The 72,089-nt window shown below is 36.9% G+C and overlaps 3 protein-coding genes and 1 pseudogene across 4 annotated transcripts; 3 read left to right on the forward strand and 1 right to left on the reverse strand.

The window, feature by feature from the left end:
* The first annotated feature begins 8,160 nt into the window (after window positions 1-8,160).
* Window positions 8,161-10,808, forward strand: LOC130465537 (photosystem I P700 chlorophyll a apoprotein A1-like; annotated as a pseudogene).
* A 9,242-nt stretch (window positions 10,809-20,050) lies between these two features.
* Window positions 20,051-22,587, forward strand: LOC110792752 (F-box/LRR-repeat protein At3g26922). Its single transcript, XM_056836930.1, has 2 exons — window positions 20,051-20,533; window positions 21,913-22,587. Exons 1-2 carry the CDS (start codon window positions 20,216-20,218, stop codon window positions 21,922-21,924), a joined length of 330 nt encoding a protein of 109 aa, XP_056692908.1. The 5' UTR covers window positions 20,051-20,215; the 3' UTR covers window positions 21,925-22,587.
* A 2,166-nt stretch (window positions 22,588-24,753) lies between these two features.
* Window positions 24,754-29,764, forward strand: LOC110792751 (probable serine/threonine-protein kinase PBL7). 2 transcript variants are annotated; one of them, XM_021997576.2, is made up of 5 exons: window positions 24,754-25,061; window positions 25,656-25,852; window positions 26,403-26,592; window positions 27,970-28,361; window positions 29,177-29,764. In XM_021997576.2, the coding sequence occupies exons 1-5, from the start codon at window positions 24,959-24,961 to the stop codon at window positions 29,438-29,440; spliced, it is 1,146 nt and encodes a 381-aa protein (XP_021853268.1). In that variant the 5' UTR covers window positions 24,754-24,958; the 3' UTR covers window positions 29,441-29,764. The 2 variants fall into 2 exon arrangements, with proteins under 2 accessions (XP_021853268.1, XP_021853269.1); XM_021997577.2 differs by having other exon boundaries at window positions 24,756-25,061; window positions 25,659-25,852.
* A 1,457-nt stretch (window positions 29,765-31,221) lies between these two features.
* LOC110792753 (uncharacterized) lies at window positions 31,222-44,554 on the reverse strand. Its single transcript, XM_021997579.2, has 18 exons — window positions 44,025-44,554; window positions 43,424-43,493; window positions 41,727-42,344; window positions 41,470-41,643; window positions 41,268-41,381; window positions 38,893-38,951; window positions 38,689-38,755; window positions 38,531-38,582; window positions 38,356-38,448; window positions 38,080-38,163; window positions 37,531-37,946; window positions 36,136-36,197; window positions 34,924-34,993; window positions 34,537-34,617; window positions 34,332-34,433; window positions 33,286-33,410; window positions 33,084-33,204; window positions 31,222-31,589 (listed from the first exon to the last, which is right to left on the reverse strand). The coding sequence occupies exons 1-18, from the start codon at window positions 44,084-44,086 to the stop codon at window positions 31,473-31,475; spliced, it is 2,487 nt and encodes an 828-aa protein (XP_021853271.2). The 5' UTR covers window positions 44,087-44,554; the 3' UTR covers window positions 31,222-31,472.
* Between the last annotated feature and the right edge of the window lie 27,535 nt (window positions 44,555-72,089).

A 72,089-nucleotide genomic window follows, 5' to 3' on the forward strand; every position in this document is an offset into this window, starting at 1 on the left:
GACATTCGAATAGATCGATGCTTAGAGAACTTTAGAAGCTTCTGGTGAGATCATCTAGTTGAAACAAAAATATTCAACATAAAATGGTAAGAACTTTGAAATGACATTGGACATGTCTAACAAGGTATAAAAGTCAACACTAGAGAATTCAATTCTTAAGGCTATAAGAAAGGGTACAAGAAATAGGAAAACAAGGAACAAATAAAAGGAATTTACAATTCCGTTTCTACCTATAAATTTTATGTTTAAAGAGAAGTGGCCTAAAAATCAAACTTCCTTGGTATCATATATCGCTTGAGGTTTTTACTTCGGTAATAACTCAAACAATGGAAGCTAGGCTACACTAATGACCTACAAGTGGGAAATGAAGCATGGCAATGCTACATTAGTTGTAGGGTCATCTAGTTTGTTTTAAGTCCTTTCAAAGGCTGGAACTTAATGGCTATTTTGTTCCACAATCAGCATACCTAAATTTCTGTTTTCAAACACAGAAAGACTCACATTCAAGAAAAACAAAAACAATGTTTGTTTGTTTATTTGAATGAAATGGTCATTTACGGGTTGAGTCAATATGCTTGATTAAAACAAAAAACTCTTTAACAATAAAAACTTTACTAGGTTCAAATCAAACCTTTGATTTGAGTTCCACTAAACTTTGGCATTGTTGCTTAGACGATATCAACAAGTTAACATTCATAAGCTTTATTTTGATGGACTTTTGAAAGTTGATTGATTTCTAGATCAATTCAAGACAAGCTAGTCTTACTTGTTGAAAGTAACAAAAGATATGAACTATTGTTAGAATACCTAGACGATAGAGTTCAAAGCTAAAGAAAGGTTTTATGACTTTATTATTTCACATAGATTTGAGTGAATATAGGTTTATTTACTCAAATGTGATATAAGTTTGAATCTGTTTGGCTAGTTCAAAGATTCAGAAGTATAAAATCTACTTGGCAAGAAATCATAAAGATCTAAGTTAGATCATGTCGATGATTACTTTAAGACCAAATATGATCATCAATGATTGTGTGTTGTAATTTCACGATCTAGCTCCATAAGATATGGCATATCTAAGTTGGAATGATCGAAGTCAATTAGTACTTGATTCGATCAATGATGAATCATAAAGAACTTTCCTATAATTTCTAAAATAAAATGCTCAACTACCACCAAACTAAACCAAATTCGTCAAAGCTATTGAAAAGTAATTTCAGAATAAATTTTCATAAATATATATCTAGAGAGTTGCAAAACTCAGTGGGAGCTTAGTGTTTGTCATTCGACAAACTAAGGCCCAAGTATAGATATATGTTTCATTGTGATTTATTCAAATGAGACACAAGGGTATTGTTTCTACCACGAATTTTTGAGAACATAATGTTTGTTTGCTCGAAATAATGTCCTTTTGGAGATTCGTTTCCAAAATAACAAGTGGGAGAAAATAGACCTCGAAAGTCTTCGAGGCGAACAACAAACATAAACGGACAATCCGGAGGCTTTTCGAAGTTCTTTAGAAAATCCGAACACGTATTCTTTAAGGACTTTAGAAGTGGCTTTTAAAGAATAGACATCTCTTAGAAGACTTTACAAGTGCTTCAAGGAGAACAGAATATTCAAAGGACTCTCAAAGTGCCTGTTGATATTCTATTGTTTGATGTTCTATACCCAAGTAGGCATAGAGTTCAAGTCACTGAAACTATGAGATTCTTCTATTAGGTAGTGAAGAAACATAGAGTTCAGGTCAATGAAACTATGAGATTCTTCTATTAGATAGTGAAGAAACCTACAACTTGCAGTCAAACTATTATCATGTAGATTAATGAGTTTGTGACTTGTAAGAAAGCTATGACGAAACCTAGATTCCTTAAAATGGTTAGAGGCCATATATAGACTCAATGTTTTAAATGGTTAGAGGCCATAAAACATACTCAATGTTTTGATGACAAAATTGAAATTTTGTTGATTTGCAAGAATAGGTTAACACCTGTTGGTTGAAAATTGGTTTTAAGGATAAAAACCATCAAACATGGAATTGTGTTCACACACAAAGCTAGATTAGTTGCTAAAGTTTACAAGAAAATTCATGGCATGGATTGTGTTGAAACCTCATGCATAATCGTAATGCTCAAGTCTATAATTCAAGCAATGATTGCATATTGGTAAATATGGCAATTGGATGACAAAACGTATTCCTCAATCAAATGTTGGAATAAACTATGTACATGGTATGTCATATGATTTATGGATCCAAATAAATGCTTGAAAAGGAAAGCTCGCTTATGAAATCTAAGTACAAATTTAAGCAAGAAATTGGGAATTGGAACTATATTTTATTGTAACTAATAAGTATTTTAGTTTCATAAAATGTACATGATTCTTATGGATATATAAGAAGTTTAGTGGGAGTACATAAAAACTTAATTGGTCCTATGTGTATCACACACATATCTCTCTATTGTGAAATAAAATTCAAATGCTAATAACTTAGGTTTGAAATTATTCATCAATGACGGACCAAGGCGAAACTTAGTGCATACTGGGTATTAAGATCCATTCACAAAGATCTTATGATATTGTTTTAGATTAAGTAATGGCATTTACAAAATAAAACACGAAAGACTCCATTGGAGATATTCAACCCATGTAAATAAATCTAAGTAAAGAATGTTTGAACTATGTATAAGCATTTACTAAGTTAAACATCAAAGGATCTAGATTAGATTTTTCACCTATATTATATGTCAAAGAATTTAGCTGGATTCAGTATCTACTGAAATTGCATAGCTAAAATTACATGAATAGAATTCAATTGAGAATAATTCTGCAAAAGAATTTATCATGTATGATATAATATGAGGATCGCCAAAATGTATCGTATGGCTTTAGGCATAACGAACATATACCAATCTCTATTGGTCTAATTAAAGATCAACTAGATTGAGATCAAGAAAATCCTATGGCACTTGAAAAGTACATAGGAATAGTTCTTGATTCGAGGAAATAAATATATGCTAAACAATTGATGCTACACGCATAAACACTGGCAAAGGATCAAGCAAGATTCCTTTGGAGTTAACCATTGGCAAGAACGAGCTATATGCATCGTGTTTTGAAATGGCAACATGGATTAAAGACCATGAGTTGTTGCGTGGGAAATTAAACATTAATTTCTATGTTCTAAGATATAGATGGAAAGTCTTCCACATATCTGTGAACTGCTTGGATAAGTAAATCCGAACAACGCATCACTAGCAACCTAAACAGTTGAAGTAAAAGTACTTATTGCCTAAGAAGCAATAAAACATAGTTGTTTATATTAATGAGTTCTTCATTGAACTTGGGAAGATCACATGTCTGTTGACTTAATGGTTCTTCATTGCAAAATGCGTAGAACTACTAATGTAGCAAGAAAGACTAGATCACAAAATAAACATACTCAAAAGATCTTATCATCATATCTCGAAGAACATTCGATGAAAAGGATATTAAGATTGGCAAAGCATGATAACTAAACCTATGCAACAAGTGAGAAGCAACACTCACGTTGTAGCACTGGAAATCAAGCATAGCTTTGAATTCCATGAACTGTTTTAAAGATGGGTTTGAGGCTCATGGTTCTAAAACAATGGGGTTGAACATTTATCATATATGAAATGTATTTTCATATTCCATTTAATCTTAGTTTAGTATTAAATGATGAGTCCCTTCAATTTGACGATATATTCAAGATAGACTGTCAGGACCAGTCCTGTGACTAAGAAATGTCTATCAAGTGAATTTGAATGTCAAAAGTTGAAAATGGTCCCTGGTCGGAGTTTTCTATAAAGATGGACGCATAGAAAACGTTAGACGACTAGAATGCAAGATGACTAGTAGTTCTGTTTCTTGAACTATGTGGACATGGCAATGTCGCAATCATTTGCATAGATACTTACTTTGGGAAGACTAGTATCGGACAGACCTATGAAACTTTACTGTAAGAGATGAAAATCTGTCATATGTAAATTTCATTAAAATTATTAGACACTAAATTCTCAATACCTGAGTGATTTGAGATTACTTGTTTGAGAACTGGTTACTTTGACGTTGACCAACCGTCGCACCGTAAAAGGAGGCTATAAAGGCAACGCTCAGGTAATCACCTATCAAACGAAGTCTAATCTCAAGATCGCAAGATTGGGATTGTCCTCCCATAAATCGGGATGAGATGCTTAAAAGTTGTACAAGGCCACTCGGAGAGCTAGAAACTGTAAAATGCATGGCCGTGCTCGGATGAATCATAGGCTATGATTATCTGTTTATTTGATCAGTTGAACTCTGAAACCGAGAAACACCTCTGGACATAATAAGGATGACAACTCTTACCTTATATTCAAGAGCAAGCATCGAGCGATAAAGGAATTAGGAAATGCACAAGGACAAGTGGGAGACTGAAGGAAATAATGCCCTTGGTCCAAGTATGCATATAATATTAAGTCTAATAAATGCGGTTCAGTATTAATTAACAAGTTAATAATTCAGTGAGATCAAGTGAGCTGAATGCCTAGCTAGAGGTCGCTTCAGTTCAAGTGAAATTAATTATATTAATCCACAACTTACTGTTGACTGAACCCGTAGGGTCACACAAATAGTACGTAAACGGATCAAGTATTTAATGGCATTAAATACTCCATCTATGGATATTCGGAATCGACGGATCTTGGTTTCAGTGGGAGCTAAGATCGTCACAGGCAAGAAATGAATACTCCGGAAACGATGATATTGCCGGAAACGGAAATATGGATCGTATCGGAAATATAAATATTATCCAAGTCGTAAATGTTGCCGGAAACGGAAACATGGTACGTGTCGGAAAATATTATCGGAAATGGAAATATTACCGGAATCGGAAATATTGCCGGAAACGGAAATATTGTCAGAATCGGAAATATTATCGGAATCGGAAAATAATTCCGGAAACGGAAATATTAAATATTTGTTCGAAACGGAAATTAATTCCGGAATCGGAAATATTAAATATTGTTCGTATCGGAAATGAATTCCGGAATCGGGAATTTAATCGAAAGCGTATCGTACGAATTAGCATCGGACGAGGCTCGCTAGACGAAGGCCCAGCACGAAGCCAGACCATCGCCCAGCAAGCCACACGCATCACCATCACACGCCAAGCCTTGACCACGCCCAGCGCAAGGCCAGGCCCAGCCAAGGCCTTGGGCGCGCGCGCGGACACAGGCAGCGAGCATGGGCCGAGCGCTGTGCGCTCAGCGTGGGCCGCAAGGCCTGCGCGAGTGTGCGGTGCTCGTGCGATGCTCGTGTGCGTGCTATACGAATCCTAAAGCTATCAGGATTCGATATATGATTAAATCCTAATCCTAATAGATTAAGTTTATTATTTAGAGTTCAAGTTGGATTCTAATTAATAAATCCAAATCCTAGTAGGATTATAATTCCTTTTCCATACCTCTATAAATAGGAGCCTAGGGTCATAATTTATAGACAATTGAATTATTCTAAAGGTAAGATTTTGAAGAAAAATCAGCCATACACTTGCACCTAATAGCCGAAATTCCTAAGCTACCTTAAGGACGATTCTAGTTGGTCAAGCTTAAGGCGGATCCGGACGTGCTGTGGACTATCTACGGAGGGACGACACTTGGAGTCCTAAAGACTTGTTCTTGTTCGGTTCGGGCGCAGCTAGGGATGGCACGCAACAAAGTGTATGCATCTAAACTATGCTAAATGATTATGTGTAAATAATATGCTTTCATGGCTTTATGGTTTTTCCTCATGATTTATGTTTTGTCATATGAATCATAAACTAACACTAATATCTCTTTTTAAACCATTTGCTTTTCTTTTATTCAAAATCACTAATAATATACCGTATAAGTTTAATCATTTAACCTTTTAAAATATTTATCTATAAAAAAAATTATATAATATAAAAGTTATTCAGGTTTCCAATAAATTTATTACCCTTTTGGATTCCAAAACAAAACATACTTTAAACTAGTACTCCGTAAATTATAATAAAATTTTCATATGATAGTTAATACAAAGGTGATTTATTTTTAAGGTACTCCATAGTACCAAATATTTCTCATTTTAAAGAAAAGGTATTGGGAGAGTTAGTTTGACTGCAATTACGGTGAGTCCACCCTCCAGAAAATCAAGATAGCGTTCTCAAAATTACGTATGTAAATATCACCCACTCAAGGTCTGATTCTATTGCAAAGAAGAAGTTTGGACAGTTTTTCGTTATCAAAATTATATTTTCGAGGGGTTGTGCATGTGAGCGGGTGACTAATCGGAGAAGGGAGGAGGACTAACAAAAAGGTAATATGTCATCATCTTGATTTTGATTTGGGGTACTGAATTTGGGAGTAATGGATGAGAAAGAATTGTTGTTCTAGCATATTGGTAGCCTATAAATACAGGGTATAACAACCATTGTCCATTGATGTTGTTGTCGCCCTGGATGTACTTTCAAGTTTAGCAAGACTCATATCATAAACTAGTCTTTGTACAGAGCACAGAGCACAGAGCACAGAGCACAGAGCACAGAGCACAGAGTACAGAGTCAGCTATCATCACCAACTTCTATCGATTGGTAGGAAGAAATGAATCTGTAAAACAATTAAACTCCCATAAAAAGCAACAGTACCAAATTGGATGACTCGTTGATCATCTGCTAGCTTACAGAAATTCATCTCCCGTTACATTTTAAAGTTAAAAGTTGATAGAACAATACTTCATTTCAGTTGATAGATTCAGGCAATTTCCACAATACATCTGGATCAAGGATATACCATAACCAGATAAACACTTACACAACTAGAGTTCATGACAATCATTCTTACAGATGAAAGAACGCAACTACAAAGACTAATACAAGTAGGGAGTATATAACAATAGAGGATAGTACAAAAAAGGACCATTGTTAAACAATGGCAGAACCCCATGTTCTATAGAATTCAGGTAAGCGGATGTACTTAGCGAATCCTCCATATCAATCCATGCTTCCACTAACATAGTAGTTGGATTGGTGTCAAAATTAAAAAACGAACTCGCATCACCCATACAAACTACAAAGTGTTTGTAATGCAGGTGCATCAATATTCAATAATAATTTTGTTGCCTTCTGTATGGAAACACATTTCTATAAACAACACTTTTAAGTTTTAAGTTGGGAGCAAATATATCCACAAATAGTTCATCATCGTAAGCTTCTATATTCAAATATAATTCTTCCAACACTGGCCAACATTTAAATAATGTCTTTGTTAGAGAGGGACAGGCGAAGCAGCTTCAAGTTTGGAAGATTAATTGATTCGTATTCAGGCATGTGGTAGTGGTAGATTAGCTCTTTACAATCCAATTCCAGATTTTTTAAAGACTCGCATTTAAATACACAACAAGGTAAATCAAGAGAATCACTATTTACCCTGATTTCTTCGACATTTCGGCGACAAATTTCATGAAACGTAGATTTCTTCGCAATCCCATGAGAATCAAAAGAGGTGAGTTTTTGAGAGGTGAGCTGCCCAAGGATGTGGTCGACAACGGTGGAGATTTCCCGGTTTTCAGATTCGAATTTGAGGCGGGTGACACCAGTCCAGAGGTGGCGCCATCGGTGAGATAAAACGGAAGTGGCGGCGGCAGAATTGATTGAGAGGAAAGAGAGAATTTCAGTGAGGATGCAGTTGGGAAGTGAGCTTCTTCATGGCGGAAACTGTTGAATTGTTCATCTTTGGATTTCATCTTTGTGAGGCAGATTTTGTAGCTCTCAACCTCTTCCATTTTGAGTTCCAGTGTGCGAATTAGGGTTCACCTTATTTTCAATTTGTGGGTTTTGATAATAGGAAGTACGGAGTAATTTTTTTGTTTGTTTAAAGTTTGATTTTTATCACCATTTATCTAACTCTAAAAAGGGCTTTGAATAAAAAAAAGGTCCGTTGAGCGCCACACGTCTATGTCATAATAGATCCGAACATTTGCCCTGGATCATAATTGCTCTAGTAAATAACTAAAAAAAATAGTGAGATGGGAGATAGAAGTGAAAGAAAAAAAAAAAAAAAAAAATATCTCCGAGGTTCACCAATTATTTGAATGGTGGCAGGTCTCTTTGTATGTCTTGTCCAGAAAGAGGAGGACTCAATGATTATTCGTTCGCCGGAACCAGAAGTGAAAATTTTGGTAGATAGGGATCCCGTAAAAACTTCGTTTGAGGCATGGGCCAAACTGGTCATTTTTCAAGAACAATAGCTAAGGGCCCTGAAACTACTACATGGATCTGGAACCTACATGTTGATGCTCACGATTTCGATAGCCATACCAACCAGTGGCGGATCCAGGATTTGAGAAATGGGGAAACGAATAAAAATTCTTATAGTCTACCAACGGGAAAAAAGTTATGGGTCCAATCCCGCTATAAAAAGGATTCAAAAAAGGGTTTACTTTCGGTATTTAAAAAGGCGTCAAAATTACATTCGTTCTAATATTTAGTCCAAATCATTAAAATCTAAGCCCACCACTCACTTCATTTATATTATCAACGATTTACTAGTCTTTCAGTATATTCGATAAACAATAGAACAATTAGAAAAATTAAGGGAGTAATGAACTATGTATATAAAAACCATTAATGAAATTGAAATCATATTAAATTTCAATAGAAATGAAAATATTATTCTTCACTGTGTATATGACATCTAGCATTGTGTTCACAAATTTTGTTTTTTAAAAATTATATAACCCATGCAACTAATTTTAGCTAGGTACAAAAGTGAAATTCACAAAAATGATATATCTATGTATTTGAAATTAAATGAGTGAAAAAGAAACTCACAAATGATATAAGTAAAATCATTAAAGAGTTGAAAAAAGGGAAGACTGAAATCAATAAATAGTTAAACGGTGGAAAAACTATTAAGTGCTAAACAATGAGAAAGTAAAACATTTAGGAGCTAAATAAATGGGAAAAAAAAGTGGTGAAAAATAAGAGTTACCAAGACTCGAACCCTGCATTTCTTTGTTCCAACATAATGAGGTTAAATCCTCAACCAACTGAAACAAACTCATTTATGTGATACATAATAGGAAATTTCAAATATATACAAAAAGTGAAAAAAATTTATACATTTTTCCGCGGATCTAGGGAATGGGGGGGGGGGGGGCCCCCCCCCCCCCCCCCCAAATTCGCCACTGATACTAGCCATTTGGAGGAGATCTCCCGAAAAAAATTTAGTGCCCATTTCGGTCAACTCTCCATTATCTTTCTTTGGCTGAGTGGTACTCCCTCCGTATTTATTTAAGGGATAAACTTGGCCGAGCACGGGTATTAAGAAGAAGAATTGAATGAAATAAAATAATAAAGCAAGTGGGGTTGGGTAGATATTTTAATAAGTAAACAAGTGAGGACCATGTCATTTTGGGGGATGGGAGGTGTAGTGGGTTTATAAAATTATTTGTTTAATAAGATGGTGGGTCATAGGATAAATTAGATGTATTATTTAATTAGATGGTGGGATTGATATGTTACTAAAAATGGTAAGTTTATCTCTTAAATAAATACGGCCGGAAAAATAAGTGTATCCCTTAAATAAATACAGTTGGAGTATGTATTTCTGCGGTGCCCGTTTTTCCAATTATGAAGCATGGCTAAGCGATCCTACTCATATTGGGCCTAGTGCCCAAGTAGTTTTGCCGATAGTGGGTCAAGAAATATTGAATGGTGATATAGGGGGAGGTTTCTGAGGAATACAAATAACCTCTGGGTTTTTTCAAATTTATCGAGCATCTGGAATAACTAGTGAATTGCAACTTTATTGTACCGCAATTGGTGCATTGGTCTTTGCAGCATTAATGTTTTTTTCTGGTTGGTTCCATTACTACAAAGCGGCTCTAAAATTAGCTTGGTTCCAAGATGTGGAATCTATGTTGAATCACCATTTAGCAGGACTACTAGGACTTGGGTCTCTTTCTTGGGCGGGTCATCAAATCCATGTATCTTTACCGATTAACCAATTTCTAAATGTTGGAGTAGATCCTAAAGAGATATCGCTTCCTCATGAATTTATCTTGAATCGAGATCTTTTGGCTCAACTTTATCCCAGTTTTGCCGAAGGACCCCGTTTTTCACTTTGAATTGGTCAAAATATGCGGACTTTCTTACTTTTCGTGGAGGATTAGACCCATTAACTGGAGGTTTGTGGCTGACCGATACTGCACACCATCATTTAGCTATTGCAATTCTTTTCCTGATAGCGGGTCATATGTATAGAACGAACTGGGGAATTGGGCATGGTCTAAAAGATATTTTAGAGTAAAGGTCCATTTACGAGCCATGGACATAAAGGCTTAAATGAGATCTTAACAACGTCATGGCATGCTCAATTAGCTCTTAACTAGCTATGTTAGATTCTTTAACCATCGTTGTAGCTCATCATATGTATGCGATGCCCCCTTATCCATATCTAGCTACTGACTATGGTACCCAACTTTCATTGTTTACACATCACATGTGGGTTGGTGGATTTCTCATAGTTGGTGCTCCTGCGCATGCGGCCAGTTTTATGGTAAGAGACTATGATCCAACTACTCGATACAACGACCTATTAGACCGTGTTCTTAGACATCGCGATGTAATCATATCACATCCTAACTGGGCATGTATATTTCTAGGATTTCACAGTTTTGATTTATATATTCATAATGATACCATGAGTGCTTTAGGGCGTCCTCAAGATATGTTTTCAGATACCGCTATACAATTACAACATGTCTTTGCTCAATGGAAGGGATGAGGTGAAGAACATTTCGATAATATCACTTTTTGTGTCCCCCTAGGAATATACCACAATACCCCCATCCCTAATTCAAACCCCAAGTCTTCATTCCAAATTAACCCTAGACATCCCCGAGTTTCAGCGCACACACCCCTCTCTCTCTCAACTCTATCGCCATTCATCCTCTCCCTTTCTCTCTCCTCTCTTCTGATTTATTTTTGTTTCATTTTAATCATTTTCTCTCCCATCGTCTCTTATCAGATAAGGGTTTCACCTACTTCTCTCCCCCCCCTCTCCTCTTTCTTCTCACTCGATTTCTTCGAATCTGGGCTATTGATTTCGATCTCAAATCCCTAGCTATGGCCGACCGCAGGATTGTTCTGCACGATATCATTTTACCAACTCACGAAGGTAAATCCTAGCATTTTTCTCTTTTTTCGTCGTTAATCTTCATTTTCCTCCATTTTTATTTCCAAAACCCTAATTGTTGATTCTTTGTAACGTAATATGAGGTGTCGGCGTTGGTTTCCGTATGAGAGATAAATATGATGGTGGTTAGGCTCTCCCTCTCTTCGAAATCGCCGCCGCCGTCATGAATGAAGGAAAAAAATATGCAGTTTGAAGGAGCTGTAATTGAAGGAAATCGAGGGAAGAGCATATGGGATACTTTCTCCAGACTCCCATGTATTATTATTTTTAATTATTAGTACGAATACTAATTAATTTGTTAATTTTAATGTTATTAGGATCTATGTATATAATTGCTTCATTAATTTGTTGATTTTGATTAAATTGAAGCATTATGTAATAATTTTTTTGTTTTCGTTTGAGGGGTAGTATTTTAATTTCTTAATTTTGATTATGTAGAAGTATTATGTAGCACAATTGATTATTTGTTATTTTCTATTAAATTGAAGTGAGGATATTGGATTTTAGCGATGCGGATGTAGCTGTTGATCAATACCATAGATTCAAGGTAAATTTTGTCAATTTTGGGATTGTTTCATTTGTTTATTTTTAGATTTAGTTTTTTTTTGCTAAAGACAGAGTACCCCATCGTAATGTTTCATCGTCGTCGTTGAGTGAGTCCTGAATTAAAACCTAACATCAGGACTCGAAAGGTAGTAGTAGCTATGTAGTCATGTCAACATGATAGCTAATATATGGAGTATATCATTATTCATCCACCCCCGAATCTTGCTACATACTTCCTCTATTCTTCATAATAATTTCTTGATTTGGTGGTTATGGGTTACGTTGGCGAGGTATTTTTTTAGCATATAATGTCTTTGGTTTACAGAAAACTAAGAAATTAAATGGCGAGATGTATAAAAAGGGGTGGCTGAAAAAGAAGGGAGATAAGTCAATATTAATTTAAATGCATGCTCCCATGTTCTTCTTCTTCATTACTGCTCCCATGTTCCAGAGTTAGGCAACATGATAATACTATGACTGCTCCCATATGTCATACTAGTCTTATATGCACGCGATGCGTGCGAGATTATATAAAAACTTAAAATTGATTACAACCATTAAATATAAATATAAGATTAAAAAAATAATCACAAAGTTCATATTAAAAAAAATTCAAGTTATACACATCTAAATAGTGAAACAATGTAATCAAGCCTTTATCTCTTGCGATGACTCTGCTTTCATCGTATTGTAATCACTGTTTCTGAAACTCTTGCATCATTAATTGAACAATCAAAATTCTGTTTCTCAGTTTCAAGCTCCAAAACAATAGTCAAAGAATCTACTTAAGTTTGGAACATCGCCATGTTAGCTTCACCATATACATGTGTATGCTGACAGACACACAGGAGTTCTGGAGGCGATATTGCCTTTTCTCATTGAGCTAAAGAATGAGCAATTCAAATCTTTCCAAAATCCTGGAAACAATAATCAAGATGATAGGCAAAGGGAAAATCTATCAAAACCACATGAGTGTGCTCTAGTGAAATTAAAAATAAAAATAATAATAAGCTATAAACTTCGGGTTCATGAAAATTGTTCAACGCTAGTAAGTGGGTTCATCCAAGCATCATCTTTATGTCTTGTATTGAAATTTGAAATCAATCAGGTCATAGGCAAGACCTTTCCTAATTTAAATTCCAAGATTGCGCAACATAATCAAACTTCACTCGTGTAAAACATATAAAGCATAATTCAAAATTGGATCATCTTCATGTCTTGCTGGCCCAAAAGCTTAATATGGTAAGGGTAACTACATCACTTATTTCAACACTTAAAGAAGATTTTTTGGTATATCAGAACCATCAAGTGTACGAATCAGAACCATCAAGTGTACGAATTTTTCGGTATCTTGTCTGCGAAAGACCCTCCAAACTGGCAAATTCCAATTGAGTTTTTCAAATTTATTTTCAGAATTCAGTTTTGTCTAACCCTTAAATTTCCAAACAAAACTCAATTCTTGACTTAAATGAAGTAATAACACACAAAATGTGAGAATTAATTTGTTCATTGACTGTAATTCAAGGAAATATTGTCCTTACTCACAATTGCCCTCATGAGTTCCCTTCCTTGTGGAAACAAAAGAATTAATGCATTGAAACAATTATGAATGCCTAATACAACCATATATTACTCCATACTATTTTAGGAGATGTGATATGGTTTCGAATTCAAAAAAATATTTTTCCTTAATTCGTTTGTATATAAGCTAAGAAAGAAAATACGGGGTGGCAATACTAATAATTCGTTTGTATCATCTCATTGACATCCCACTAAAAAGATCTAATCTCTTCTCTATTTTATAAAGGAAATCCTGAGGTCAATTACTAATTGCACTTATGGTCTCCCCCATAGAATCTCTATTTGCTAAAAATTGTACTTAGTTGCATATAAGTATGAAAAATCCCGCACACATCTATTTGCTAAAAATTCAAAGATATTGAAGAGCATTATTTCAGATTTATTTATTTCAGAACATTAAAACAACAATGCCACAATTGGTAACTCCATAACTTCAAAGAATATCCTAAGAATCAGAAACCTGATAAATTACCTGATAATGAGTAATAGTTTTTTGCCCGTAATCCTTAAGCTTCTGAGCCTGCTAAGAAATTCAAACAAAAATCGGAAAAAACACATCAAATCAACAAAATCTCCAGAATCAATTGGAAAAAAATGAACATTTAAACAAAATTGTTATAATCTCACCCAAATTCAATTACGCATTATCAAGTTCAATAATCTGTGAGCAATTCGTATAGGAAGCTCTTTATGAAGAAACTGAGCACAAATCAACAAATTACGATCAAATTTAACCTACAACGAAAACTGAAATAAAAAATTGGAATTGGAATTAAAACCCTAAAACTGAAATAAAACCCAGAAAATTAAAAATAAAAGATAATTACTTTGAATTTCTAGGGTGAATTGGAATTGCAGGATCCTCCGTTGCGTTAGCGGTATTGTAGAACATTGAAATCGTTGCTCTGATCTTTAGTAGCCGTGAGAAGTCTCTAGAGAGAATGAGAAAAAAAATTGGAAGTCATAATTTGATAAACATGAGAAAATAAAGTCATAATTTGATAAACATGAGCAGCGGCAACAAAAGATGGTGGTAATCCTCCATCACGCACAAAGGCTAAAACATTGTAATTTTGCATTTAATTACAAAATCATAAAGCTCGATTGATACAGAACAATAATAATCAATACATAAATAATTAATTCAATGACGCACCTTGTATTATAACCGTAAGACATCCACACACACAAAAATGAAATCCAAAATAAGAGAAACCCTCAAAACTCCCGCATTTCTAGAACTTGAGACAGATAAGAGGAAGAGAGGAGCTGCAACTGCTTGTAAATAATTCAGCTTCAACTTTAGAGTCAATTAAAACCTATACTTATTGTGATTGCTACTTTGATAGGAGCTGCAACTGCTTGTAAATAATTCTTGTATTGTTCATTTATACGGAATAATAGGCAGAACTTATTAGGAATCCAAATCAGATTTCTAAAACCTAATCAAAAGCAAAACCTCCTTATAAATACCTTTCAATTAGTAATGAAAATTGCAAAAACGGAAACAAAATAGCAATTAAAATCCATGTCCTAAATCAACCAACCAACTGCCCTAAACAACAACCCAAGTATTGTTCAATTATGGCAATCCAAAATAAAAAAATGAAGGGAACTAAAACCAAAATCGGATCAAACAACTAACCTTAGACAGAAGGCGATTCTTTGGAAGAAGTTTAGCACCTTCATCTGGAAGAACTACGTGCCTGAAAAAAAAAATCAAAAAACGAAAATAAATTATCAACAACTAATTAAAAATCCTAATAATTATCAAAACAAAAAAAATCCCCAAATATTATATTATTCAAATTCAAATTCCATACCTGAGTACAGGATCTGACCCATTTTCTTCTTCAATCGCACAAATAAAATTTCTCAAAGCCTAGAGATTCACCTGTTAGGGTTTTGAGCACCAAATCAAACCAAATATCAAAATCAATAATCCATCCGTAAATTATGAAATTCAAGGAAGAATTTATGAAATCAAAGTTTTAAATTTCGGACCCCATAACTACTCCTACCTTTCAAGTTCTGATGTTAGGTTTCAATTCAGGACTCACTCAACGACGGCGGTGGCGATGAAACATTATGATGCGTTGAAGCATGACGGCGGCGGCAATTTCGAAGAGAGAGAGCCTAACCACCATCATATTTCGAAGAAACCACCGCCGACACCTCGTATTCCGTTACAAAGAATCAACTATTAGGGTTTTTGAAATCTCTATTGTAGAGGAAAATGAAGATTAATGGCGGAAAAAGAGAAAAATGCTAGAGTTTACCTCTGCGCAGCGTTCTCGGCCACGTCGCCGTCGCAAGAAGTGCCTGGCTCCGCCGCTTCTCCGATGATTGTGCTATCCGCTAGGTTAATGGTCCAGAATTTACAGGAGAGGAGAGAGGGAGGGGAGAGATTTGAGGAGCAGAAAATTTAAAAAACTAAAATGTGAGAGGAGAGAGAAAGGGAGAGATGAAGAAAGGGTTGAATGTGAAGAGGGAGAAAGAGAAGAAAAGTGAGGCGGGAGAGAGGCAGGTGGGAGGAGAGAAATGTCAGAAATCTAACCCTAGAAACGAAGGCTCAGCAAGCCGAGTGAGGGTATTTTAGTCTTTTGCGTTGGGGACACGAAAAGTCATATTACGAAAAAGTCCTCAGCTGTTCCTTTATATAATAGAGATTGATTTGCTATGTGACATCTGTCAACATGATGAATTAATCTTGACTTATCTCTCTTCATAATAATCTTTACTGCTCCCATGTTCCAGAGTTAGGCAATATATGTCATTGTTTAGCCTAATACGAAGTATAATTTAGAAGAATTAGCAATATTGATTTGCTTGAAGTTCAATGAGTTGAACATAATGTTATTAATTTTCTAGAAGAGAACGTAAGGCCTTCGGGATTTTGTAGGTTTACATGTGTGAATTATATCACCTGGAATTGAATTGTGGCTCTTTTACTTTTGAAGTTCAACATTGAAATGACTACTGTGAATTAGGGAAACAGAAGTAGTTTTGCCATTGGTTTCTTGGCTATTCTGCTAAACTCAAAGCTAACTTCTCGCTTGCGGCTGAGCTTCTAGCATTAAGGGAGGTCTGAAAATTTGCAGAGAATATGGAGTTGAAAGACTCATCCTGGAAACTGATGCTCTTTCAATCAAAGCCACGCTGGACAAAATTGAAATTATGGCTAATCATGAACTAGAGCAATATTGCCACCGTCTACTTGCTCGTAGGTTGTAAACCACTCCCTGCGCTGACATATATGGTAAGACGCTCCAGAATCAAGGATCCACACATCACTGTGATGCGTGTGCTCATCAGCAACTAGAGCAATATCCTCTTCTGAATTGGTATCAGCTACCGCAGCAGTACCTGGCGATTTATCCTGTTGCCTCTTCTTCTTGGGACAATCAGATTTCCAGTGTCCCTTTTCCTTACAGTAATTACAGACATCATTAGGTTTAGGACCCTTCGAAACTGGTTTCTTGAATTTCTTCTTCCCCGAATTTCCATGCCCATAACTCCCACTGGCTACTAACCCAGCAACATGATTATCTGTACCTGTACCAGTCGCCTTATGGCGCAGCTCTCTAGTATGGAGGGACGATCTAACCTCCTCTAGAGATATAGTATCTCTACCGACAATAAACGATTGCACGAAATTTTCATACGATAATGGTAAAGAAACTAACAGAATTGAAGCAGCATCCTCATCTTCAATTTTAACATCAATATTACGCAATTCTAATAAAATTGTGTTTAATTGATCTAAGTGATCTCGGAGAGGCATACCTTCCTGCATTCGCAGACTGAACAGACGTTGCTTCAGAAGCAACTTATTGGTTAAGGATTTTGTCATATACAGACTCTCAAGCTTAACCCACAGACCTTGTGCGGTTTCCTCCTGCGCGACCTCGGTGATGATATCGTCAGCAAGACACAACAAAATCGTCGAGTGTGCCTTCTCCTCCAGAACGACCATCTCATCGGTGATTGGATCCGCCGACTTCCTAACAAGCGGCGCCCACATCCCTTGTTGTTTCAACAAGGCTCGCATCTTGATTCGCCATAAACTGAAACTATTACTCCCGGTAAATTTCTCGACCTTCACGTTAATACCAGACATCTTTCTCAACGAAATTTCAAACCCTAGAACAGATCCGCCTCTGATACCAGTTTGTTATAACAGATGCAAAGAAAGATTAAATAACGTAATTAAAGAACGCAGAGATTTAACGTGGTTCACTAACAATGTGTTAGCTACGTCCACAGGCAGAGGGGAGGAAAGTTTTATTGATCTTGAGGAATACAGATTACAGAATACGGCTAGGTTATCACCTGAAGAGTTTATATAGTACTCTCTTGAGATCCCCGTGCTGGGGCGTTGCAGTAAGGGGTTTGACCGATTCAAGGCATTATTCAAGGCATTATCTAACATAAATAATAATGAGCAAAAAACAATGCAAAACTCAAATGATGTGTCGGCTTTTTAATAGTGGAGGATTAGGAGGAAGTATTTTCGGATATCAGATATGTGCTTGCAAATGCATATCATAGCAAAAGACAAAATAGGAAAAATGACAAAAAAGAAATTAAAGGGTACTTTTATAAACAAAAATGGTACTTTTTTTTACAGAATGGTACTTTTTTTACATGAATGGTACTTTTTTTACATGAATGGTACTTCTTTTTTGTCTTTTAGCTATTTGTCTTTTAGCTGATATGTGTGTTGCCACACATATCTAATATACGAAAAAACAACCTCGGAGAATTAATCCTATTGGGTTGAATGATGATGGTGGTGATGACGATGAGGATGCAAATGAGGATGATGTACATCGCCGATTCAAACGACAGTTCGGTAAAAGGAGAAACCGACAAGTGATATAGCAGTTTACCAGTTTAAGCCGCTATTCTAGTTGGCAATTTCGTGTTGACTGATAAAAACAAAATTAGTCCGGGTTGTTTGTTTACGTGGACGGTGAATGAGAATTAACATAACATAGGGCGAATTTTTTGAGAACTTTAGCATTCTCTAGCATTGTTGCCGAAAATCGCTCTTTTAGATGCAATATAACTATTTATTAAAGACGATTTTCTTATCCCTTGGAAAAAAATAAAAAAAATAAAATTTAAGTACAATTTCAATCTATACTAATATATTAAAAGATGTATCTAATAACGTATGCGTACCACGTAGAACTCCCTAATCAATAGAACATACTACGTCATCTGCTTCACAAGGAATATATATATCACATCTAAAATTCATCAAAAATTTCTACATGGAACCTGTCACACTTAAAGTTAATATATTACCATTTTAACAAACCATTATTGCATATAAATAACTTTTTTTTTTTGGGTCAGGAAGTATATGATCACGCTTAGGACTAATCCGGATTTGGGGCGTGTTCTTAGTGGATAAGTTTCAGTCCTTCCCAATTGTTTTTATGGGTACCGAATACGCGATCCTCCCTATCAAGTTTATCCCCAATCACCAGTGAACCAATAGACAATTGGTTACACATAAATAACTTGGAAATTCCAAGCATATGATATTCACCAACTTTTACATAATACACATCACATATATGATTTTCAAACTAGTAATTTCGGAAAATCGCCCATAGCAAACACTATTTTAATCTTTAAAACTAGATTAGATCCCATGCACGCACGGATATTGATCATTTTTTTCATAAAATATTTAACTGAATATCTCTCAAACAAATGCATATTTATAACATTTTTAACATACTCGTTTAATTTTATTCATCTACTATGCAATTTTAAAATGCTAATATGTAATTTGACCAAAATATTGAGTGATATATTTTCCATTATTAATATAGAGATTGACTAAAATATTACAAATTTAGAATAATTATTATTACGTTGTATCTATTATTGCCATAATTTATAAACTAAATTTTGTTTCCATACATAAATAGTTTATAAAAGGTAGAGAATAAAAATAAAATAAAACAGATACACTTTTTTTGGGAAAGTGATTTTTGGCCGGAAAAAATCGCAGCAAAAATTGACACGTGTCATTCATGGTGTCTCTTTTAGTATATAGTAATAGATAGATAGATAAACATTAAAAAATATAGGCAAATTTGTTAAAAAGGACCTTTTATAACGCAAATTTTGCGAGAAAGGACCTTATATAATTTTTTTGTGAAATCACACCTTAATGTAAATTTTTTTGTGAGAAAGGACCTTATATAATTTTTTTTTGTGAAATTACACCTTAATGTAATTTTTTTTTGCGAAAGACAACCAAAAGTAAATTTCCGACATTGACTGAGTTTTTCGGCCATTGACTTGCACGTGAGAAGCACGTGTGACTTTATTTTACTAATCACACCCAATTTTCCTTCAAAACCTAAAGTTGAAAAAAAAATTCGAAATAAAATCAAGTTTGAAAATTCAAGACTCGAGAAAATCAATGTCTTTAGCCAACGTAAGCCACACTTGTTGCTAATGTGCAAGTCAATGGCCGGAAAAGCTCAGTCAATGCCGGAAACTGCCCTTAGGTCCTTTCTCGCAAAAAAAATTACTTTAAGGTGTGTTTTCACAAAAAAAATTATATAAGGCCCTTTCTCACAAAATTTGAGTTATAAAAGGTCATTTTTGACAAATTTGCCAAAAATATAACACAAAAACAGCCGTGTTTATTAGGGAATTAGGGATTAGTGATTCCAAAACGAATTCGTCCAATTTTCCCGATATCAATAGTTCAGAAATGGAATGCGGCTCTGCGGCCTCAGCCTAGTGTTGTTCAGGGAAGAAAAAAAAAAAAAAAAAAAACCCTAACCTCGCGCGAGGAAGAAAAGTAGAAAACCCTAGAGTTCACAGTGAGTGAGAGCATGAAATCCAAAGGAAAAGACCGACTAAGCTCACTTCCTGACTCTATTCTCACAGAAATTCTCTCCCTCCTCCCAATCAATTCTGCTGCTGCGACTTCCGTCTTATCTCACCGATGGCGCCACCTCTGGACCGGTGTCACCCGCCTCAAATTCAAGTTCGAGTCGGAAGACCGGGAATTCTCTACCGTTACCGACCACATCATGGGGAAACTCACCTCTCCAAAACTCACCGTCTTTGATGTGTATGTGTATGTGGATGGAGATGTGGCAGAATCGACGTTTCATGAAATTTGTCGCCGGAATGTCGAAGAAATTAGGGTAACATACTATGCTCTCATTTCCATACCTTGTTGTGTATTTAGATGTGAATCTTTAGTAATTTTGGACTTGTATGAGGGTGATCACATAACCTGCCATTTGACCTTAAATGAATCAAATAAATCAATTAATCTTCCTAACTTGAAGATGCTTCGTCTCTGCCTCTATGATAATGCCCGCTATTTGTTGAAGACACTATTTAGGTGTTGCCCAATGTTGGAAGAATTAGCTTTGAAATTAGATTTTGACGAAGATGAACATTTTGTGGATATATCTGCCCCCAACTTAAAGGTGTTGAGTATAAGTATGTTCTTAGACTTGTTACAAACAGGACGCAGCAAAATTGTTATAGATGCCCCTGCATTACAAAAACTCTATATAACTAATCCGAGTTCGATTTGTTATTTTGTCACCAATCCAACTATGTTAGTGGAAGCACATATGGATAGCGATCCATGTAGAGCGTGTGAGGTGTGAGGAGGAGGTTTTGGATAACTATTATTCTGGACAGATCTCAAAGTTTGTTAGAGGGATGTCTAGTGTTAGCAAACTTGTGTTGAGTGGCTACGATATTTTTGGTTACCTTAATTCTGCAGATCGTGGGGTTCCACCAGTGTTTCATAATCTAACCTATTTACAAACGAGCTTTTGGGGTAGTTTTAGTTGCTGGAAAGATTTGCTACAAAGTTTTCCCAATTTAGAGCACCTTGTGGTGGATATGAATATGATCAATGACATCCCAGAAGAGCAAATGAATTGGTCCCAAGCCACTGCACCCGATTCCGTTCCATCCTTTGTATTAAGTAAGCTCAAGACAACAACAATATGCAACTTTAATGGTGATGGATTTAAGTTGGTAGAGTACATCTTAAGGAACTCAATTATTCTGGAAGAGCTTCGCTGTATACGTAGTTCTATGGTTGAAAAACTTAGAGACGATCGACTAGTAAAGGAACATAAGTTCTGTAAGGCTCTATTCAATCTTCCACGGAACTCCTCTACTAGCAAGGTTGTGTTTGAGGGTGAGTTTTTTGCATCAAGTGATGACTTCAACAAGGGGGAAATACTTGGAGGGTTCGTTTATGAACCAAATTTATGATGCCAAAATCCAGCAGTAAAGCATATGCTAGGTAACATGTAATACTTCATTTATATTAGTCTTTTGCGTTGCATGTTAACTTGTTTCATCTGTATAAATGGTTGGTTGGTTGGTTTTTATTTGGTTATGGTATTATCCTTCATCCAGGTGTTGATCATGTTCTATGGAGTATGTAAGTTATTGCCCTTTTGTCCACCAAGTCTATGAACTGAAATGTAATGCTTTATAAACCTAGTACTTTATAATGTTACGGGAGATGAATTTTAAGCTCTTGGCACAGGGTAGCAGATGATCAATGAGTCATCAAATTACTAAGCTCGCTCGTAATAGTAGTTGAGAAGCAGTTGGTGAATGGCTCCTCGATGAATTGATGATAGCTTTCTGTAGAAAGCCTAGTTTATGTTGACGTTGTGGACGACTCTGAAAGTGCAGAACTGTGTCTGAGTTGTTCCACTTTTCTGTCAGCTAATTAACTCAAGTCAAAGATCTGGTTCTTGCCGAATTTGAAGCATTGGAGATGATAACAACATGTCAACAACGTTGGCTAAAGATGCAAAACCATCACATAATAGAGCCACAACCAAAGTGGAGATATTTCACTACTACTACTCCGTAATATTTACTAAATATGATAACTTTTTTCCCATCTGAAACATTTATCACCTTCAGTATAGAGAAAGGACATGAAAGTGTAGGAAGAGTTACAAAATCCTGTTACCCTGATATGAGATCTTCGGTATCTCGGATGGGATAATGGGAAAAAATGAGACAGAGGGGCGTCTTGTAACATAAAATTAAAGACTTTCACTACTCCATAATAATGTTTTTCTACCCACTAGCTACTCTGTAAAATAATGCATTAGAAGTCCCCCTTGTGAAAATTGTGAAGCGTGTTCTAGTCCTTCTCTTTTTCTTCATTTTAAACTACTCGTATAATGGAGTTTTAAATATAGTACTCTATCCGTCCCATATTTGTAGTTTGTTTTCCTAATTATTGGGAAAAAAGAACAAGTTAAAGCATGATTATTTAGTGACAACAAGTGTTCGGTAAAAAAATGCAAGTAATACACGTTTTCACTTTTCAAGATTAGGAGTAAATATGAAATACTAAATGCATCAAATTATATACTAAGAAAATGTAGTATTCACTTTTCAAGATTAGTAACAAACAGTACGAGTTCTAATTTTTCTTTAGATAAACTTTGTGACAATTATCTTGAATATTGTTTGTGGTGATTATTTGTAATAACATAATTTTTATTTTTTATTTATATACTGTCTCACGCATCGCGTGCATACAAGACTAGTGTTATATTCTATTTTTCCATGTACTATAATCTCCTTTCCATGTATTTTATTTCACTTTTTTATACAAATCAATTATCAATGTACTCCCTCCGTCCCTTAATACTTGCACCGCTTTCCTTTTCGGGCAGTCCCTTAATACTCGCATCGCTTTCCTTTTCGGGTCGTCCCTTAATACTTGCACCGCTTCTATAAATGAAAATTTTGACCAATATTATATTATTTCTCGCACTTATCTACTAACTCACCTACACCCTTACTCCCTACAAAAAATCATTAAAAAATTCACATCCCCACTCACCAATCCACATCCCTTACACATTTCCCACTAAGTAATATTAAAAAAAAAACCCCACTATCAACTAACACCCATTAAATTAATAAGTCAACTCAAGTGTGTTAAACTCCGCACCGGTCAACCGGTGCGAGTATTAAGGGCGAAGGAAATACTATATTTTAATTTTTAATGTATTGTATTCTACTCCCTCCGTCTCTTTTTGTTTTTTACGTTTTCCTTTTTTGGTATTTTAAAATGTTCTTTACATTTCTTTTTATATTATCACATAAATAATTTAGTATTCTATCAAAATTTGTGTCCAATTATTATTTTAACCAATTAAATTCATTGAGTCATTTTATCTCTCGCACTTTTCCATTGGGACAATAAATTTTTCTAATTTCCCAGTATCAAAATTTTGATAAAAGTGAAAACATTATAAATAAACGTAATTTATCTTGTTTAAATAAAAAAATTGAGAAATCTCGATGCAAATTAATTATTCGTCAAAACGCGTGAAAAATACCAAACGTAAAGAACAAAAAGAGACGGAGGGAGTACTTAAAATTCGTTTTTTAAAAGTGAAATGGAACTATAAAAGATGGGACGGGGAGGGAGTAGGAAGTCTCGTATAAATTTGGAAATATGGCAAAAGTCTTTGTACCAACTATGTCGACTAAGAGTCCAAGAAAATTACCGGCTGATAAAAAAGGGGGATGCAGCATGGCACTGCAAGTCTGGAATGGTACAATAGAAGGGTCTTTTTCCTTTTGTTGGCCCACCCAATTTTATGTGTACTTTTGATGGAAACTGAAAATTTAAGTCCATAAGTCAATTATTTGTATTGTTTTACTTTTTTTTTTTTTTTTTTTTTTTTAATCTATTGTTTTTCTTTTGTCTCATTAAAAAGATTTTAAATAGAAAGAACAAAATGATATGAAAAGAGTATATCTAATATCTTTACCAGTACATTGTTGTACTAGTTGTATTGTACGAAGTATATGTGTAGTCGTCTGCTATATGACTATATCTCGCGTCTCATAGATCACTATGCACGGTTTCTTTGAGCAATTTTCAGGCCGCATCATGCATAATCAACCCGAGGAACCTTTTAACTCCTGCGACAGAAGATAACCATGGTTACAAAGTTATCGGCTACATTCTGTATAATCAAGCAGTAGCCGTAGCCCGTAGGAAGAGCCATAAACAACCAAAGTGCCAAAGTAATTACGGAGTACGTCGTATCGTTTAACTAAAGTTGACCAATAATATTTTTTCGTATATCGCCACATCAGCTAAGGCTAACAAAAATACTCGTAGAATCATAGTTAAATAGTCCAATAATATGAATCAGAGAAATATTAGCAATGTTACCCACTAATTAAACGAGTACTCCCTTAATTTTTCAAAGACTTATAACCAGAAATCTCGTAGAACATGCCCTTAATATAAAAAGGCAGTAACTTCTTTTAAAATTTTCAATAATGAAAGAGACAAATTTTCAAACCAATTACATAATTCAGTGTCTTGTTCTTCCCATAACATTTTGACTACCACCTCCCCCAAAAGAGCAATGCCCAAAAGTCGTGTTTTTGGTACAACACTTTTTTTTGTTCTTCTTGTTGACTTTTTCTACTTCATTATCCATATTAATAAATGCTTTTTCTACTCACTCCTAATCACACCAAATAATAATCTAGAGCTTAATTAATCAGGAATTTTTGTAGAGAAAAATAACACCAAAATGGGGTGGTTTCCTTGCACTGGCGCCGGAAAATCCGTCGAAAATTTGAAGAAAAGAAGTGTCAATAAAAGCCTAGAACATCAGATCTCTTCAGCAAGTTCAGGTGATTCTGATTCCTTTTCATTTGGGTAATTTTTTACACATATTTATTAACTACCCACATGCTGTTTTGTTATAATTGATTGATTTGTATCAAGTTTTCTGTATTTTTGTTGGAATTTCAACTAGTTAAGTTGGCAATTTTGGGTCAAATAGTGTACAATTTATGGGGTTTCTTCTTTTTGATGCATAATTGTGTTTTTATTTTTATTTTTTTGTGTGTGTGTGTGGTAATTATAGTTACTGAATTGTGATAATTTGCTGTCCTGATTAGTGTTTCTAAATTTGGTTGTCGGTTAGTTGAGGTTGCACTCTCCATCTATGTTACTCAGACTCTTTATTTCATCTCAAGTACTCGTGTTGGACCCTCGACATTATGACAACGGTATTGATGTTTAGTCAAGGACCCAAATCCAAGTATTATAGCTCCCAATTTGGCCAATTTAGCTCAATCTGAAAGATCAATGTATTTTTATGATATTGTTTAGTGTTGTGCAATGTGCATAGTGTTGTTTTTTATACATGGCTTATCATTGCATATTTGCATATACGTGTACTGAATATATATATGCTTCCCATCTGTTAATTGTTACTTAAGCAGATAAGTCTAAGCGGAATAGTTCAGTGGATGGGAAGAAAGACAGCTCAAAGGATGGGAAAGAAGATCATATTGCTGTAAAGACGTTTACGTTTCGTGAATTAGCAGCTGTAACGAGAAATTTCCGGGCTGATTATCTCGTTGGTGAAGGTGGTTTTGGGCATGTTTATAAAGGAAGGCTAGAAAGTACTTCACAGGTTAGGTGAAACGCTACAACAAGTTGCAAAGAAATGTTGATATAGACCATATAGTATTTTTAAGCAACTACATTGTATTCCATGTTGTTGGTTTGTTGTGTAGTTTGGTTGGTCAAGTAGTGGTGGTTTGATTTCTGCTATGAATGTCGTCTGCAGTCACATGCTCTAGTTTCATTAGCAAGACTATTGTGCCCAAATGCTTGCTAATTTAAATATTGGACGGTTTAGAGTTTTGACTTTATTCTGTTATCTATAGGCGAGTTATCAAGGAAAAACATAATGCATTTTGTTTGAGTGAATGACGGTGCAGCAACCGTAATACGGTACTCATAGTAAATATAACTGTTTAGAGGTTTCGGAGGAGTCAATTACTGGATCGGTTCAGAAAAGTATCAAGAAGGTTGGGGGAGGGGTGTGTTTGATTTATACTCTAAAATTGTTATTTCTTGAATTAAGTGTTAAATTGTTCCCTGTGTGTATAACTCACTTTAAGTTGTGTGAAGTTTATTTATATGATCTGAACACTTATAAGATAATGTCTTTGATGCAGGTTGTTGCTATCAAACAACTTGATCATAATGGACTTCAAGGCAATAGGGAATTTCTCGTGGAAGTGTTAATGCTCAGCCTACTTCACCATCCAAACCTTGTTAACTTAATTGGATATTGTGCTGATGGAGATCAAAGGCTTCTTGTGTACGAGTATATGCCACTAGGATCATTGGAAGACCATCTTTATGGTATGAATTTAGCTGGTGATTCTTAATTCGTCTCCATTCATGGGGGTAAATGTTTTCTAACTCTATTAAGTAAGGGCTGAATGCATCAATACCCCTGGAATTTTTGGTTTCTTGTTTCTCAGCCTCCATTTGGTGCAGAGGAAAAACACCCCAGAGAACTTAACTGTTAGTGTGTGGTTAATGTTCATCTGAAATTTCATGTATATGTTACTCTCTATTATTCAATCAATCACTCATGCAAAATTGTATAAGGGCACTATTAATTACTATGTATCAGGATTCAGGGGCATGAAGGGCATGCATTTTCTTTGTTTCGAGAGGCTTTTAACCGTGGTCAACAGGGGAAGTATGAGCGTGGTCAACCTTGTTTCAATGGGAGATTATGTGTGGGTGTACATTGTTAATGAAGAATTTAATATGGGTAATTTATAGAACTTTGGGAATAAGCAGTAAAGTGCATAGATTTGAGTGGCTTTTGGCTAATTTCCAAGAAGAAAGAGTAAAACTTATACCTGATGCTAGAAAGAGGAAGGTCATTGTTCACCTATACTCTGAGATTGATTAATGATGCATACAAAACAGGAAAAAATGCTTATTGTTAGGTTATTTAGAATTGTATCCTATAATCTCGAAGCAGTTCGAATTCCAACTGATTGTAAGTAGGTCTAATACAAAGGACGGTGCAAGCACCTTGTGTCACTTCCCTGAAGCAAGTTCCACTTTGGGCTGTTTTATGATGAACCTTAAGATCCTCAGATAAACCTTGAAGTTCTGATTTTTTGGGTTTTGATTCCTGCTTTATGTATTAATAACAGCCGAAGCATGAGGCACCAATGTCTGACATCTAGCCTGCTTTTGTGAAGAACATAGTTCCTATATTTGACTATTTGAGCATGCAGCCTCCAGGTCAAGTGAGGTTACCTTATAATCTCCTCTTCGCATGAAAAACCATACCCGGGCAAACTAATTCCATTGCAGGTTATAGTTGGACACAGTTAAAAAAAGGCTGTTAGAAGTCATATTCTTAACTGAAAAGAGATCAGTTGGTTAAACATTAGTATAAGACATCTAATACAGCACACGACAGTCTTTTTCATCTGTGTTCTAGATAGTTTTTATGTTCCGGTATGTGCTTGTGAGCTTAATCATGTTTCATTTGAAGAGTCATTCATTATCCATTATCCATTATCCATTCCATGTTAACAGTAAAGCATATTGCATGTGAAGTGCATATGAACTTCCAATGCATAAGAATTGGCAGCTAAGTATTATGATTTATGTCATTCCTGTGTTTAAAAGTGCACAACTTGGTGTTATCTTTGGTTTGTGGATAAAAGATTGAACGATGCTTTTCTGATCGCTGTTATGTTATCCCAGACATTCCTCCTGACAGGAGACGACTTGATTGGAATACAAGAATGAAAATAGCTGCGGGTGCTGCCAAAGGGTTGGAATACTTGCACGATAAAGCAAATCCGCCAGTTATATATCGTGATTTAAAATGTTCAAACATATTACTTGATGAAGATTACAAACCCAAGCTGTCTGATTTCGGCTTAGCCAAATTGGGGCCAGTTGGGGACAATACACATGTTTCAACCAGAGTAATGGGAACTTACGGATACTGTGCTCCAGAATATGCAATGACTGGTCAGCTAACCTTAAAATCAGATGTTTATAGTTTTGGGGTTGTACTTTTGGAGATCATTACTGGGAGAAAAGCCATTGACAATTCCAAAAGTAATGCAGAGCACAATCTTGTACTATGGGTAAGAGACTTCTTCATCTTAATCATGTTTGTCTGTAAGATTTATGATTACATATTGTGCTGCTAATCATGTTTCTTTATGATTTATGATTTATGATTAACCGGTACTAATTTCTAGATGAGGGTTGGTCATTTAACATTGTACTGTCGGCCCTTGGCAGTTTGGATACCTAGTTCTAGTTTCTTCTCTGAACATTAGGTCTGCGTTTACTCTTGCATAAGCTTTGAGGTCTCTGTATATGATTTATAATCACTCATTTTATGTAAAAGCTGTTTTTACATGCCATGTTAGTTCTTTTAAAAACTAATCTTGTTCATGAAATTGGTGAGCCGTTTAATGGAACTATGTAATTGAAAGACAAAAACTATAAGCCATTAAGAAATGAGGCACTTCATAAGTTCCTAGTCCCTACTGCTTGGGGCTCTGTTTGGTAGGGGGCAAAACATTTTCCTGGAAAACAATTTTTCTTTATTTTCAATTTTACATTGTTTGGTTTCCAAAGAAGTGTAAAACCATTTTCCCTAAAAGTAAATTTGCTCTCCCAGTGATGGAAAACCATTTTCCCTTCAAAATGAAGGGAAAACTAATTTCCTTCCTTTTCCTTATCTCTCTTATACACTCCTTTCACTACCTGCTTACTTTCTCTTTCATTTTCCTTTCGTTTCATCATTTTTCTTACATGGAACCAAACAACGGAAAAATAATTTTGGAATTTTGTTTTCCATGAAAATCATTTTACACTTCACCAAACGGAGCCTAATAGGAAAATAAGGAAAAAGGTTTACGTTTTACTTACAGCTTGTTCGTTGGTGCAGGCACGACCATTATTTAAGGACAGAAGGAAATTCTGTCAGATAGCAGATCCAACGCTTCAAGAAAGGTATCCAGCAAGGGGATTGTATCAAGCGTTAGCAGTTGCTGCAATGTGTGTGCAAGAACAACCTAATATGAGACCCCTTATGGCTGATGTTGTCACTGCTTTAACTTACCTTGCTTCCCAAAAATATGATCCCGACAGTCTACCACGTCAGAGTTTTCACTCAGCTGCTTCCACTCCTAGAGCCAGAAGAGAATACTGAAACCAAACCGCGTCTTTTTTTTGGGGGTAATGTAAGTCCGAGGTGTAAATCAAAACCCGCTCTATCAGAATATATGTTCAGTTGTAACTTGTAAGGCATGACTGTGTGTTGTTTGGAAGTAGATAAGGAGGAAAGAAGAGAATAGATAACAAAATTCATCATCAGTCCTTTGTACTTGTGTGAATTCTTATAGTTACATAGTATTATCGTATATATATACGAAGTATGTAGAGAGATGATAATAGAGTGAACCTGTTCATAGAGTTCCCATTTTGTACTAGTATGAATAATTTAACAGAATTTATACAATTTATTGCCTTGGTGTGTTATGGTTAATTTTGTTAGTTTATATTGTGACAAACTGACAAGGGTAAGCTACAAAGTAGTGCTCACTGAAAAAAAAAGTACAATTTTTGTAAAGAAGAAAAATGAAGTTGGAGCATGATAGAGAATGCCCATCTTGCGAAGAAAAATGGTGGTATTGAGCCTGGTTTGCGCGGAAAATTTTAATTGCATTGGCAGAGATGGAAGAATCATCAGTGATCAAACAAGGGGAAAAAATATCTGTTGGTAAACACTAACATTGTAGCATCATAGCATGTATATTGTTCCAGACTTCCAAGACAACAATTTGCTTCTGTATTTTATTTTCTTTTTGATGCAAAATTGTATCATAAGAATTAGCTTTCAAATCCTTGAGATGGATTGACTAAAATATACTTGTAGCTTTTTAATAGGCGTATTACTTGCATTAGCAATAAATTAAACAGGAAAACATCCAAAATGACACATCCGCAAAAATATCCTGTAGTACTTGTCCTTCAGAGAAAACATTGTGAGTCATTCATTCTTCTTGCTACAGCCTCTAGGTATCATTTATAATGGAAAATGATAAACAATTGGTCCTTGTTTATCTTGTACAGTACTTTTTACACGATGCTCCAAATTCACTCGGCTACTCTGTTTTAAAAGCCGCAAGGCGCACAAGGGTCATGGAGCCTAGGCGTAAGGCTCAGGCGCGCGCCTTTTGTATACGAGGAACACGTAAATTCCTAATAAGCCTTAAAATTCGGTATAGAACAAAATTAACACAATTTATACTCAAAACAACATAATACTTCTATTGTAGTGCCTTATTTTCTTGCCGGTTCGTAAATATCGTGTGATTCCGTCGATAGAGTGCTAGAATTAGAACCTTCAATGGTAATTACAAGCTGGAAATATGAAAATCAACTCATTATTCTACTGCCACCAACCAAAAAGCTTAGGTTGTAGAGATATAACCGTTGATAGGTCACATGGAGTGTGTTTATATCATTAAAAAAGAAAAAAAAAGTAAATAAAAGATCCACGTCAGCCTGCTGCCCCCGAAGACTGAAGGCGCACAAGGCGCTGCGCCTTGCGCCTTACCTAAGGCTCACGAAGGCGCGCACCTGGTTGCCTGGAGAGCTGAAGGCGCCGAAGGCTAAGCCTAGGTAACCCTTGCGCCTAGGCGAGCCTTGGGCGCTGTTTTAAACTAAGCTCGGCTATGGACAGGTCAATACCCAATACAAAATCAACTTTACACCCGAGTGCTCCTAGAGCAAGGTGCACCAGGGCTTTTTCCCCCTCAATGATCAGATGATGGAGAAAACATATTTGGCCGATGCAGTGTGGGAGGGGGGGGAGGGTTAAGGGGAGAGTGGGGATTGTGCTGAGAAGAATACATTAAATCACAGACTTCATAAGTCACCTGGTAAGAAGGGATTGGGGGAGGGGAATGGAGATGATTCAATGGCCGATGCAGTGTAACTCGAATTTTTATAGCAACTTCTTCCTATCTATACTTCTATAATGTTTTTATTACTAGATCGTTAACAAATACAAAATTGAACACTATACACTGGGTACAGAATTAACTAAGAATCAACAAGTATCAGCAACACTTATCTATGCTAAATGGATCGCACAATTATGCCGCCTGAACTGGATTTCGACCAGTACAATACAGACCTACGCACATTTACTTACCTGTATCAATTATAGTCAATACCTATGGTTTCTCTGGAGATTCATTTCCCTTACTTTCTTTCTCCTCAACAACTGGGCTTTTTATCTCATCAAAAGCCAGCTTATTATCACTTGCCTCTTCTGCATTCCCTGACTTTCCCTGTCAAAACCCAGAAGATTAATTAAGACCACAGCTAATTCAGTTTTATACATGCAGCTATGGTCTAGGTATAGGTGATCTTAGTACATCATTGTACATCATCTTCCATGTTTAGCATAATGATCAACCAAAATTCTTCTTCAAGCAACAATGGCCGAGAAACAACCCAACCGGGTAGAACTAAAGCTTCTGCTCAAATATATATGAAAAATTGAAAATCATCAACAAGTTAATAGAAGTACAACTTTTGAGTTGACATAGGACTGCCAGTGTGGCACTAAGGCTCCATTTGTTTCAACGGAAAAACATTTTCAAGGGAAAGCAATTGGAAAATAGGTTTCTTTAGTTTGTTTCCTTATAAGAAAAGTTCGTGAGAAAAAGAAATGGGCGTGGAAAGAGAGGATTGATGGGAGGAGAGAAAGTGAAATGCAAGGGAGTAGAGAGGAAAATATTTCCAACTCGGAAATTTGTTTTCCATCCATGAGAAAATTGTTTTCCACCCTTTAACAAAACAAACAAAGGAAAATGGGAAAAGCATTTTCCGGGAAAGTGTTTTGTGTTAAAACATATGGAACCTTACATGGTACAGATAATACACTCTACCAAGTCTACCCAATAGAAACTACCTCCAAAACCAACTTACCAACAATGCATAAGAGGAAAATGAAAAGGAAATGGGTAGAAGGGGACGAGCAACTCTGATAACTTCCTTGTGGTAGTCATCTATGTTCCAAAACACCAATTAGTGGCTCATAAAACTGCCATCCGTAATAATCTGGAAATAGCACTCACTGCCTATTTCTCAGGAAAAGGTTGCGCAATAATCAAGGAATAATGGATGACAATTCCATTAAATTATTAGTAATAGTCATCTATGTTCCACTACATAGCAATAAATAGCCCCAAATAAACACAGCTGACACTGCTTATAGCAAAGAACGAATTGTATTGGTTCAATGGGTCAAATAAACTCAAATTGAATCTGCCTCTCTGTTTTGCAGGGTAAAGCTACATATATCTAACCGCCCAGTGGCGGACCTTGAACGGTTTTATGAGGGGGGCCGGTAGAGAAAAATTAAGCATTATACTATGTAATTATACAATTATACACAAATTTTAGGGGGGACGTAACTAAAAATACACTACAAAATTTTTCGGCCGGGGGGGCCAGGCCCACCCCAGCCATCACAAAGATCCGCCACTGTAACCGCCTACCCCTTCCAAGGCGAGACCGCGAGAGCCTATATAAAGGAACTGGTGGATTGTTTATCTTGTAATGATCTACGCTCCAATTGACATTATACGGATCTTCTCTTTCTATTCTATGCTAAGTTTGGCAAGAGGGTTACTCCCTATATGTCAATTAGCAAGCAGAAGGTTATGCTTACTTACAGGCATGTGAATCCGACTATAACTATCTCACCAAAAACAAATATCCAACTTGGCAAGAAGACAGACATATCAGAAGTAAATAAAAACTTATCAAAGCGCTACCTTGTTTTTGTCACGCCATCCAAGTCCAAAAGGTCTTGTCAGCAGGCTAATTTTTCTAGGAGGCACATCCATTGCAGGCTCCATATTACTTCGTGCAGGTAAAGAATCATTTTGTACAGACCTACAAATGAAAAGTTAGACCATTTTACATCACAATAATTTATCTAGAACAGATATTCTGAACCCACAACCCACTGCATACCTTGGAGAAGGCTGAACTTTCATTTGCCCTGACTGGTATTGCAGTGTAGCTTCCAACATTGTTTCTGCCATAACTACCCGCTTCTCCATTTCAGCAAGTGAAATTATTACCTTGTCATATTTATCCTACAAATAAGTAAAAATAACATGAGTATTATCCTAACAAATCTACAGCAGCACATAAGTAAAGAAAATAAAGGGATAGGCAGGACACTGATAAAACTAAAGTCTGATAATCTAAACCTACAATTTCTTTTTGGATAAATGTACTGTACTAACTGCTAACTAGCAACTGATTCCTGATAAGTAGAAGACCAATGGACGTGATATTCTAAATCTCAAATTGAATAAGAAAGTCTGAGAAAAGTCCCTTGAATAACAAATTTGAGCAAGCAGCTCAACAATGTAGCTGGATTTCATGATCTACAAATGAATATTCCCTCGACTCTACACGGAATGCATTTGAAAACTACCACAGATGCTCCCAGGATTGGATTTAACAAGAACCGGGGTGTCATGGTGTTTTGACACCGGATCGTGCGGTGCTCTCTTGCCTATGGGGCGGCAAGCCTTGTGCGGAAAGTGTATCTCAAGGCTTGAGGGGCAAGAACGGGTGCTTGATTCAAAATGGGCACTCTTGCCTATTGGCGACAAGAGCGAGGGTCGAGGGTCGACCGGGGCGCTTGCACAGCGGGACCGACGACGAGAATGTATCTGTTTTTGGAATACTTTGTTGAGTCTTGAAAAGCTTAAAAACATGCGATAGCACAATATCTACAAAGGCTAACAACAATGCAAGTAATTATGCAAAGGCAACTTTTGATGAGAGGTATTGGTCCATAACCCTCATAGAGGTTTATTTTGAATTAGTTTTAAATTTCCAATGAACACTGGATTGACAGAAACATAATAGTTCTATCTAAAGCCTACAAAACTATAAGAAAAGTCCCAGAAAGCAATAGATAAGCAAAATACAGGTAAATGAAGGTTGGATTCTAACATGGGGGAAGGGTGATAAAGAAAAGGAAGATTAAATCCAAAAAGAACCTGAAGAGTTTCAGCAGCATGTCTCTGAGCTGCCGCTTCTTGTTCAGCAAATCTACGGGCATCTTCGGTTACCTTCTGCTCTTGCTCCACTCGCATCAACACCTGCAAAGTGCATAAATAACGTTGAAGAACATTTCCAAAAACAAGCTTTAAAGTTACTGGAAGCTTTAATTGAAAAACCTATCAAATCTAAGCTAGATTAAACCTGAATCATGGCACTTTCTTGCTCCTGCTTATCCGACAGAACACGACGTAGCTCCGAAACCTCTTGTTCCAATTGTTCAACCTGCTTTCAAAGGAAGACCACTTTATCTATCTGCGTAAGAGTTCGTACTTTTTTAACAAGTACACTTGTCTAGATAATATTCGAATTCCAGGACATTTTAAATCTAAACCAATTGATTTCATAGTGCTTTATGGGTCCAATCAATAACTTTGAAGTGCTTCATCTTTTGACAGCCACCAAGACTAAAACCTATTACAGATGGTTCATCATATAGTCGACAGAATATATGTCTATGAAGGAATATGATGGGGGGAAATAGTAGCAAAAAGTATGGACTTTGAAGTTGAAAAAAGGAAAAAATCATACCCTTGCACTTAGTTGTCGACGATTGTCTTGCTTCACCATTTCCATTAATGCAGTCTCTAGCTCCTCTGCCCTGAAGCCACAATAAAAAAGATCAAAGTTACAACTTACAAGAAATTACTAAAAGGGAAGTGAAAAGATCTAGAGAGCTGACATCCTTCACAAGAAAAGACGATCCAGCTTCAGCGTAATTCAGAGTGCAAGTCAGAGAATAAATAATCATTATTTTGACATGATCGTGCAATGTGAAGAGGAAAGGTTCTTCATATTTTCAAGCAAGGATTATGAAAGATGTCCTAAAGGACTAAGTTTCGCCTCGACTATGAAGCAGTATATCATACGCAAGAGTTATGCAATCTAGTGACAATAAGAATTACATTTGCAGCCTAAAAGTTACAGCAGCAGCCGTACAATGAGGCTATTGCCCAGGATGGTGGACAGATCTACAAATATGTGCCCTTGCCATTACAGATAGACCTTTTCTCATTGACCAATGTACATCTGTTGATTTTTCATAATAACATGTTTAACACAAAGTTATCAAAGCAAATAAGTTTTACAACACAAAATAACATGAAAATTAAAACGTTGGATGTTTAGGAAAACGAGATACTGAGGATTTGAAGACAAGGTTTAACGTTGAATAGATTCATGAATGAAAGATGCAAGATTAGAGAGTATATGACTGTCATGCTTTCCTCGCATCATGAGATATTGAGATACATAGAAACACAAGAACAAAAACAAAAGACAGTAGTAAAAATGATGAAGGCTGCATACATCTGATCTCCCCAATACAGCTTAGAATCGGAGGCATGTTGATAATATCATAATAACGATGTTAATCATATAGAACTGATATAAACTTGTGTTTTACAAATGATAAATCAGATAAAATAGTGAACATTCTTGTCAAACCCTCTGTTTGTTCTTTAAATAAAAATTGAACCTGGGCTACTATTCCATAATAAACATCAATTTGTAATTTGCAAAGCCGTCCTTTGCAACAAAGTTACCAGGAGTCTGTTTAAGTCAAGTCCCTTCTAAGTTCTAACTCCAAAAGGTTAAAAGAAGAAATCACAAAGGACAACGGCATGATAGCACATAGAAATACACAAGAATCGCAACGTCCAGAAATTAAAATCCTTATATTGGAAGCAAATTGGGCTGTCATTCTTTATTATAGGACATGCGAAAAGAAAGACGGAATTTCACCTTAGCTCTGCAGATCTTTTTTCCTCCAGTAATTTGCATAGCTCAACCTTCAACCACCCAGCCTGCAAAAAAGTATTTGGTTACTAAGTAAAAGTTTTACTTCAATTCTGTGAATATTGATATTTGGGCTAAAAGTAATAAACTGATAAAAACATAATCTTGTTGAAAAAAATAATTAATATTCAGGTTGGGGGGGGGTTCAAATGAAAAATCTTTGGAAATTGCAGCTTCATGGAAACTTCAGTTTGCCCGTGAATAGAAGTAACACACACACACACACACACACACACAGAGGGAGAGAGAGAAAGACTGGAACCCTTTGCTTCTCTTGAAGTCTTGAGCAGGCTAAAGTAATCAAACATTCGGCTGCGAGGTCTCTTATTCTCTTTTGATTTTCTTTTTTGAGACGCAATAATAAATACAAGTATTATTTTAAGGACGCCAAATAACTGCGTCTCATACACGAATGGTAGGGCTATAGACAAAAATAATCATGCGGTCACACTCATAAAATACCAAAACGTAGAAGGTGGTCCAAAAACAAAACAACCTAGCAAGTAAAACATAGAATAATGCAAGTTCCTTGCCAAATGCCACCCTACAGTTGGAATTGAAATTTGAAGAAAGACCACAACAGTTTCCCACTACTTTCCCCAGATCCCCAATCGCCCTAGATACAGTTATTACCAAGCTCACCACCACATCATTGCCAAGAGAACTGAGAAAGCCAGAACTTTTCCAACCTACAATGAGCCTTTTGCCTTCTGCTTCCCCTTCCACCACCTCATTTCCAAAAGAACTGAAAAGCCAGAACTTTTCCAACCTACAATGAGCCTTAGCCTTCTGCTTCCCCTTCCACCCCACCCACCCCCCCTCCCCCTTCCCACTACTGATCAAATACATCAATTCAGACAAGCCACACTGAGAAATTTGCAAGAACTCTATGTTTCTTTAAAATTGTTGCTGCTTTTCTCCTCAGCTCTTGATCTAACGCATTGTGCAAAATCTTTGTCAGCATATAATCAGCTATTGTTTGTAGTTTGGAAAAAAAGAAGATTCTGACAGCCAGTTGCATGTCATTGAGATGCTGCCAAATTGCCAACCGAAAGGAAAACTATACTTCCACTTTTTCAGAGAAAGAAAGAGACAGAGAGAATGAACTTCTGCATACTGCTTACTGAATGTGGAGTTGAAAAGATGCCTTCTCGAAGAGTTGTTTTTTAAAGGAAGGTCAATGGGCTAGAAAGCCATAGCTTTCAATAAATTCAGACAATAATGAGAAGAAACTACACTAAAAATGCACTACGAAATAATTCTCATCGAGCCAATAGGACGAATCATGTCGAGTGCCACTGAGATTAATCTATCACTGAAAAGTCAAGAAATAAGCACTACCTGCTCTTGAAGGTCTAAACCAGGATCAATATCCACACCTCCAGCAATGCCAATAAAGTAGTCATCTGGCGTAGTCAAACCAGATTCCATGTGGGTTGTATCTCCATTCATTTGCTCATCCGCAACTTTTGATGTGTCTGTCATAACAGATCCAGGATCATGCTTAAAACTGTACAGCTTTGAAGCAAGACCCTGAGAATTTTTCAGAGCTTGAAGGCCCTTGGATCTTTCTTCAATTGCAGCTAATACTACAGGTCGATTTTTATCTCTTAATTCCTGCAGCCGGGCTTCATGCACATTTTGGAATCCCATGCTAGCTGTCAGAACTAGTTGACTGCTGTCAAACGTAGACCCAGCCAGAGATTGCAGCAAAGTAACTGCATCTCCCGCATCTTTTGTTGTCACCAAGGCAGGGCCTACGCAAATTTAAATGATAGTTCAGAGAACCTATCAAAACAGTTTATTTAAATTTCAGCCACTCTTAACTTCATAAGTAAAGTACATCCAAACAATCTTAAAACTAGATAATTATACGGATATACCAAGTACCATATAACTCCATTAGCGCAAGGGCGGTGCGGAACATCATAACACGATTCCCTTCAAAGAGAATCACATCCCAAACTCGAAGAACTGATGTCAGAAAAGATAGCCCACAATAAACAGCTGATCACTCAAATACTAGAATTCTCAAAAAACGAAAAAAAGCAGACATAAGTGCATAACCTCATGCAAACAATGACAAGTGCATATGCTGCACAATGTCCAAAAGAATCACGCACCAAAGAATCCTGAAACGATTTTAAATCAAAGATAGAACCTAACCACTTTCCCATGGAAGCATATTCATAAATATAGAGAGAAACCATGGCCCAGTAACCCATGCCACTTGAACGCCCAAGTAATCAAGATGATTAACTGCAAGAAAAGGGTTAACATCCTTCAGAAGTTGTAGAATAAAAAAGCTATTGATAATATATGCTAACAAGATGATACAAACCCAATTTCGGGAATCTTTCACGCACCAAGTCCTCAAAAACATGTTGGTCCACCTGGAAAAATACAATACTGAGCATACAACTTGTCCACGATAAACCAGAGAAGAGGTAGTTTGTTCAGATACGGCATGCTTATAGAATAATAAGAAATCATTGCTACCTGGCACTCAATCAAATCTTCTGAATAATAACCATCAAAATAGTCATCCATAATACCCATAAGGGTCCTGCAGATAAAGCCACAGTCACACAAATGAACCATCAGGTTAATCCATTTATTACTAAACAGTGCGCGCATGTAGACCAACATATAAGTGGAGTAAACATAGATAAAGGTTGCCAAAAAGAAGGTTTTCAGACCTACCAAAAGGCATTCTCCTCCGGCATTAAAAGTAACAGTAAGCCAGCAAAAAAGTTCATAGCCTGTTGGTAAGTAAAGATAAGAGATGACAAACTGAGTAAGTTCTTCATTTCCTTTAACATTTGATAAACAAGAGCTCAAAAGCTTAAAAAGCCTTCTAGAAAGTAAGATTTTGGCCTGGTAAGCAGCACCCAGCCAGTAATATAACTTTATCACCCTTATTTACAATGAAGAGAAGGGTCTGCCAATGAGATGTTTACTCCCACGAGTAGCATCAAGTAATTCTCACTTCATCACAAAGAAAATATCTCCACTTAAATTTAACATGTACTTAGCAGTTAGCACAGAAATGAAAATGAAAACGGAAACTCAAGTTTAACAATGTCCACAGTAAGACACCAAAAAAGGATATTGAAAATATCCAGATATAATTGATTTTTCCAAAATTTACTATTTTTTAACAAGTAAATCTTAGGAAAATATAGAGTTTTAAGAAACTAATGATAATTAATGTTAGTTATAAGGTTTAAAAATAAAAACAAAAACATTCAGTACACAATACAACATCTCGTTTTGATGGGCAGAACCGCAGAATACTGAAGGCGTGCTATTACAGTATGCCAATTCATGTGATCGATACTACTATTGGGACAAGGTTCCTAGAATTTTCTACTTTTTGGTGTTTTACTCCCTCTCTCCCCATGTTGGCTCTTCCAATCAACCAAAACCCTAACTTTTTTGCCTTAACTTTATTTCAATCAATGCTTCGATTTAAGGGAAAGTCTCATGGGCAACCTTGTGTGTTGTGACTGTTCTCTGCTAGTGCTTTTATTGGTAAACTGAATAAAAAGGAATTATCAATATGGGCACCTATAAAGTTAAAAATATATTAATGGTTTTTTTTAATGGAAAATTTAAAATCGTAACAGGGATATGTTATATCATTACTTTGTTTCAGTTTACCAAATATAATCGAACATAATGCAGGGTTACCAGTTAGAATTCTCCACTTTTGTATCTAATGATCTAGGCCTCTAGGGAGTGAAATACTGAGAATCCCATAAACCTGCCCGGTTTAGATGTCGACAGCCCATTTCAAAGCCTAATCAACAACAATCAGTGGTTAGGATTTTCACTTAGATTTTATTTTTTTTCCCTTTTCACTTGGATATCTTATCAAGGAAAGTGGAAACTTCTTTCGAACTACGAAACTCAATACTGTTACTTTGATATAGAGGACTGAGCAGGGAGGATATTGGAAAAAGAAGGGAAAACTTTTAGCTGTCAAGACGCCTAGTATGGTTTGAGATATGTGGGTGTTAAAGTAATCATAGTTACATATGGACGTAGTCAATTCACATTACAAACCCTACATCATTCATTCAAAGCCCCCCTTCTCCTGATAGTAAGTACTTTAACATAGGTCTTTTTCTTTGAGCTAAAAGGCCAAAATGACATGGGCAGTACCTAATGATTAATTTTCAGACTAGATACACAATGGTTTTCAAACAATTAATTCTCATAAAGATACTTCCTCACAGAGTCACAGGATGATGTTATATGCTCTCTGGACCCATCTAGCTGACAGCGGAAAAATAAAGGTTTTGCTTCTTCCTTCTTGGGCTTGGAAGCTAGACATACCTCAATTCCTCCAAAGAGACTTCCGCCCAAGGCTAAGCAAGGGAGGAGGATTTCACGGTACTTCATCCCAGCAATAATTGCTACTTTTTTCCTTGATCAATATGGTACTCCACAGTAAAATAAAAATAAAAAGAGGAATATGCAGCTTTCCCAAGTTGAGGAGCCTATGTATAGCTGAACTGATTACACTAAGTTCAGAAAAAAATATCGTAAGCACAATTGAGCTATCTACTGTTTATCTAAGCTGCTTAGCTTTGGAGATAGGGGCTTATCGACAATCTCGTAGTGCATATAGTTGACGGTTATACTGGACCTCGCTTTCTATTAAGACTTGTATGGTGCATAATATATGGCCGTCAATAACTTACTGATGTCAACTGAAATTTAGCCTTGTTATGAAGTGGAGTCATTTCTTGAACCCGTAAGAAGATTCTGGACAAAGCAGAGAGATTTCATCTCATTGCCTGATCATCTTAAGACCAAAATCCGAGACGCTCAAATTAAAGGCCAATCCATTCTGTTTAAGCTTCTCAAGCGCATAAAAATGAAGATTCTCCTTCCACTGACAGTCTAAACTCTAAACTAGATAGTTCTAAACATTCGCCACAACCCTGGAAAAAGTTCAACAGAAACACTTGGACATGCTAGACCTAAACTAAGTTGTACTAATTGTCATACTCTAGGATTTAAAAGGTGGTGAAGTTGAGTTGTACATGAGAATTCCGAAAGTCAATTACCTGACAGTAGCCAACTGACGGGTTATGCCGAGCATAAGCTATAAGTAATCTCCTCAAAGCATTTCTCCCATTCTCATCCAAAGCAGGGTGTCCCGGAAAAGTACGGGGTAAGTCCTGTGTGCATATAATTATAGGAAAATCAGGGCCTAAAGCTTTTTTTAAGTACAGAAAACAAGAGCAAAACTTTAGATCATCAATTCACCTTTTCAATCTGCCCCTTCCATTTCTCACGTCGCCCTGCACTTTCTATACCTGGCTCTTTAGCATTTGCTTCTTCTTGATTTGTTTTATGAACATGATCACGTTCTGGAGACAGCAAATTTTCATAGTACTTCTCTACCCGGCGTGCCTTAACACCAACAAAGGCTTGCCAAAGCTACAATTGTTAAGATTAAACAAACTATTAATCAAGTATAGCAGGTGAATATCAAATAACAATAGTCTAATCAAATTACATACCTCTCCTCTAAGGGCCATTGGCAATCCCCCTCGAACAAGGACTTCCAGTTCTTCTTTCCATGGAGAACTAGAGTCTAAGCTGGTTCCTTCAAAAATGCTAGCTATTGCAGGTGAGGCAGTACTATCAACAGAAGGGACATCTTGAGCAGGATCTGATCTCTCTACATCATAGAACTCTTCTTCTGAATCATCTTCCGGTGCTCCTTTGAAAGATTTCGCCTCTTCATTAGTTTTTAGAGTCTTGTGAGAATCAGTATCCTGTCCTTTCCTAGAGAAATGGTTCCTCTTTTTCACCCTCACACTCATCATGCCCTCTATTGTACGCAGAGATGGCCTTATGTCTGACCATATTTGAACTTTGTGAATTTTCTTGGCCTCTACTGTAGGGACCTCTGGCTTCTGTTCTCCATTTTCAACTGAATTTTCAGAATTGGGTGTATCAGTTCCACCAACATCTTCATCTGATGCTTGATGGTTAGCATCAGCTTCAGCTGTCCTGTGACCTTCGTTGTTGTCAACAGCATCGACTGTTACCCCATTAACAGGCAATTGAACAGACTCCTCGGACACCCTTTCCAGAAAAATATTCCATCGATCAGATCTTTCCTCTTCTTCCTCCTGAAAAAAAAAAAACAAATAGAGCGACAACCATTTTAGAATATGTTCATCTTCACTTGAAACGGAAGAAAGGCAATAAAAGATATCAGTCTAGTTATTAGCACTTCATCTACTAACTGAATTACTGATAAAAGTATGCATCATTCATAAGCAAATACAATAAGTCAATAACCATCACCCAAGTCAAAACTAAAAATGTATGACAGATATCCTTCATAGCAATCTCAAAAAGTGAATACAAATCTTCTTTTTTTATATAGCAAAAAAATTTATTAAAAAAATGAATACAAATCATATCGTTGAGATCGCCTATCGGTAACCTTTTACACTTTGTTTGGATAGAGGAAATGGAGAGAACAGGAGGATAGGGGAAGGGAGGGGAAAAACTTCCCTTGTTTGGATAATAGGCGTGGAGAAGAAGGGGAGAGAGGGGACGCATCCATATTCCCTCCCTCTTAAATAATTAAAATAAACATCTATCTCTTCAAAGTTGGAGAGATTTGGAAGGAAAATGAAGCTCCACCTTCCCCCTCCCCTTCTTTCCCTTCCTCTAAGTACCATTCGTCCCTCTTTACCCTCCCTTCTTTTCCCTTCTATCTTGCTATCAAATAAAGTGTTACTTATTTTCAGAGATAATTTTAAAATCTCACAACTAGAGGGTGAGACTGTCTCTTCCTAACCTTCTTCTTCAGTCTTTAACCACAAAACCCGATCAGAAACTAAATGGATCCAAGTTTTTTTAAAACTCATTTAAATCACAAAATTACGGAATACATTGCAACGAAGAACATTTACTATAGCAAGCATCACACCCCCTTACCGAAACACAAAATGTGAAAACACCCTCGCTAATGCTGTGTAATCCTTTCAACATTCATCAATCAAACAAAAAATGAAAATCGAAACACAAAATGTGAAGACACACTCGTTAATGGTTTGTAATCCCTTCACCATTCATCAATCAAACAAAAACAATGTAAATCTAAACACAAAATGTGAAGACACCCTCGTTAATGCTTTGAAATCCCTCGCCATTCATCAATCAAACAAAAAAACCGAAAATTCAGTAAGATAAGTACCTTGTAGATGTTAGCATACTCTCTATATCTTTGCACATGCTGAGGCCTAACAGCAAATCCATAAGCATCCCTGCAGGAAAATTCCAGCTCCAAAAATTAATAACATCTCTAACAATGGCAACATCATACGAAAAAACAACCAACAACAAGATAAAAAAACTGACATACAACTCAGCATTGCTCAATCGTACCACCAAATTCACCTCCAACAATTTTCGACTCGAAATTCGACGATAACATCCAATCAAATTACTCACCACTTGCTCAAAACACACATACAATTCGAATCAAACAACAAAACCTACATTTCATCAATTGCCAAAACTAAAACTAAAAACCGACACAAAATCACGTCGGGAAAACCAAAATTAAACCCATTTTTACACAAAATTAGAACAAAAACACAAACAAAAATAGCCCTAGAGTGTTCAAAATTGAAAATGCGGAAGATCAAAATCAAAATCAAAACTAAACAAAAAATCACGACAAAATCAAAAATGAAATCGGATAATTGAAGTAAGAAAAGCGGGAAAATAGGAGAGCGCGTGGTACAAAAACAGGCTAAAAATGGCGGAAAAAGTAGAGAGAGAGAGAGAGAAACCTCTTGTGTTCGAGAGAAATGAGGGGATTAGTAGTAGTAGTAGAGTTGAGTTTCATCTTCATGATCGGGGAGGAGAGAGAAAATGAGAAGATCTAGGGGAAGGAGAGACGAGGTGTGGCTATTTATTTGGATTTTAATTTTTCAACGGAAGTTGAAACGAAAGAGACCCTGCTCTAATCCGGATTAGTCGTAGTTTAATCAGCTATAACACGGCTCGAATTCCGATTAGTAGGAGTTTACTCTGGTGGTGGAGTGGTGGTGCTGGCAGACTAGAGAGGGAGGAGAGAGAAAGAGTGTGAGCATAAAACTGCACATGCAACTATTGCAAGTGCGAAGCAGCACTGCAGCAACGATGATTATTTTTGGTGGAGTAGGAAAATATTGAAAACATGTGATGATTTCTTAGTACAGAAATCGAGGCGTAATTATGTACCTTAATACGGAGAATTTTGGGGATTTTGATTATTTTGGATGGTTTGGTTTGAAAATGGTTAAAACAAATGAGAGTAATTAACATCACACCCAAATTCAACCACAAAATAGCCAAATAAGCAAATACGGAGTACTATGTCATTGTACACCAAGTCATCTAACAATCTGAAAATAACTGACACGTCTATTACAAAATTCAGAGTATAAATTGATAGTGAAATTTGAGTTAGTTATGTGATAACTTGGGTTCGTTCAGTGTCATAACTCACAATCACTTTTCAGTTTTTATTTTCATGATTTTAGAAGTCATGTGATTTAGATTGAATTACAGAGTATAGACTAAAAATTAGTCGCACGCGTGTTCATAATATTGATTTTAGAAACTGTCAACAGAAAACGGAAAATTGTTTTTTATGGTTCCAAATTTTTGTTTGAAATAGTAATCGTGACTCCTAAAAAAATATGGATAGAGTATTCATACTTCAAAATTATTTATAATGATTGACACTAGATTTAAACGCACACGATGTGTGCTTCACATTCAAAAAAACATACTAAGAAATTCCCAAAAATCTCCGTATTAATGTACATAATTTACACCTTGATTTCTGGGGATTTTTTTTAATAAATATGTACTTTATAATTTTGGGGATTTTTTTTTAATAATTACGTATTTTATAATTTACAACTTCTTGTGAGTTGGCTTATAATACTAGTTTCCTATGCACACGATGTGTGCTTGTAATGTACACACAATAATACTTATGTGCGTTTAAGGTAAACAAAATATAACATTAATTGGAAAAGGTCTTGCGCACACAAGGTGTACAATAAATTTATTGTACACCAAGATAACTTTAACCATTTTTTTGTAACTTTAACCTAATTTTGATTAACTTTTATATTAGTAAAAAATTGATAGATAAATATTTTAAAGGGTAAAATAATTAATTTTATACATTATTAGTGATTTTGAAGAAATAACTTTTAATAAAATAAAAAAATTTATCTCTTAAAAATAGATAACTTTTACATATATAAACTTAACTTTTAAGCATTTTAAGTTAACTTTTACTCCGGTGTACAATATTTATTGTACACCCATTGTAAATAAGAATTTGTGCATTAACTGGTCATTACTCGTTGCCCTTTCTATTGATATTCTTTTAGGAATAAAATCATGAATGTATATTCATTTCATTTGATGTCTAAAAAACTCAATTTCAAGCAAATATGTACTCCTTAGGGAAAATAAATTTTGAACACTTTTAAATGCTCTTTATCGTACCGTTGTGTCTTGATACAACATCCTCCAAGGGAGTCATATGACTTAGCATAATCTTCTTTTGGTGAAGATTTATTTAATGGCATAGACAATACCTGAAAACTTGATAACCATTGCAAATTATAATAGAACACAGAAAAAAAAATAAAAAATCCTATTATGAGAGTAGAGACTAACATGTCCATCAATTAATAGGAGTGACGATTTTAGAAAAAACATGAGAGGATAATATTATAGGAAAATTATTTGGAAACAAATTGAAGTTTATTAAAACTAATTGAATATAATGAAAAATAGGACATCCCACCGAGGGAAAATCCGATAATAGCACTTATATCACAAAATTATAGAGGTAGAGCTGGCATATACTTCGTATGTGATATAGGAGATGCGTTAGGTTGTCTGTTTGCAGGTTTCTTTGTCAAGAACATTAACCATTATCTATGATTGATATGTTACGAAACACAATTTAAAAAAGAACTAGTAACTTTTACATAGTAATCGACCTTGTAAACGGCAGAATGTCGGGTTTGAATTTTTTTCAAAAGCATCAATCACTTTAAAAATCAATATCTTATTTGTTTCAAATTATATGAAATATTTGAAAAGAAAGATTAATTGAACATGAACATACAACTTAATTAAGGGCATATTGAAGAGAACAATTATATATTACTCACCGTAACTATTTTTATTCTCCATTCTTTTACCCCATGCATCGTAAGACTCCAGAGCTAGTAATAAAGACAAGGGGTAGTGATTTCCGCGCACCCTTCTTCAGAATGGCAGAAGTTACTGTGTAATATTTATGCAGGTGCGCGGAAATCAAATAAAGGTGTGCATAAATCGCTGCTCAAAGATTAAATATGAGATTCTATGTGGATATATATATAAAAAAAAGTGAGATAAGTTCAAAGATAAAAAGTTCTAAAACTATTATTTTTTTTATTTATTTTTTTAAGAAAAAACAACCCCTAGCACCAACATTTTCATCGTGTTTAATCTTCAATTACCCTGGCATCCAGCCAAAAAACAAAAATTGTTGTATGACTAAAATTAGTTGTGGGCTTGTATAATTGTAGGCCTCCCTAAATAAGTAAGTGCTAATCTTTATTTATTAATTAGGGTTAATTAGATAAGTGGAATGAAATGAGGACATGAGGTAAGATGGTGACACACAGTAACGTGTAGTTTATTCACCTCATTTTCAATTATCTGAACTTGTTAAAATTAATTTAGTCGTAAATTGTAATGGTATGATCCTTATTTATCGCGAAATTATTTTTATTGAGAAATAGATCTTACAAACTTTTCAAAAAGGCCAATCTACGATAATATATTGTGTGGCGGCCTAAAGGAGAAGGTTATCCACACCTGTTCTGTTATTAGTTATCCTTATTGATGTTATAAGTTTTCTTTATTGTAGTTATAAGTTACCTTATTTTCAAGGCTATTAGCTCAAATGGTAGAGCAATGTACAATATTGTACATGGTGTGAGGTCAAACTCCACGTAGCATAATACCTATATTACACTTGTGTATTGGTGTATATTTTCATTGTTGGTGTTGTATTGGTCATAGTTATAACTTGTAACAAGCATATCACTATTGATCAGGGCACTTCATTGTTTATTGTTAGGGTCACATTTTTTCAATAGTTAGGGTCACATTTATCCTTTAGTAATGTAACTTTAGTCCCCGAATAAGGTCACTTATATCTTTGGTCTGGTACACTTTTATATTTGGATGTACAGTAAAATACCGTAGATCGGGGGCACACAAAAGTTTTTGAATAAATCTAATGTCACTAGGCATTATCTTATTTATTTTGTCTGAAAAGAGTAAAATTAAGAGTGTGTAATTGTATGCTCACTTTAATTAAAAAAAATAAGTTAAGATAAGATAATTTTAGGAAAAAAAATAGAGGCAATCAATTACAATTAGGGGTGTTCAGCAGTCCAAATTTGGACCAAACCAAACCGATCAGTACCGGATCGAAAACTAAAATTTAAAAAGTTCAAGACCCCGAGACCTAGCCGGTTATGCTTGGACCAGATCCAGATCGGACCATAAAAACTGGTCCAAAACCCGTACCCGGACCAAGAGTGGACTTATTTCTATATTTTTCTACAAAATATAACAAAAAAATAGAAGTGTTATTGTTCAATGTCTTTCTTTAAAAGATCAAATAAAAATTCACATAATATAGTAAACTTCCCAAGATATGTATTAAATGAGATGAATAACTATTAAAATGGTTTATATTCATATTTTATTAAGGAAAAACAGGTCGGTTTAACCGTTTTAACGGATTTTGGACCGAATCAGATCGAAGACCAATGTCTTTCATCATGGGGATCGGATCGGTTGTCTCCGGTACGAACTTTTTTTTCGGTTTGGACTGATTTTTGCATACCTTACACTCAAGTTCAAATAAAATAAGTCTTGTAAAATAAGTATTTCAACTTACAAACAACTTTATTTCAGATAAAATAACAATTTTCAAGAAATGCTCCCAAAATTTCCATTTATTCATAAAATACTTTCGATATCTTTTCTCTTTCTCTCCTGGCCGATCGCCCCCCTTCCTTTGTCTCTTTATTCGAAATCGAACAGGCTCATAAGCTAGTTAACAAATAAAACGGGGACAAACATGACTTATTCTGTACATATACAAGTATATGAAAACATAAGGCATGTGAAACCTTAGATTAAGGATCCTTATTGAGTGAACTTTGGAAAACTTTTGATAGATTTATAAAAATCAGCTACCATGCCTTTTTGTAGTCACATTTCTACCATTTTACGATATTGGAATTACACCCCATCTAAAATATGTGATGGCTCTTGCTTTCTATCCTACTCTTGCGCCTCAATTTATGAATAAAGTGATCTTCTCTACGTTTGCTTATTGTCATTTTTCCATATTCAATACATTGCATATTTTCATGTAATTAATGGATATTTTTCACGTAAAGGGGAAAAATTATAATGGCGAAAAACAAACAATAAAGTTTTGTTAGCGTGAGTAGATAAGTAACATCTATATGCAGTGATTTTACGAGAAGCTAAATCATAATTCATATACACCTTAAGTGTTAGATGAACGAGCATACATACGCTCATGAATAAACAAGCTTCAAACTTAAATGAACGAGCATACATATGCACCTTAAGTGATTCCCCAATGAGTTGGTATTGTGATTTGTGTGGGCAACTAGGTCTTTGTGACATTTTTATCCACAAGGTCTCAGCATTTTGATTAACAAGATTAAGTCTCATACATGCACGAATATTGAAAAATTATTATTTGACCATCTTTTTTATATTTATCCCTTAAATCTAATGCGTAACTAATAAATCTTGAATGTACTCATTTAATCATCGTATTTTACTATATGTTTTATATGATAATTTGACCAAAATATTCGCTATGATTAATATGTTAATTTAACCAAAATGTTGATTAAATATATTATATTTTCTATTTGATATGAATATTTGACTAAAATGTTATCAAAATCGTCTAATGCTGATATATTTTATATCCCTAAAACTTTTTCCAATACATAAATAATTTATACAAAAGTAGAGAAAATAAAACAAACAAAAATAAATAAATAAATAAATACTACGTATGTTATTTAAGGAAATGGGTTTTTGGCGGGAACATTTTACACTAGGGAGTGACATGTGTCATTCTAGTTGTCTGTTTTAGTATAATATAATAGATTTCAAAGGTTTACGTACGATGGCTTACAGTTCGAATCTCACTCCCCCATTTGTAATTTGTATTGCCTTGCGGCTAATTTACAACACCAACAAAAAAAAAAAAAACTTCATAACATTTTAAAACATATATTATTATTATTATTATTATTATTATTATTATTATTATTCTGATACGAACCCACATAGCCAAGTTTCTAGAGAGAAGGGCTCCTCCTTCTCTCTAGAAACCCTAGCCCCAAATAATAGGAAAAAACTCAAAGCCGTTTTTCATTCAGCCACCCATGAAAAATTAGATCCAGAAAGTGAAAAATTCAGCCAACCTCTTCTTGAATTAAGGTACTTCTTTACTCAATTCAGCCAACTAGTAAAGAAATTACCTTTCTTTAAGAATATTAATGATGGAACTAGCCCTCTTTTTATAATTTTTTCTGGTTCTTTAGATCCATCCCTTGCCCGAAATTTTGTCATTTCGAATTTCGGTAGGTTTGGTCTAAGATCTAGACTACCATCACAATCAATTTAACTCCGCGTTGTGTTCATGTTGAGAATGCCCAGCCCTTTAAATGCCTCAGTCGGCTAGATCTGGATGTTCTATAATTCATTAACCCCGCCATCGATTGTGGGGTGATGGAGGAGCATCTCTTCATCAAAATTTCAGTGAGAGTTGCCTCCAATTTCAGTTGCAACGTCTTCATCAATTTCATAAGTTTCGGCAAAGATAGTCCAAAGTCCATTTCAATTCCTTTGTATATTTGTGTATATGCATTGTTGCAGTATAGTTTACTAGGGAGCTTTCTTGCATTTCTAGGGAGATATATGTTTTTATAGGGATTTTTTTTTATTGTTTTTTATTTTTTTCAGGGTAGTTCAGTTTAGGCAGTGTTCTTTGGTCTTCGGGTTGTCTGTGAAGTTGAAAGGTGTATCCTTTATCGCTCGGCTAATCATTCACCATTGTAGTCTATTCACCGAATTATCTCGGAACTGGGGCTGGGTAGTTTGAGGTTAGAGTGTAGTTTCGTTGTTCTTTTCGATTTCATTTCTTTATCCCGGAGTCATTGTATTTCATCCGAAAGGGTGGGTCACCCGAGAGGGTGAGCTAGGTAGTCCGCCTAGTTTTCTTTCCTTATCAAAAAATAAAATAAAAAAAATAAAAAAATTATTATTCTGATACAATGTCAATACAATTATCATGAATCTTAATTGTGTTTCCTTTGTCTTAAAATTTTGATAGAGTTTGAGTTTCTTTCTCAAATCTCATTTAAATCCCCATCAATGCAAGTGAGTTTGGACAGACTATTGCTGCCCTTAATATTTTTGCTTTAGGTATCTACTTAAATTTGACACCCAAAATCGCTTCATAAATCCATTTGAATTTAATTCTTCTATATTATCCCATTTCCCCCTTAGTAGTGGTGCAAACGAACCGAGCCAAGTCGAGTAATACCCGGCCTGTTCATGTTCATTTAATCGAGTCTGAGCTCGAGTCCGAGCCTAAGCTTTCAACCGAGCTCAAAAATATGATCATGCTCGGTTCGTTTAAGATGTTTTTATTTGTGAACGTCTCGCTTATTAATCGAGTCGAGTTCATAAATGAGTTTTTTTTTCTTAAACGAACTTTTTATAAACGAGCTTTATGCTTTAGAGTTTAGCCATTTGAAAACATAATTTGGAATGTGCATTAATTTAGCAATCTAAATTAAATTTTTAAAATATTTTTATTGTGTGATATATATTTTTGGATGTTAAAAGTCAAAATAGGATTTTATCTATTATAAAACAATTATATAGCTAATTTGATTATGAAAATAAATAGATGAGATTGTTCATGAACATAAATAAACGAGTTGTTCATGAACTTAAATGAACGAGCATACATATGCTCATGAATAAACGAGCATACATATGTTCATGAATAAACGAGCTTCATATGTTGTTCAAGATCGACTCATTTATTAAATAAACGAAGAACGAGCTTTATCCGAACTCGAGCCCGAGTAGTTTATTGAGAGTCTCCACTCATTTGCGCCCTACCCCATAGAAATAGGTCGACAATTTTCTTTCAAGTTTCAAAATAATATTCTTTCCGTTTTTGTTTTGTTACCAAGTATTTCTTTTCGGTAATCTATACCTAGTATTTAAAAAAGAAAAAGTCATAGATGATTAGATAGCACATGTTACCCCCATCTTTCATCTATAAATTTCTTTTTCTTTTTTGTTTATTCAAGGGAGGATAGTTATCCAAAGAAATAAAAACATGAATAAATATAAAAAGGGAAAAACAACTACGAGGGAAGGAGTCGTGGGAAAGCTACTCCCCTGGCATCCTCTAACAGAACTATACGAAGTTCTAATGGTGCAAAATGAAAAATTTGGAGATTAATGTGTTGAGCTAATCCATGGTTTGCAAGTCAATCAGCAGCTCGGTTGCCCTCTTGATAAATATGGGTAATCTTCACCGTCCACGAGGGGCGATCAATCAATTCGAGACATTGTTTGAAAATGTGTGTGCATTCACTTCCACCATAGTCTCTGCTTCTAATGACTTGCACACATGCATATTGTCCAACTGATCCACAACTTCGTAATGTGCAAATTGCTAGCTAATTTCAGACCTCGTAGAAGGGTTGCATGCAGCCTCTTCCTTGAATGTTGTAGTGTGACCAAAGCTTGCTACAAGTACTGAAAAAAACTCTCCTTGACGATTCCTGATTATGGCTCATCCCCCCGTTGACCCCGGAGACCCTTTTGTTGCACCATCTACATTAAGGGAGTACCAGTCACTATGAGGGTGTTCCCAATGTATGAAAGTCTCACTTCTAGCTGCCGTGTAACCATACTGTCAACAATGTCTTCAAGGGCCCTCCTTGTTTCGTCATATTGTATCTGCAAGAATGCTCCGAGGTCAACGGGGTTGTCTACTTTCACCTATTCCTTTACTTTCCCATGGTAGGACTGCTGTGAATTGGTCGGTCCACCCATCGTGTTCCAGACCACTCTTACTACTGGAAAATCTCTAGTAATGTGAAGGGTCGACTCCTCTGGGTTGTCCCAAATAACACACCTAGGTTCACCCATCATGTGTCTTTTCAATGTGTTCGCATTACCCATTACACGATCATGGCAAAGAATCCAAAGGAAGCCCAAATCCGTTGTTGTACCAGAGCATTCCAGACAAGCTCACAACATTTATCATCTACGTGGTCACTTTCATTTTTCATTAAGCTAGCTTAGTGCAGATTTAATCAAAAAAATTCATTTGTTTCCACCTTGCAGTAAAGTAAGTTAGCTAATTCAGGGTCTTCCTTCAACTCAAATGACTCAATTAGCTTTAGGTATTCTTGAGCTAAATAGGGAGCAAATATTTCCCACTTCCACCCTTGATTCCTATCCCACATTTCCTCTATTGTATCCCCTTCTATTTTCATAGGCACCGGCTAAATAGTCATATTGCTAAGGGGTTGAGAGGGTGCCCATCTATGATCCAAGAATAACATACGTTGTCCATTTTCAACAGCCACACGTGCTCCCTCATAGAGAAATATTGCATTCTCATAATTCTTGATCAACCATTTGAGCTCCCCACCTTAGGCACAAACATGTCAACATCGTATCTTCCTTTACAGTATTTGTGTTGTAGCACACGAGACCAAAGGGAGGTAGGTTCTGTAAGAATTCCCCACCCATGCTTGGTGAGGAATGCAACATTCACTTGTCTAGCAGAGCTGAGTGCAAGCACGCCTTGATTAAGGGGCTTTTGAATGTTTTCCCATGAGATGAGGTGGGTACAACGTCGGTCCTCACTGCCCCCCCCCCCCCAACCCGTAAAAACCTTCTTATTTTTTTGTCAATCTCATCACAAACGTTTCTAGGGATTTTGACGGTTTTCATTAAATAAGTAGACATGGTTGTGAGGGTGGACTTAGCAAGAGTAATCCTCCCTTCTTGTGACAAATACTTTGTTTTCCATCCAGATAGTCTGCGATCGATCTTCTCACATAGATATTCGAACGTCTCCTACTAGTGAGTGTAGGTATACCAAGGTACATGCCAAGATTTGTTTTGGGGGCTCATTCCCATAATTGAGCAAATGTCTTCCTAGGTGAGTGCTTCCACATTTCCAGAAAAATAAATCCTAGATTTTAAGTAACTAATTCGTTACCCAGATGCTCCACAAAATCCATCTAGACAACATTTAATTACTCCTGCTTGGTTTTAGTTAGCCTCCGGAAATAAAACTACATCATCTGCAAATAACAAATTAGAAAGCAACGGTCCTCCTCGGCTAGCCCGAATTGGCTTCCACCGATTTTGAACAATAGTCTCCTCAATGGTTTGAAACAATCTCTCCATTCACATGAAAAAGAGATAAGGGAAAGAGGGTCTCCTTTACGGACCCCTCGAGACGACTTAAACTTTGAGTAGGTTCTCTGTTCCATAGTACCCTCATTGTAGCTGAGGTAACGCATTCCATTATTACATTAGCAAGAAGATATGGAAAATTCATTTGTTATAATGTCTCACGTATAAATGACCACCGGAGTCGATCATATGCTTTTTCAAAGTCGATTTTGATTCCCATGTAACCCTTATATCCTTGTTTTCTCCTAATAGTGTGAATGACCTCTTGTACTATCACAATGTTGTCTGTAATCTGCCATCCTGGGACAAAACTCGACTGTGTGTTCGAGATGAAAAAAGGGAGATACAGTTTAATATGATTAATGATAGTCTTTGTGATGATCTTATAAGCTACATTTCACAGCCCAATGGGCCAAAATTATGAGGCAAGTTCAGGATGATCAGACTTGGGGATGAGCACGACATGTGTTCAATTTAAAGTTGCAGGCATTCCTCTTCCTCTTAGGAATCCAGTACCATTTGATGAACATTAGGGCCGATTAAACCCCATTTTTTTTTTATAAAACAGTCCTTGAAAACCATTCGGGCTAGGTGCTTTCAGCGCTCCTAATTGCTTTATCACCATGTCTATCTCGAGTGTTGTTCGGCTTGGAGAGCGTTTCCTAGTCACCATGAGTTAATTCCTGAAATGCATCATGTGGTATCTCTCCATGATGGGAAGGGCCTTCCTCCATGAACAACTTGGTGAAGTAATCAACAAAATTTGCTTTAACAGGAGCCTTGTCTAGTATCCACGAGTCATCCGAGTCTCGAACAACCACAATTTTGTTCTGCCAACGTCTGACTACCGTACTGAAGTGGATATAAGTGGTTTTTTCCGATCCCCGTCTTTGAGCCACTCTACTCTCGATTTTTGGTAACATATAAGCTCTTCTTGTTTTAGTACATCATCCAATTCCCTGCACAGCTTCGATTCTAGTTTTAGTATACCTTTATCTGTGTGTTCAAGGGTCTTTTGGACACCAACAATGCGTGCTAGTAAATGTCTTTTCTTCCGAAAACCTCTCTATTCCAGTCTTGAAGTTCAGTTGATAGTTTGGCCAAGGTGGGGACTAATATGCCATATGTGTCCCACCTTTATTGGATAAACTCACTAAACTTCTCACGGGTGAGCCAAGCAGCCTGGAACCGGAAGGGTTTGTTAGCTACTTGCAAAGGGGCAAAGCCGTTGGGGGAGATTATAAGGGGGCAATGATTAGATTGCACCGCATGTAGGTGCTTTACTCTGGCTGCCTCATTCTGAAGGCCCCATTCTCTATTGCATAGGGCACGGTCGTGTTAGGTTATGATACATATGAAAAACATAAATCATGCGGAAAAACCTAGATGCCAGGATACATATTAATTGCACATAATCATATAGCATAATTTAGATGCATACACTTTGTAGCGTGCCCTCCCTAGCTGCGCCCGAACCGAACAAGAACAAGTCTTTAGGACTCCAAGTGTCGTCCCTCCGTAGATAGTCCACAGCACGTCCGGATCCGCCTTAAGATTGACCAACTAGAATCGCTCTTAAGGTTCTATAAATTTTCGGCTAATAGGGCAAGTAATATGGCTGATTTTTCTGCTTAAAAATCCTAGTTTTGAATACTTGAAACTTGTATTTAAATTTGTGACCCTAGGCACATATTTATAGATTTATGGAAAAGGACTTAGAATCCTATTAGAATACCAATTTAGTTTAATTAGAATCATGTTAGGACTCTATTAAATAAATTCTATCTACTAGGATTAGGATTTAATCATAGAACAAATTCTAATAGCTTTAGGATTCGTATTACACACAACCGCACACGAGCACGAGCACGAGCACAGCCCGCGCAAGCCTCGCGGCCCACGCGAGCTGCTCTTGCTCGCAGCCCATGTCCGTCGCAGCCCACTTGTTCCGCGCGCGCCATGCCTTGCTGGGCCTGGCCTTGCGCTGGGCCTGGCGAGGCTTTGGCGTGTGTGTTGAAGCGTGTGGCTTGCTGGGCGAGGGCCTGGCTTCGTGCTGGGCCTTCGTCTAGCAAGTCTCGTCCGATGCTAATTCGTACGATACGCTTCCGATTAAGTTCCCGATACCGGAATTCATTTCCGATACGAACAATATTTAATATTTCCGATTCCGGAATTAATTTCCGTTTCGAACAAATATTTAATATTTCCGTTTCCGGAATTATTTTCCATTCCGATAATATTTCCGATTCTGACAATATTTCCGTTTCCGGCAATATTTCCGATTCCGGCAATATTTCCATTTCCGATAATATTTTCCGATACGTACCATGTTTCCGTTTCCGGCAACATCTACGACTTGGATAATATTTATATTTCCGATACGATCCATATTTCCGTTTCCGGCAATATCATCGTTTCCGGAGTATTCATTTCTTGCCTTTGATGATCTCAGCTCCCACTGAAACCAAGATCCATCGATTCCGAATATCCATAGATGGAGTATTTAATGCCATTAAATACTTGATCCGTTTACGTACTATTTGTGTGACCCTACGGGTTCAGTCAAGAGTAAGCTGTGGATTAATATCATTAATTCCACTTGAACTGAAGCGGCCTCTAGCTAGGCATTCAGCTCACTTGATCTCAGTGAATTATTAACTTGTTAATTAATACTGAACCGCATTTATTAGACTTATCATTAATGCATACTTGGACCAAGGGCATTGTTTCCTTCAGTCTCCCACTTGTCCTTAGGGACAAGTGTGCATTTCCTAATTCCTTTGTCACTCGATGCTTGCTTTTGAACATAAGGTAAGAGTTGTCATCCTTATTATGTCCAGAGGTGTTTCTCGGTTTCAGAGTTCAACTGATCAAATAAACAGATAATCATAGCCTATGATTCATCTGAGCACGGCCATGCATTTTACAGTTTCTAGCTCTCCGAGTGGCCTTGTACAACTTTTAGCATCTCATCCCGATTTATGGGAGGACAATCCCAATCTTGCGATCTTGAGATTAGACTTCGTTTGATAGGTGATTACCTGAGCGTTGCCTTTATGGCCTCCTTTTATGGTGTGACGGTTGACAACGTCAAAGTAACCAGTTCTCAAACAAGTAATCTCAAATCACTCAAGTATTGAGGATTAGTGTCTAATAATTTTAATGAAATTTACTTATGACAGATTTTCATCTCTTACAGTAAAGTTTCATAGGTATGTCCGATACTAGTATTCCCAAAGTAAGTATCTATGTAAATGATTACGACATTGACATGTCCACATAGTTCAAGAAACATAACTACTAGTCATCTTGCATTCTAGTCGTCTAACGTTTTCTATGCGTCCATCTTTATAGAAAACTCCGACCAGGGACCATTTTTCAACTTTTGACATTCAAGTTCACTTGATAGACATTTCTTAGTCACAGGACTGGTCCTGACAATCTATCTTGAATATATCGTCAAATTGAAGGGACTCATCATTTAATAAACCACAAATTAAATGGAAAAATGATTTCTATTCCTTTATAGTGAATGATTAACCAATAATGTTTTACAAAGTATTAAACTCTAAAACTTTAAAACATTAAACAAGGACATCAAAGCCATTCTCCAATATGCTTGATACCCATAGCTGCAGTGTGCGAGTTGTGCTTCGCCTGCGGTAGAGGTTTAGTCAATGGATCTGAGATGTGTCATCAGTTCCAATCTTGCTTATCTCGACTTTTTTTCTTTCAACGAACTCTCGTAGAAGGTGAAATCTACGAAGTACATGCTTGATTCTTTGGTGGTGTCTAGGCTCCTTTGCCTGTGCAATAGCTCCGTTATTATCACAATATAGGGTTATTGGTCCTTTAATGGAGGGGACTACACCAAGTTCACCTATGAACTTCCTTAGCTATATAGCTTCCTTTGCTGCTTCATGTGCAGCAATGTACTCCGCTTCAGTTGTAGAATCCGCAATGGTGCTTTGCTTAGCACTTTTCCAACTTACTGCACCTCCGTTGAGGCAGAAGACAAACCCAGACTGTGATCTGAAATCATCTCTGTCGGTTTTGAAACTTGCGTCCGTATAGCCTTTAACAATTAATTCATCATCTCCACCATAGACCAGGAAATCATCTTTGTGCCTTTTCAGGTACTTCAGAATATTCTTGGCAGCAGTCCAATGTGCCTCTCCTGGGTCTGACTGGTATCTGCTCGTAGCACTGAGTGCATACGCAACATCCGGGCGTGTACATATCATAGCATACATTATTGAACCAATCAATGATGCGTATGGAATCCCACTCATACGTCTACGCTCATCAAGTGTTTTTGGGCACTGAGTCTTGCTTAGAGTCATTCCATGAGACATGGGTAGGTAGCCTCGCTTGGAGTCTGCCATCTTGAACCTTTCAAGCACCTTATTGATATAAGTGCTTTGACTAAGTCCAATCATCTTCTTAGATCTATCTCTGTAAATCTTGATGCCCAGTATGTGAAGGAAATAATGCCCTTGGTCCAAGTATGCATTCTATGTTAAGTCTAATAAATGCGGTTCAGTATTAATTAAACAAGTTAATAATTCAGTGAGATCAAGTGAGCTGAATGCCTAGCTAGAGGCCGCTTTAGTTCAAGTGGAATTAATGATATTAATCCACAGCTTACTCTTGACTGAACCCGTAGGGTCACACAAATAGTACGTAAACGGATCAAGTATTTAATAGCATTAAATACTCCATCTATGAATATTCGGAACCGACGGATCTTGGTTTCAGTGGGAGCTAAGATCGTCACAGGCAAGGAATGAATACTCCGGAAACGATGATATTGCCGGAAACGGAAATATGGATCGTATCGGAAATATAAATATTGTTCGTATCGGAAATGAATTCCGGAATCAGAAAATTTAATCGGAAGCGCATCGTACGAATAAGCATCGGACGAGGCCTGCCGGACGAGGCCCAGCACGAAGCCAGGCCATCGCCCAGCAAGCCAAGCGCGCCGCACAAACAGCCACGCCAGGCCCAGCGCAAGGCCAGGCCCAGCAGGCTGCGCGCAGCGCGCAGCGCGCACAGCGCGCACAGCACGCGCAGCGCGCGCGGGCGCTGAGTGGGCTGCTGCTCGCGCGCACGCATGGGGCCCATCGTGGCTGCCGTGCGTGTGTGTGCAAGTGTTTGTGTTCGTGCACGTTTCCTAAAACATGCAGAGTTCGGTTAATGATTAAATTCCTAATTCTATTTGATAAATTAATTAAATTAGAGTTCTTGTAGGATTCTAGGTTTAATTAATTTGTATCTGAATAGGATTTCGATTCCCTTTCCATACCGCTATAAATATGAGGCTAGGGCTCACAATTTATAACACAAGTTTCAAAGTATTCAAAGTGAGTTTTTGAGAGAAAAATTCAGTCACACATTTGCCTATAAAGTGCCGAAAATAATAGTACCTTAAGGGCGATTCTAGTTGGTCAATCTTAAGGCGGATCCGGACGTGCTGTGGACTATCTACGGAGGGACGACACTTGGAGTCCTAAAGACTTGTTCTTGTTCGGTTCGGGCGCAGCTAGGGAAGGCACGCAACAAAGAGTATGCATCTAATCTATGCTAAGTGATTATGTGTAAATAATATGTTTTCCTGGGTTTATGGTTTTTCCGCATGATTTATGAATTGTCATATGTATCATAACCTAACACTGGTATCACGAGCCCCTTATTATTTTCATAATCTAAATTGCATGAACATGGTTAAATATTACAAATTTGCAAGAATTAAAAGGGGTGATTAATTTTCGTAATTGTTAATTAATTGCAAATTGCGTTTATTTAATTATACGTACGCAGTTTTTCGGCAGTTTCTTCGTTACTCATCCGAATTGAGTGATTTTTGTGTCAATTCCGCATGTAAAAGGCATTCTAAAATTTTGACAAAAAAAGTATTTTTCTGCCGAACCCAGAATTCTCAAATTCGAAGCCTAACTATGACTTTTCGAAGGTTTTAGTTTTTCGAATGCAAAATTTCGTAAATTTAAGATGTTAAATTAAATATTTGCGATTCTTGTTGATAAATCTTGAATTTTTGATTGACCTACTGCATATGTTTAACAAGTTTGAATGCCTAGTCTTGTTAATTATGCAATCTAATTTGTAATTATGATTAATTTGTTGAAAATTAGAATAATTTAGAATTAATTTGATTTTCATAATTAATTGTAATTTAATTAGAAACCTATGATTAAAAACCACCATAAAAATTGTAAATTTACGATAAATTTTAAATTTTTATGACCTAGACTTGAATCCATAACAATCGGAAATCAATTGGATAATAAATTTTCGATTTTTCGCCCTAAAATTATGAAATTAATATTATTTATTAATTTGTCATTAATTTTAAATATAAATTTTAAATTTTTATGCGATTCGTTCATAAAACTTGCACGCACGAAGCAATGGACGCTTCGTGTTACCCTTAAGGGGTGTTGTATAATGCGGGCATGCGACGACGAGCAAGGGAGCTCGTCGCCCGTGCGGCACGAATGCAATGAGCAAGGGCGTAGTGCACGAGCACAAGGCAGCAGCCCTGCCTTGTGTCGTGTGCCACGACCAATGGACGAATGGGCATGGGCGTAGGGCGAGCCAAGGCAGTCGCGTGTGGGCAGCAAGCGAGCTGCGCCACAACGCGCGCTGCCTCGCACAAGAGCGCGCAGCCTCGTGCGCAGCGAGCGCAAGCTCGCGTGCCACGAGCGCTGCGCCTAGCATTGCTCGCGCGCACAGCGAGCGATGTCGCCCGCCCAGCGAGCGATGGCTCGCGCGCCCAGCGAGCGATGTCGCGCGCCCAGCGAGTGATGGCTCGCGCGCCCAGCGAGCGATGTCGCGCGCCCAGCGAGCGATGGCTCGCGCGCCCAGCGAGCGATGTCGCGCGCCCAACGAGCGATGTCGCGCGCGGACTGCGAGCGATAGCCCGCGTGCGATGAGCGCTGGCGCGCGCAGCGAGCACCAATGCGTGCGGAGGCTTGCGATAGGGATGCAGCAGCTATGCGACGAGCGCATGGGCTGCGCGCGCATGGCCAGCGATGGCTGTGTGCGTGCGGCCCATGGGCGTGCTACGCGTAGGGTGTTTGCGTTACGATTAGATCGTTTTGAATGTTTAATTTGAAAATTTCAGTTCACGTAATTTTAATTAATTTTAAAATTAATAATTTAAATTATTTTCTTGGATTTTAATTTTGAATATTATAATTATAATAAATGTTATTTATTCTAATTATTTTACTAAAATTAAAATCATAAATTAATTTAAATGCGACTGAAATTAAATTAAACTTTTTGGATTCAATTATAAATTTATATGAGCTTTAAATTTTAATTAAATTTGTATGTTTCCGGTTAGACTAGAAATACATTTTTATGTTTAAAATTGGTAAAGCATATGAATTTATTGGTTTAAGTAGGGAGCGCTTTTTAGTCATAAACTCTTGATTAGGTCTACAAATCCTTAAGGTTAAAACAACTTGATTAGAATTAATAAGGACTGAATAATTGGTAGATTATTGGTGCCCTTGATTAATTGCTGCAAATGTTTACGTGATGCATAATGTGTTTTACTAACCAGCTATGTGGGCCATTCATGATAATGAATGGGTGAATGGTATATATTGTATATGTACTGTTTTGCAGGTTATGAAGTGACTAGTATGGCCAAATAGGATAGAAAATATGGTCTGCGTACCATTAATTTGAATGTAATTGGTCTAAAGTACCAAAGTTATTTTTTTTTCAAATATGGTCTGCGAACCATCAAATAGTTGTAATTAGTTATAGCTTATCCTATTTGAAGAAAATGGTGCCTCCCACGGAGATTTTCAAGACGGACTTTGAAGTCAAAGCTTCAAGATGAAGTCGGGCCATACTAGATCACAAATATCTTATGCATGTTTTAAGTTATTTATTGTTTTAAATATGTCTTAAAATGCATGAGATCAAAAGCTTGATTATGTTGCATGATTAAGGATTTTAGTTCACTTAAAATCTAACCAACATAGTAAGAGCCTTAAGTTCCAAACTTAAAAATTGAGTTAAAAGGTGCCATGCCAAAATATACACTTGCTTGGATATCCTTTACATCAATCTAGTAATAGTTTTCGCTCAGCGAGGTGTTACTTATTGGTCCTAAAGGGGCAAGGTACACAAATAATTGTGAGTACATGTTAGTTTTGGTGAAACTCAACGATATAAGTAAGGAGTCCTTTTATGTCGTGGCAAATTCGATAGGTTTACCTAATAAGTTCTTAGACGTACCTATCAACCAAGAATAGTTTCTAGACTATTAGCAAAAGGCTTTTGCTTACCTAAGATGTTCTAGGATTAAGTCGACAAACTGTGCTTAGTTCTTCAATGATTTTAGGATCTTGGAATCATTTTATTCACACCTGCCGGAACACATAATTTGAATAAAATGCTTAATAAACATTGAATTATGCATGTATGCTAGAATTTAAAGTTTATTAAGAGAAACTGTGAATGGTTATTTATTTGTTTATTCTTTTCAATTGTAGTTTTAATATGGCAAACAACAATTCATTCAACATTCGATCAATTCTCGAAAAGGAGAAGTTGAACGGGAAAAACTTCCTTGACTGGCAAAGGAACTTGCAAATAGTTCTTATGCAGGAAGAAAAGGAGTATGTCCTAGATGAGGCGATGCCCGAAGCTGCAGGCGACGGGGTCACTCAGGCAGCCCTCAATCGTTGGATTGATGCCAACAAGGATGTGAAATGTCTAATGCTCGCCACCATGAGTGCGGATCTGCAGAAAACGTTCATCAACTCAGATGCTTTCACAATCATTAGTGAGTTGAAGAACATGTTCCAAGATCTGGCTCGAGTCGAAAGATTCGAGACTCATAGGCAAATTCTTGAGACCAAGCTTAAGAAAGGCGAGCCCGTAAGTCCACATGTTCTCAAAATGATTGGACTCATTGAGAATATGAGTCGGCTGGATCAGCAATTTTCTCAGGAAATGGCTATAGACACCATCCTCCATTCTCTTCATAGCGGGTATGATCAGTTCAAACTGAACTACAGTATGAATAGTCTGGACAAAACGCTCACTGAGCTTCACGGTATGCTGAAGACCGCTGAAAAGACGCATAAGCAGGATGTGCTTATGGTGCGTGGGGGCAAGTTCAAGAAATCTGGAAAGAAGAGGAATGCTAAGAAAGGTGGCAACAAAGCCAGCCCAACTAAGCAAACTGGCGCCAAATCTGCAAAGAGAAAGGTCAGTCAACCCAGTTCTAAATCCGAATGCTTCTACTGCAAGAAGAAGGGGCATTGGAAGAGAGATTGGTTGAAGCTAAAGGAAGATCAGAAGAACGGAACAGTCGTTCCATCTTCAGGTATTTTCGTTATAGACTGTATACTTGCTAATTCAACTTCTTGGGTATTAGATACAGGTTGTGGCTCACACTTATGTTCCAATCCACAGGGACTAAGAAGAAGTAGAAAGTTAAGCAAGGGTGAAGTCGACCTACGAGTGGGAAATGGAGCACGGATTGCTGCATTAGCTGTAGGAACTTACTATTTGTCGTTGCCCTCCGGGCTAGTTTTGGAACTGGAAGAATGTTTCCATGTTCCAAGTCTTACTAAAAACATCATTTCAGTTTCTTGCTTAGATGCTAAGGGATTTTCCTTTATAATAAAAGACAATAGTTGTTCGTTTTATTTTAAAGAGATGTTTTATGGATCTGCTAGATTAGTCAATGGACTTTATTTATTAGATCACGACAAACAAGTATATAACATAAATACCAAAAAGGCCAAAAGGATGATTCAGATCTCACCTATCTGTGGCATTGTCGATTAGGCCATATAAACTTGAAACGCTTAGAAAGACTTCAAAGGGAAGGAATTCTAGAACCATTTGACTTAGAGGATTATGGTAAATGCGAATCATGTTTACTTGGCAAAATGACAAAGCAACCTTTCTCTAAAGTTGGAGAAAGAGCAAATGAACTATTGGGTTTAATCCATACAGATGTATGTGGACCAATGAGTACAAATGCTAGAGGTGGTTTCAGCTACTTTATCACTTTCACTAATGACTTCAGTAGGTATGGTTATGTCTACCTAATGAAGCATAAGTCTGAATCCTTTGACAAACTCAAGGAATTTCAGAGTGAAGTAGAGAATCAATTAGGCAAGAAGATTAAGGCACTGCGGTCTGATAGAGGCGGTGAATATCTGAGCTATGAATTTGATGACCATCTGAAAGAATGTGGAATTCTATCAGAATTGACTCCTCATGGAACACCACAATGGAACGGTGTGTCAGAACGGAGGAACAGAACCTTGCTAGACATGGTCAGGTCAATGATGGGTCAGGCCGAACTTCCATTAGAATTTTGGGGACATGCACTAAATACAGCTGCACTCACTATAAATAGAGCTCCGTCTAAAGCTGTCGAAAAGACTCCATACGAATTATGGTTTGGAAAGCCTCCAAATGTGTCTTTTCTTAAGATTTGGGGATGTGAAGTATACGTCAAACGATTAATTTCAGACAAACTTCATCCAAAATCTGACAAATGTATCCTTGTGGGCTATCCAAAGGAAACAAAGGGGTATTACTTCTACAATACATCTGAGAACAAAGTGTTCGTTGCTCGAGATGGTGTCTTTTTGGAGAAGGATCACATTTCCAAAATGACAAGTGGGAGAAAAGTAGACCTCGAAGAAATTCGAGTCGAACAACAAACTCTAGAGAATGCTCAAGATGACATTCAGGATGAAACTCAGAGATCTTTAGAAGAATCTGGTGAGAATCATGGTCAATCTAGAAATGTTACCCCGCGTAGATCGCAAAGATATAGATCTCAACCGGAAAGGTACTTAGGTATTTTGACGAACGAGAGCTATGACGTTCTATTACTTGAAAGTGATGAACCTGCGACTTACAAGCAAGCTATGACGAGCCCTAGCTCCAAGCAATGGCAAGAAGCCATGCAATCTGAATTAGACTCCATGTCTGAAAACCAAGTATGGGATTTGGTCGATTTGCCAGATGGCTACCAAGCCATTGGAAGCAAATGGGTTTTCAAACTGAAAAAGGACAAGGATGGGAAACTTGAAGTTTTCAAAGCTAGATTGGTTGCAAAAGGTTACAGGCAAGTCCACGGTGTGGATTACGATGAAACCTTTTCACCAGTTGCAATGCTAAAGTCTATTCGAATAATGTTAGCAATCGCTGCATATTACGATTACGAAATATGGCAGATGGATGTCAAAACTGCTTTCTTAAACGGCGTTTTAACAGAAACTGTGTTTATGACACAGCCTGAAGGTTTTGAGGATCCAAAGAATGCTAAAAAGGCATGCAAGCTAAAGAAGTCAATCTACGGATTGAAGCAGGCATCCAGGAGCTGGAATATACGTTTTGATGAAGCAGTCAGTGACTTTGGTTTCATCAAGAACGCGGACGAATCTTGTGTATACAAGAAGGTCAGTGGGAGCAAAATTGCTTTCCTAGTATTATATGTCGACGACATATTGCTTATCGGAAATGACATTCCTATGTTGAACTCTGTCAAGATTTGGCTTGGGAAATGTTTTTCGATGAAGGATCTAGGAGAAGCACAGTACATATTGGGCATCAAGATTTACAGAGATAGATCTAAAAAGATGATTGGACTTAGTCAAAGCACTTATATCAATAAGGTGCTTGATAGGTTCAAAATGGCGGACTCCAAGCGAGGCTACCTACCCATGTCTCATGGAATGACTCTAAGCAAGACTCAGTGCCCAAAAACACTTGATGAGCGTAGACGAATGAATGGGATTCCATATGCATCATTGATTGGTTCAATAATGTATGCTATGATATGTACACGCCCGGATGTTGCGTACGCACTCAGTGCTACGAGCAGATACCAGTCAGACCCAGGAGAGGCGCATTGGACTGCTGCCAAGAATATTCTGAAGTACCTGAAAAGGCGCAAAGATGACTTCCTGGTCTATGGTGGAGATGATGAATTAATTGTTAAAGGCTATACGGACGCAAGTTTCCAAACCGACAAAGATGATTTCAGATCATAGTCTGGGTTTGTCTTCTGCCTCAACGGAGGAGCAGTAAGCTGGAAAAGTGCTAAGCAAAGCACCATTGCGGATTCTACAACTGAAGCGGAGTACATTGCTGCACATGAAGCAGCAAAGGAAGCTATATGGCTAAGGAAGTTCATAGGAGAACTTGGTGTAGTCCCCTCCATTAAAGGACCAATAGCCCTGTATTGTGATAATAACGGAGCTATTGCACAGGCAAAAGAGCCTAGACACCACCAGAGAGTCAAGCATGTACTTCGTAGATTTCACCTTCTACGAGAGTTCGTTGAAAGAAAAGAAGTCGAGATAAGCAAAATTGGAACTGATGACAACATATCAGATCCATTAACTAAACCTCTGCCGCAGGCGAAGCACAACTCGCACACTGCAGCTATGGGAATCAAGCATATTGGAGAATGGCTTTGATGTCTCTGTTTAATGTTTTAAAGTTTTAGAGTTTAAATCTTTGTAAAACATTATTGGTTAATCATTCACAATAAATGAAAAGAATTCATTTTTCCATTTAATTTGTGGTTTATTAAATGATGAGTCCCTTCAATTTGACGATATATTCAAGATAGACTGTCAGGACCAGTCCTGTGACTAAGAAATGTCTATCAAGTGAACTTGAATGTCAAAGGTTGAAAATGGTCCCTAATCGGAGTTTTCTATAAAATTGGACGCATAGAAAACGTTAGACGATTAGAATGCAAGATGACTAGTAGTTCTGTTTCTTGAACTATGTGGACATGGCAATGTCATAATCATTTGCATAGATACTTACTTTGGGAAGACTAGTATCGGACGAGACCTATGAAACTTTACTGTAAGAGATGAAAGTCTGTCATAAGTAAATTTCATTAAATTATTAGACACTAAATCCTCAATACCTGAGTGATTTGAAGATTACTTGTTTGAGAACTGGTTGCTTTGACGTTGACCAACCGTCGCACCGTAAAAGGAGGCTATAAAGGCAACGCTCAGGTAATCACCTATCAAACGAAGTCTAATCTCAAGATCGCAAGATTGGGATTGTCCTCCCATAAATCGGGATGAGATGCTTAAAAGTTGTACAAGGCCACTCGGAGAGCTAGAAACTGTGAAATGCATGGCCGTGCTCGGATGAATCATAGGCTATGATTATCTGTTTATTTGATCAGTTGAACTCTGAAACCGAGGAACACCTCTGGACATAATAAGGATGACAACTCTTACCTTATGTTCAAGAGCAAGCATCGAGCGACAAAGGAATTAGGAAATGCACACTTGTCCCTAAGGACAAGTGGGAGACTGAAGGAAATAATGCCCTTGGTCCAAGTATGCATTCTATGTTAAGTCTAATAAATGCGGTTCAGTATTAATTAAACAAGTTAATAATTCAGTGAGATCAAGTGAGCTGAATGCCTAGCTAGAGGCCGCTTTAGTTCAAGTGGAATTAATGATATTAATCCACAGCTTACTCTTGACTGAACCCGTAGGGTCACACAAATAGTACGTAAACGGATCAAGTATTTAATAGCATTAAATACTCCATCTATGAATATTCGGAACCGACGGATCTTGGTTTCAGTGGGAGCTAAGATCGTCACAGGCAAGGAATGAATACTCCGGAAACGATGATATTGCCGGAAACGGAAATATGGATCGTATCGGAAATATAAATATTGTTCGTATCGGAAATGAATTCCGGAATCAGAAAATTTAATCGGAAGCGCATCGTACGAATAAGCATCGGACGAGGCCTGCCGGACGAGGCCCAGCACGAAGCCAGGCCATCGCCCAGCAAGCCAAGCGCGCCGCACAAACAGCCACGCCAGGCCCAGCGCAAGGCCAGGCCCAGCAGGCTGCGCGCAGCGCGCAGCGCGCACAGCACGCGCAGCGCACAGCGCGCACAGCACGCGCAGCGCGCAGCGCGCGCGGGCGCTGAGTGGGCTGCTGCTCGCGCGCACGCATGGGGCCCATCGTGGCTGCCGTGCGTGTGTGTGCAAGTGTTTGTGTTCGTGCACGTTTCCTAAAACATGCAGAGTTCGGTTAATGATTAAATTCCTAATTCTATTTGATAAATTAATTAAATTAGAGTTCTTGTAGGATTCTAGGTTTAATTAATTTGTATCTGAATAGGATTTCGATTCCCTTTCCATACCGCTATAAATATGAGGCTAGGGCTCACAATTTATAACACAAGTTTCAAAGTATTCAAAGTGAGTTTTTGAGAGAAAAATTCAGTCACACATTTGCCTATAAAGTGCCGAAAATAATAGTACCTTAAGGGCGATTCTAGTTGGTCAATCTTAAGGCGGATCCGGACGTGCTGTGGACTATCTACGGAGGGACGACACTTGGAGTCCTAAAGACTTGTTCTTGTTCGGTTCGGGCGCAGCTAGGGAAGGCACGCAACAAAGAGTATGCATCTAATCTATGCTAAGTGATTATGTGTAAATAATATGTTTTCCTGGGTTTATGGTTTTTCCGCATGATTTATGAATTGTCATATGTATCATAACCTAACAGTATGTACTGTGCTTCTCCTAGATCCTTCATCGAAAAACATTTCCCAAGCCAAATCTTGACAGAGTTCAACATAGGAATGTCATTTCCGATAAGTAATATGTCGTCGACATATAATACTAGAAAAGAAATTTTGCTCCCACTGACCTTCTTGTATACACAAGATTCGTCTGCGTTCTTGACGAAACCAAAGTCACTGACTGCTTCATCAAAACGTATATTCCAGCTCCTTGATGCCTACTTCAATCCGTTGATTGATTTCTTAAGCTTGCATACCTTTTTAACATTCTTTGGATCCTCAAAACCCTCAGGCTGTGTCATAAACACAGTTTCTGTTAAAACGCCGTTTAAGAAAGCGGTTTTGACATCCATCTGCCATATTTCTTAATCGTAATATGCAGCGATTGCTAACATTATCCGAATAGACTTTAACATTGCAACTGGTTAAAAGGTTTCATCGTAATCCACACCGTGGACTTGCCTATAACCTTTTGCAACCAATCTAGCTTTAAAAACTTCAAGTTTCCCATCCTTGTCCTTTTTTAGTTTGAAAACCCATTTGCTTCCTATGGCTTGGTAGCCATCTGGAAAATCGACCAAATCCCAAACTTGGTTTTCAGACATGGAGTCTAATTCAGATTGCATGGCTTCATGCCATTGCTTGGAGCTAGGGCTCGTCATAGCTTGTTTGTAAGTCGCAGGTTCATCACTTTCAAGTAATAGAACGTCATAGCTCTAGTTCGTCAAAATACCTAAGTTCCTTTCCGGTTGAGATCTATATCTCTGCGATCTACGCGGGGTTACATTTCTAGATGGTCCATGATTCTCACCAGATACTTCTAAAGATCTCTGAGTTTCATCCTGAATGTCATCTTGATCATTCTCTAGATTTTGTTGTTCGACTCGAATTTTTTCGAGGTCTACTTTTCTCCCACTTGTCATTTTGGAAATGTGATCCTTTTCCAAAAAGATACCATCTCGAGCAACAAACACCTTGTTCTCAGATGTATTGTAGAAGCAATACCCCTTTGTTTCCCTTGGATAGCCCACAAGGATACATTTGTCAGATTTTGGATGAAGTTTGTCTGAAATTAATCGTTTGACGTATACTTCACATCCCTAAATCTTAAGAAAAGACACATTTGGAGGCTTCTCAAACCATAACTCATATGGAGTCTTTTCAACAGCTTTAGACGGAGCTCTATTTATAGTGAGTGCAGCTGTATTTAGTGCATGTCCCCAAAATTCTATTGGAAGTTCGGCCTGACCCATCATTGATCTAACCATGTCTAGCAAGGTTCTGTTCCTCCGTTCCGACACACCGTTCCATTGTGGTGTTCCAGGAGGAGTCAATTCTGATAGAATTCCACATTCTTTCAGATGGTCATCAAATTCATAGCTCAGATATTCACCGCCTCTATCAGACCGCAGTGCCTTAATCTTCTTGCCTAATTGATTCTCTACTTCACTATGAAATTCCTTGAATTTGTCAAAGGATTTAGACTTATGCTTCATTAGGTAGACATAACCATATCTACTGAAGTCATCAGTGAAAGTGATAAAGTAGCTGAAACCACCTCTAGCATTTGTACTCATTGATCCACATACATCTGTATGGATTAAACCCAATAATTCAGTTGCTCTTTCTCCAACTTTAGAGAAAGGTTGCTTTGTCATTTTGCCAAGTAAACATGATTCACACTTACCATAATCCTCTAAGTGAAATGGTTCTAGAGTTCCTTCCTTTTGAAGTCTTTCTATGCGTTTCAAGTTAATATGGCCTAATCGACAATGCCACAGATAGGTGAGATCTGAATCATCCTTTTTGGCCTTTTTGGTATTTATGTTATAAACTTGTTTGTCGTGATCTAATAAATAAAGTCCATTGACTAATCTAGCAGATCCATAAAACATCTCTTTAAAATAAAACGAACAACTATTGTCTTTTATTAAAAAGGAAAATCCCTTAGCATCTAAGCAAGAAACAGAAATGATGTTTTTAGTAAGACTTGGAACATGGAAACAGTCTTCCAGTTCCAAATCTAGCCCAGGGGGCAATGACAAATAATAAGTTCCTACAACTAATGCAGCAATCCGTGCTCCATTTCCCACTCGTAGGTCGACTTCACCCTTGCTTAACCTTCTACTTCTTCTTAGTCCCTGTGAATTGGAACATAAGTGTGAGCCACAAACTGTATCTAATACCCAAGAAGTTGAATTAGCAAGTATACAGTCTATAACGAAAATACCTGAAGATGAAACGACTGTTCCGTTCTTCTGATCTTCCTTAAACTTTGGACATTTTCTTTTGTAATGGCCTATTCCATCACAATAAAGACAGCTTGATGTGGACTTGTCCTGCTTTGTTTTAGCATTGCCCTTGGACTTTCCACCTTTCTTGAAGGGTCTCCCTTTAGCCTTGAGTAAATCCTTGGCTTCACAGTCGAGTATTATCTCAGCCTTTCTGACAAGGTGAACATATTCTGCAACTGTTTCTTCTCTTGGTTCACTTAGGTATAGTTGCTTGAAGCGACCAAACCCACTGTGCAGTGAATTGAGCAAGATAGAGACTGCCATCATTTCGCTTATTGGTGTTCCTAGCAGACTCAGGCGATCAAAATATGAAAGCATAAGATCCACATGGAACCTCAGTGGGACGCCTACCCTCTGTTTAGTGCGAAGGAGCTGAACATGTGTTTCTTGGACCTCCATCCTATAACACCTGTTAGGAGAACTAACCTTTAGACCAGCCATTGATTCAATCAACTCATGGACGTTTAGGTCCCTGTCCTCCGTGCTTCCATGATAGATATCCCTCAGATTCTTGATGAGCGTAAAAGGTTCGTAAGCTACAAACCTTCTAGCCCATTCATTAGGGATATTGTTCAGCATGAGACTCATAACCTTTTTGAGATCCGCATCCCAGGCGGCAAATCTTTCAGGGGTCATGTCTCTGGCATAGTAGCTTGGCATGGGATATAATAGTACATACTCAAGTCCATTGAGTCTGACTATTTCAACTAGCTTAGCTTCCCATTCAAGAAAATTTGTTAGGTTCAGCTTGACCATAAGCTCAGAACCCATGATGATGTTTTGATTGTTGTTTGCCATAGTTAAAACTACAATGAAAAAGAATAAACAAAAAAATAGTCATTCACAGTTTCTCTTAATAAACTTAAATTCTAGCATGCATGCATAATTTAATGTTCATTAAGCATTTTATTCAAGTTATGTGTTCCGGCAGGTGTGAATAAAATGATTCCAAGACCCTAAAACCATTGAAGAATTAAGCACGTTATGTATTTAGACTCAATTCTAAAATCTTTTAGGTAAGCAAAAGCCTTTCGCTAATAGTCTAGAAACTACTCTTGGTTAATAGGTACGTCTAAGAACCTATCAATTTTGCCACGACATAAAAGGACTCCTTACTTATATCGTTGAGTTTCACCAAAACTAACATGTACTCACAATTATTTGTGTACCTTACCCATTTAGGATCAATAAGTAACATCTCGCTGAGCGTAAAACTATTACTAGATTGATGTAAAGGTTATCCAAGTAAGTGTTATTTTGGCATGGCACCTTTAACTCAATTTTTAAAGTTTGGAACTTAAGGCTCTTACTATGTTGGTTAGATTTTAAGTGAACTAAAATCCTTAATCATGCAACATAATC

Source organism: Spinacia oleracea, chromosome 1 (assembly GCF_020520425.1).
Source record: "Spinacia oleracea cultivar Varoflay chromosome 1, BTI_SOV_V1, whole genome shotgun sequence".
NCBI lineage: Eukaryota > Viridiplantae > Streptophyta > Magnoliopsida > Caryophyllales > Amaranthaceae > Spinacia > Spinacia oleracea.

What these genes read in the sequence shown, in the direction of transcription:
- LOC110792752 (XM_056836930.1), top strand. Translation starts at nt 20,216, where the DNA reads ATGAAATCCAAAGGAAAAGACCGACTAAGCTCACTTCCTGACTCTATT.
- LOC110792751 (XM_021997576.2), top strand. Translation starts at nt 24,959, where the DNA reads ATGGGGTGGTTTCCTTGCACTGGCGCCGGAAAATCCGTCGAAAATTTG. An exon ending in ATTGGAAGACCATCTTTATG is followed by an intron (nt 26,593 to 27,969) that starts GTATGAATTTAG and finishes ATGTTATCCCAG; the next exon opens with ACATTCCTCCTGACAGGAGA. An exon ending in AGCACAATCTTGTACTATGG is followed by an intron (nt 28,362 to 29,176) that starts GTAAGAGACTTC and finishes TCGTTGGTGCAG; the next exon opens with GCACGACCATTATTTAAGGA.
- LOC110792753 (XM_021997579.2), bottom strand. Translation starts at nt 44,086, where the DNA reads ATGAAGATGAAACTCAACTCTACTACTACTACTAATCCCCTCATTTCT. An exon ending in GGAAGGGGCAGATTGAAAAG is followed by an intron (nt 41,382 to 41,469) that starts GTGAATTGATGA and finishes ATATGCACACAG; the next exon opens with GACTTACCCCGTACTTTTCC. An exon ending in AAAGTTCAGCCTTCTCCAAG is followed by an intron (nt 33,205 to 33,285) that starts GTATGCAGTGGG and finishes TTTCATTTGTAG; the next exon opens with GTCTGTACAAAATGATTCTT.